The sequence below is a fragment of the Lepisosteus platostomus genome, chromosome 5 (assembly GCF_059453375.1).
Source record: "Lepisosteus platostomus isolate fLepPlt1 chromosome 5, fLepPlt1.hap1, whole genome shotgun sequence".
Classification (NCBI taxonomy): Eukaryota; Metazoa; Chordata; class Actinopteri; order Semionotiformes; family Lepisosteidae; genus Lepisosteus; species Lepisosteus platostomus.
Window position 1 is genome coordinate 34,450,471 of NC_142615.1, and position 72,089 is coordinate 34,522,559.

The following is a 72,089-nucleotide window of genomic DNA, read 5'->3' on the forward strand; positions in this document are numbered from 1 at the left end:
TAAGCCACTCCTATTTGGCATTTTAGTTATGGAGGCGAGAAGACGCCCCCCCCTCTCTGGGTGTCTGATTTGCCGCCATCTTTAACTGTTCGGTGTCCGAATCGGAGTAGCTACGCGTACGAAATAAAGTTAATCCCAACTACAAAACATATATTTTTGTGGTAAGAGGGCGCAAAACATCAGTATTTACTGCTATTAATTACTGTACGATTTATAGTTGAAATCTGAGCCTAGATATAAAGTTAGATATAAGGTTAAAATCTCGACAAAGCAATGTAGGAAATGCAGAGAAAATAAATCCTTTCTGACATCTAAAATCAGTTTCGATCAAGGTCTCTAAAACAAACAAGAAAAAGAGGATTTTCGGAGGGCAATTACGCTGTGTTTATATAGAATAACTGATTTATGAGCAATCTAATTTCTTGTTCGTTTAAAACAGTGAAATGTCAGCTGCAAAAGATCGCACCAGAAACAGCACTATAACACTGAGTATAGTTCCATCCACACAGTGCTGAATTTGCATTAATTACGAAGTACACAAATGTAATTATATCTTATTAATTTCTTGAGATATGCGATTCTTTTAATACAGTCTTTGCTGTGCTCTAGAGGATCCTTGTGATATTTCGAGCTCTGGTTGAATGATAAGTGTCGCAGTTTAAATCATTTTCGTAGTTAGAAATTATGGAACGCTCTGTTAAAAGCAAGGGAGTTTTTATGTCCGTTGCAGTTCTTTTGCAACATGAATATAATTTTATCGTTATTAATTTCTTGAGATACGCGATTCCATATTATAGTCCCTTTTAATCAAATTCTAAAAGTATGCTTGTTGACTCCGGTATCACGTTAGTTAAAGACTTCGATGCTTAAAATGTTTAGGGAGAAATGGAATACTGGTGTGTATGTTTTCTTTAAAGTACCAAGACCAGCCATATACTGTATGTTTAAGTTCTAAAATTAATATCATTTATGGACTTCACACGCGTTGCAGTATGCTCCTATTCTTTTTATGCTCAGGCACTAAGATTTCCCTTCTGCTTTGTGTAAGGATGGAATCAAAAGCAATCTTAAGTGGTGAGAAAGCTGTGCTCAATGTATTTAAAGGACTTAAAAGTAAAAGGAGATGCTTCATATTGCTTGACTAATTTTAAAAACTAAGTTATAAATGCAGACGCTCCCTCGGTGCGCTGCTCTGGTACACCGGCTCTTACACAGTGCCTGTCGGCCGTAAGCGTTACAATATACATACCCAACACTGCTTGTACCCATCTGTCATGCAAATAAAACACCTTGAATTGAATTGAGGGGAGAGGGGGGGAATACTAAAGCCAATACTGGCTCAATACCCTCAATGGGCTTTGACGTGCTAATGCGTTGGTTTAACAGTCCGGGTGTGGCAGGCTTCCAATGTCAACTCGACTCGATTGGAAGACAATGAACGTATTTTAGCCCTAAATGAATTAATAGCAAACATGGTTTACATAAAATACATTTTTCCAAGAAAGTTTATAATAATATGATCTATAGTTGAAATCTGAGCCTACTGTAAATATAAAGGAAAAGCATTTTCAGAGAGCAATCACGCTGTGTTCATGTAGAAAAAGCGATTAGGTTTATGAGCAATCTAATTACCTATTCGCTTAAAACGCTAAAATAAAGTTTATTTAGAGATGAATGATCAGTGTCGCAGTTTAAATAATTTTTGTAGGAGGGCTTGGACAGATTCCAAGTGCATTTTTGCAATTTACGTTGCATTGTCCAATGTTCTGTTGTAATACAGGCTAGAATACAGTTACAGTAGTCTAAGCTTTATCAGCCTATTTAAAATAATTTTTTTGAATCCCCGGCGGAACACACTCCATAGGAATCAGCGCTTTTATACAGTATATCGCCTTTAAACACATATATTTAAACCCGCGTTTACGATTTAAATCAAAACGCGATTCAAATCAATATAAATGTATATTTTGTAACGCATAGGTGACTATTCATTGTTATTAAAAAGACTTAAATTCGATCATGTCGTGATATTTTGAAATATAAATTTGTTTGGTGTGAGTGAGGTTTTATTTAATCTCTGACCAAGGGAAACGTTTCATTTTTTCAAAGAAATGTTTGTTAAAAAATAAAGTCATAGTTCCATGGGATACAATCACAGACCATGTGACATGGGAGTCAGGAAACTAACACACAGCGCCACCGGATTTAATAACACAACAAAAACGCTATAAAATAATGTGACTAGGCACAGAAAAAGTTTACAGCACAGTACAATAATAAATGCTGACTATGACTTTAGAAGCATAAATTACCTTACACTCAATTTAAACACAAGCTGTCTTTCTGTATGAACCTCTAAGCTGGTTCATACAGAAAATGTAGAAATGCATTAGCCTGATTATGATTAAAAAACACATAATTAAACACGCGTTTGTGATTTAAATCAGAACACGATTTAAATCAATATAAATGTTTATATTGTAACGCATACTGTCCAGCCTCCAGTTCTCTATAAAAATTTATTCTGTTGCACACACACACACAATAGAAGCAGGAACCGTTGTCAGAAGGGAAGAAGGTGACTATTCATTGTTATCAAAAATGACTTAGAATCGATCATGTTGCGATATTTTGAAATATAAAAGTCAATTGATTGTCCATAATATCGCTATTCTATTTTTTCGAAGAAATGTTTGTTAAAGGAAAGGTCCAGCACCAGCTGGATTCAAACACACAACTTGTGCTTTGTTAGTCACACACATAGACCAGTAGGCTACAAGACAACTCGCATGAACAGGGAGGCGAAACAGCCTTACACAGCCCTGTCGCAGTACACGAATATAATCATACCGTTATTAAATTCTTTAGATACGCGATTCCATATTATATTCCCTTTTAATAAAATTCTAAAAGTATGCTTGTTGACTCCGGTATCATGTTAGTTAAAGACTTAAAATGTTTAGGGAGAAATGGAATACTGGTGTGTCTTTTTTTCTTTAAAGTACCAAGACCAGCTATATACTGTATGTTTATGTTCCAAAATTAATATCGTTTATGGCCTTCACACGCGTTGCAGTATGCTCCTATTCTTTTTATGCTCAGCTACTAAGATTTCCCTTCAGTGGTAAAATTAGATATGAATATTCAATACTTAAACAGGCACAGTTTAGACATTAAATATACATATACATACTGTATACAGTACAGTTTTCATACAGTAATATGTTTATGTTCCTAAATCAATATCTTTTATGAGCATGTGAAAGGCATGGTGAATCACTGTACTTTGCATGATTGGAAACAAATGTGTGATTGCGAAATCCTGTGGTGTTACTTTTACAAAGACGGTCAATGAAAAAAAGAATGTTGACCAGGGCAATACTTTGAGTTTACACTTACAGCTTGTCCAAGGTCATTCATTATTAATACTATTAGTAATATCTTCGTTAAAGACTGATGGCCACAGCTCAAACATGAGAGGTTGAGCTTTATTAGCTCCACCTTGCGGAAATTCCGGATACTATTATTTTGCTTGTCGTATTATAGGAGAATTTACGGTAACTCGCGGTATTTACCGGTAGCTTGCGGTAGACTGCGTACAGCGTACCGGAAATTAATGCGGTATCGCCCGCGCATTTTGAATGGCTGCATCTGTATGTTTTGAGTGTCACCATGATCCTCTTCTCAATCCAAACGAAAGGTTTTATGTGATCCTGATCCCATTAGAAAAAGAGTCAATTTCCGCCTGCACTGATATCCCTTTAAATGTTTTATAAGAACTCTGGACGTTTATAGAGTAGAAGCCTGGTCCATTTCTTCTACTAAACGAGACTATGGATGTGAGTATTTTGATGTCGAACTGGGATTTAAATAAAGAGGAACACTACACTAGACTGGGCTAGACTGGGCGTGTGATTAAACGTTTATTTTCCGACCTCTCGATAGCTCAGTTGCTAGCTCTTAAGACTGTAGAAAAAGCAGCGAGTATTTCTTATGTCCCTGGTCTGAATCCAGTTTGAAGGATGGTGTTTTCTTGTTCCTTAATCAAAAAGTGAAAATTGCGAATTTGTCTTTCACTTTGACGTTCACCCGAAAGCTCAGTATACAAAGGAGAGGCTCCTTTTCTGAATAATTCCTCACGTCTGATTGTTTTGCTTAGACCTTTAAAATGTACACTGTGGACTGTTTGCTCTTCCTAACACAATTAAAAAGCCGCCGACAAACTTACCGATCGGGAGTTTAGTTCAGTGATAGCCCGCACTTAAGACGCTCCGTTTCTATTGCCGGCGTCTCTGGATTCTTTTTAAACGCGATATCTTTTATTATTCGTGTGTGAATTTCGGGGAGACTCATAAAACCTTTGTCAATTTAAAAGAGACATTATTTTAATCCAGACATAATGAAAGACTTAGTAATTAGACACACGTACAAAAACACGTGAATCTAATTGAGAAAATGTTGACCGGAGCGATGTATTACTAATAGCGGCTCTGAGCTCAATGTGGTGCTGTATGGAAATGCTATAGGAATGCCAGTGGCGCAATGGATAACGTGTCTGACTACGGATCCGAAGACCTTAGATTTCTGCTCTTTTCTGGTTTAAACCAAGCTACTCAACACTGGTACCGTAGTGTGTGCGGTCATACACAACCTTACTGTCGACTGGGTGAATCTTCTGTTCCATCTCCGATTCTTTCCGCACATTCCTGCTATTTCAACACCGTTATTGTAGGATAACAGCCAAAGACACGAGAAGATATACTATTCCGAACAAATGTATTAAAAAATCACGTTGAAAAAGGTGACAATAAGTTTTTGTTTCTTTAACGTAACCTTACATTTGCCTGTAAAGTTCACATTATTTCCTGAAGCCGCAAATCCCCAATATTTCTGCTGTCTCCTGAGAAACACAAGCGTAGAGCCAAATCATATTAAAGTACACAACACATCTATTAATTTAACACCCAGATGTGACAGAGCACATGTAAGACTTACACACAGCTTTTAATATGCGATAGTGAATTTGCAGGTATCCTGGCGAGGGAAGAGAACTGATATTAAGGAAATACATATTTAAAGGGGATGCAAGTCTTAAATGTGTTTTGTCACATCTGGTTGTTAACTGAATAGTTTTTTTGGTATTATTTATTGTGTTTTGACTCTTTACTTGTGTTTCTCGGGAGACAGCAGAAATATTGATGTTTACATTTATATTCACATTCCCGGTGATATTGACTTAGGTACTCCACTATTTACTTGCAGTTTGACTCGTGTCAAAAGTTGAAAATCTCTGCAAACATCAAGATGGCTAAGGACGTGGAAAGAAACTCAATCACATTTAGAGAAGGTAATGTTTAGATCAGATTAATTCGAAGTGTGTCTCTGGGTGCGTTTGATCTACCAACGTTGTGTTTAACTGAAGCACACCCCGACTGAGTGTGCCATAGAAACTGACACGTCATATTTTTCTACATTCACAGATTTTTGGCTAAAGTAAAAAAAAAAAATCGTTGTCATTTTCTTGCCAGCTGGCAGTAATTCTTTTGCACTGATAAGAAAGATGAGCATTTTATCTTTCGCAATGTGTGGATTTCTTGAAAAACAAGTTGTGCCAAAAACGAAATGAACACTATATTTAAACATAATGCAGAAGCATATTGTCTGTACCAATAAACGGTGGGCAAAGACAGGAAGTAAGGCACTGCTGGGATTTGAACCCAGGATCTCCTGTTTACTAGACAGGCGCTTTAACCAACTAAGCCACAGCGCCGGCAAAGCACTGCCCTTTTTCAGCCAGTTGGACACACTGCTCTGTTATATCTTCGTTCGGTGTGCGGTGAGCCTGCTCACTGAGCAAGTTGAGAAAGGATGTGAAATGGCTTTTATCCGCCAATTTCATTAACAAGGAGCTCAATATGCTTTCGATTATCTACAGGGTGTCTAGTGCAACACAGGCGATGGACTGCTGGGATTTGGAGCCAGGATTTCCCGTTAAGTAGACAGGTGCTTTAACCAACTAAGCCACGGCGCCGGCAGAATTCTCCTCTTTTACTGCCGCTTGGACACACCACTCTGAGACACCTGCGTTCAGTAAGCTGAGTCGGCTGGCTGAGCATGTTGCCTCCTTTACATTCGGGCCCCGACACTAAGAGAAACGTACAGAAATGGCTTTTATCGGGCACTTTTCATGTCCAATGCTCTTGACATCTCCCAAGGATGACAGAGTTCATTTACGACACTTTTCCTTTTTTTCTTCTTTCTGTACTCTTTGATGAAACAAAACGAGAAATCATGTAAGGGAAAATGTCTTTTTTTCATGGAGAAAACATGCACCAGGAAATGTTGTGTTTAGAAGAAGTGAGTTAACATGAAAAGTGACCTAATTTACCGGAGCAAATGCTCACCTAGCAAGATCTGCTTTACTACAAGAGAGAAGTAGAGTGAAAGACATGAATTTTTCACGCCGCTGTGGAACAAAATGCTTTTTTCTTGGAATTCTAAATCAATTAGAAATTCAGAGCGACAAATAAAGGCTTTGTCTGCTTAAAAGTGATGATTTTTTAAAACTGATAAAAATGTAGAAAACACGTTTCTCATTTAGAAATTTAAGATGGGGGTGGGGTATTACTAGTAGCGGCGCTGAACTCACCGTGGTGCAATTCATTTACGTGACGGGCTAGTGGTTTAATGGATAACGCGTCTGATTTCGGTTTATTAGATTGTCGATTCGACTTCTACCGGGGTTGTGTGATTTAAATCAGGCTCCTCAGAAATAGATGTCCGTTATGTAAATGAACCGCACCTGAAAGCAAACGGTGGGTCTGGGTTCCTTTCTTTCCTGCATGAAATAGCAAACCGTTACAAAAACAAAACACCAACTAATGTCCAATAGCGTTAGTCATTTAAGTAAACATGAATATACTGTAAGGTCTTGGTACATGGGAGTTGATTTCAACCACAATTAAAAAAGGGCAAATTATAATTACAGGCTTCAGACACTTTTTCATACAAAAGTGACCAAACACTCCCTAACTTTCAGGTTTGCTTGAACCTGTAACAGAAAGAAGGTCTGAAACTTCTATTCTCTGATGTTACTGTCTCTAAAGTCGGACGTGATGTTTCGCACATGTGCAGTGTGCCTTTTCTCTTGTCGTGTTCAAGATGATTTGCTGCATACGCTCCTGACTGGGTGTTCTGTACTGCACTGTTATTTCATTCAGATTATTTATGTGGTGGACAGATAAAACCCAACTGCGTGGTGTAATTTCCAGGTTCGGTACCAGCAGCACCTGCAAACACATCAGCTGACCTCGACATGATTTGAACACACAACCTTCTGATCAGGAGTCAGACGCGCTACCGTTGCACCACGAGGTCACTCGCCACATGTGCTTTTAATTCCCCCAAAGAGAACAATCAGCGTCCCTGAAAAATATTTTTTTCATTCTCTCCTGTGAGGAGCGCCGCTCTTCCAACGAGGGTCTCTTCTTCCCAGACCACAGATTATTCTTTCCGCCCGGCTCTCTCACAGAGAGCAGACACACCGTCTCCACTGATGTGTTTAGTACATCTATAGATCTGACCCCCTACAGCCCCGATATTCCTGGACAGGATATTTACCACCAGCCTCGTGAACTTCTCATCTTGACCTCTCCCAGGAGAGAGCACAATTAACACAGAATCCTCTCTCCATTAAGCAAATAACACAAAACACTGTTTACCTGTCAAGACAGAAAACCAGGCTTCTCCAGGTGAGGCTTAAACTCACAACCTCGGCATGACTCCACTGATGATGTCATTTTACATGGCCTGAACCAGGAAAGAGTTTGGAAGTCAAGAAGTTATAGTGTTGTTTTAATACTTGCCTACTCTTTCAATTTTTCGGTCAAATCTTGTTCTTATAGGCTTCAGTTTGGAAAAGTGCGCTCTTCAGAAGCTACCGAAACCGCTAAAGGTTACATAACACTTAATGCAAAAGCAACGTTCGGGTTTGAAAAAAGAATATTACTTGCTATGAATACAAACACTGTTACAGGAGGCGTGTTAGGGATATTTTAGCTTAGATCATCAATTCATCTTACATTTCTTCTCCATCTATATCAACAGCGTCATCGCTACTGAGCGCTAAAGGCAGGTCCTGGCAATACAATCTTCTTTAGAAAACATTTTTAAAACTATTTCCACTACCATACGTAAAGTAAAAGATATCGATTGCACGCAACTAATAAAATCTCTTTTCCAGGGACGTTATAGCTAGATGCAATCGAAAATGTATCAGCTTTAACATTTTCTTTTGGATCCACAGGACGATCAGCACGAGACTCAAAATATACCTGTGTTTGACTGTACAGCGTAGATTATACAGCATTTATGTTTATATTTATGTTAAAATGAAGGTAAATATATCAAAATATTTCTAAATATTTTAGCAGAGGACGCAACAGGAGTGTAAATGATATCTCCCGCCAGCCCTTCAAAGATACTTTTCCATGGGTGAATATGGTTGTCTGGGGAGTTGCGGTGTTGATCACTATTGGACTTCCCCGGTCTCAAGTGTTGTTGTTGGACACGGGCAAAAGACTTGCATTTTCGGCAAATATAAAGAGGTTTAAGGTTTCGGCTTTAGCGGAGGCAGTGTTTACATTGACAATAATAAGAAGATCGTCCCTGGGTGGGCTTGAACCACCAACCTTTCAGTTAAGGGCTGAAAGCGCTCACCGATTGCGCCACAGAGACTGACGAGAGAAGCTCTACTCCACTCGCACTTTTCCGGTCAAAAAATAAACATTGCTTGCATTTTCTTGCCTGTCGGCAATATTCCTTCTGCTCTGATAGGCAAGAATTAAATTTCTGTATTCTGTATTCTGTATTAATGTCTTGAAAAACAAATTGTTGCAGAAAGGAAATGCATTCATGCATTAAACTAAATCAAGCCCTACGCGGTTGTCCAAAAAGTTACGTTGAAGTTCGAAAACAGTTTTGGCACGCTATCTCAGTGCATTGTGCCACATTAAATAAAAGCACGAGAAAAGAGATTCAGAACACAAAGCTGTGTCAGTGTTCTGTGAAAAAAGTCGGTTTGAACGTCATGGGAGCTGTTTTAATAAGCTGCTGAGTAAAGAATATTTTAATCTTCCTGCTGTCAGTAGTATTGTCAATATAGTTGACCCTTACCTGAATGAAAACAGGACATAAAGAAAGGGTTTCAGAAATCAAACAAAGCTTTATTCCCGTGCTTACAGTCTGGGTAATTGGAGACAGGGCTGTTTTGCTTCCTATGGTCATATACGGGTTTTTCACACAAAGCCGTATTGAACAGTATTTCTCGCGTTGTGAACGTCTGTACACAGCGGTCCCCCGGGTTCCAGATAGTGCGTAATTAAGCATCAATGAAAAACCGGAGGTTTTAAAAAAGATAATTAACTCAGTGATAGTTTGATGTAAAGGCTGTGGAAATATCCACAAGTCGTGGTCTTTAAAATGCATTTGGTTTGAAGGCATTCTGTGCTTCCATTGCGAAGATATCGACAAAAGAATATTCGTGCTTGGTCAAACAAATGTCATAAAAACTAAAAGTAAATACTGAGAAAGCATTCACAATATATTTTATACACAAAGGAAGTATTCTCGCAACTCTAAGAGGTTTCGTGTAAACGCTACAGGCGTGCCAAAATCGTTTTCGAACTTCAAGCTAACTTTACCCCGGTGTCTTGCTTCGACCTTTAAAATGTTCAGTCGACTCCCACTCTTCCTAACACAATTAAAGAACCGCAAGCGAAAGGAGCAGTGTGGAGTTAAGTTCAGTGGTAGACCACATGCATCGCGTGTCTGAAGCCGTTTTCAATTGTCGGTGTCTCCACTCTGGATTTCTTTCTACGATACTGTATATCTTTTCTGTGATTTCTTTCGTGTGACTTCCCTCGTGTGGGAATTTCAGGACGACGCTCAAACAGACAGACTGAACGACATAGTATCTAAATACACGTATAACACACGTATTAATAAATAACACTTTTATTAATAAAAGACGTGTATTCATAAGATTGATCGTGAATAGTTGTGGTGTCTGGAAAACAATTGTAATTAAATATAATAATAATAATTTTCAAGAGAGTGGTGCATAAGCTCGTTATTTAGTGACTATATTATTTCCACTACATTCAGGACAAATGTAATGTTCTGCTTAGTCCCCTACTGAGTTGCTTTAACCTGTGAAGAGGTGGTTTGTTAGTCTCCTACTTCAGTAACATCTAATGGGCAGCAGTTGTTATTTTACGTTTGTTGCAATTGAGAATAGGTTTTGTACAGAGCTGCTGACAAATTTCAGCAGCCATGATTGTTGCAGCTGACCTCAATTGGAACTGCCCTCAATGTAGTGGAAATAATATAGACACTAAGTAATGAACTTATTTACCACTCGATTGAAGATTATTGTTATTTTAAATAAAATTCCTTTCCAGACACCACAACTATTCAGAATGAATTTCATCAATAAACGGCTTTATTAATAAAAGTAGTTCAGGTGGGTAGCTGCATCAGTATGCGTAGTCTGCAGGGGAACAAGTAATAGGTTTATTTCATGCTGAACAGAGAAGAGAGAAAACAACGTTTCGGCTGTGAAGCCTTCTTCAGGTGTGAGCTTGTGTGAGCATGTTCAACTTAAGTAATTTAAAATACAACGCAAAATTGTTTAAGAACTTGACAAGCCAAAACAACAGGTCGACCGGAGTTGTACTTTAATATTTTCGTATATTTACCTTAATTTGAATTCTAAATGTTAACCTACTGTAAGTGCTGTTCAATATTATGTTATTTTGTTGTACTTTTAAAATATTTTAGCTGAGGATTACACCTTGCCAACCATCTAAAATATCTGTAAAAGAGGCTTGTTTATTTGTATAGTATTATGATAAATATCCCTCGATATTGAAGGTCAGATGAAGAATTTGAAGAAACTATCAAAGAAGCAACGGCAATAGCAGAGGATGTTGATTTTGAACCAATGTTTGTACCTCAATAATCCAGCAGTCCTCGCTTGCAAGACTTCCTCAAGATATTCGGTGTTCTATACAGAAAATTGATGTACCAAGAGGGGTGGGTCCAAGGCAGAGACTGCGGTAGAGGAGGAATAAACTCCGCACGATGACTCTGTCTAATATTCGGCCCCAAAAAGGCATCATATTCGCTATTTGAAAAATAATCTCTTTCTGCTTTTTTATTTAAGTGTTTAGAGAAACTTCCTACAACACTACTCAAAACCTTTGCCCCTCTACTGAGCATATATTTTATTTTCCTGATATACTGTAGGAAACAGAGCAAATAAAAGAATTGCCATTTAATTACATGCAATACCAAATGCAATCTCTTACCATCTTAAGAGCAAGAGTTCACACGATAGTACAACAAAACCTGATAGTTTCCACAAAAAAGTGCCTCTTACAGGGCAAATATTCAGGAAGCCGCTATAAATTATCATCTGGTACCAAGTTTTCTATGTATATCACCATTCTCTCTTGTGTGTTAGACTTTCAGCAAGGAAAAATATATTTTTTTTACGATCCAGAACCTTGAATTACAACAAAAAATTGTTTTATATATATACTATGTACCAAGATCTCTCTGTAACAAAAACAAAACCACAATAATATTATTAGAAGAAAGAGATATGATCTCCTGGTTCTGTGGCTGAACCATATGTACTGTATATGGTTGTAGTTCTTAACCCTACTGTCACTTTCAATATTATATTATTAACCAGGAAAAAGACTTTCACCAGGTCTGTGAAAAGTAAAGCTTTATTTAAAAATTTAGCCCAAAGTGATACATTCAATTTACAGTACATAAAGCATATTACAAACATATTAAAAATGACTTATGTAAGTATAAAAAGCTAGACTATATCAAAGCCAAAAAAGCCACTGAGCAGGAACGTGACTTCCAATCTGTGTGTTCAGATGTCTGCGGCAACACTCATCCAGACATGTTTATTAGACAACATGTTTATTTTGCAAAGTTCATACCCAACCATCCTGGAGTACTTCAAAACAAAAATAATTATTCTTCTAAAAGCATTCGGGTTACATTCAGTCTTCCAAAACCTAATTTGAAAAGATGACTCATCAGTTCTGACTGAAGAGTCTAGAGTTTGAGCCTTGCTGCAGTTGCATGGGATTAATGTAGGATTATTTTAGTCATTTTTGTCTACGTGTGAGATGTTTTTATCATTTGAACAATTCTGCTGCTTGTTCTGTTTGCTTGTATCTATCTCTGTATTTCCCCTGATGTATACACATTGTTTTTGTTGTTCAGTGCTCTGTGAAGGCAGGGTTTTTGGAAATTGCTAGATGAAATCAGGCCCGATTGATTGATCATTCTTTTATCTACATGTGCTGGAAATAAGACACATCTGTCTGTCAGCAGCAGTTAACAGGTAACCACGATCACAATGTTCAGTGCTGATCTCAGAATTGCTGGACATTAGACCTTCTGTGGCAATGCAATGTCTTTCAATTTAAAGGTATACAGTAAATGTGTAGGTCAGTCTCACAGCCTGGCAGAAACAGCAGGAGACACATTAACATGGTCTCACTAGGCCAGTGACTTTGTAATTACTGTACACTGCCCTAACCTTATAATTCTGTGGATCTTCATAATCCTCATAAGCTATAGAACTGAAAACATTAAGGGAGAGAAAAAATAGTATTTTAACAGTGGCAGTGCAGGAACAAAAGGTGCATTATATTGGTTTTACTCAGTCCCAAGCTATAATCTAACACAGTCAGGCTCACACAGCTGCTTAGACTCTGACATCATCATAGTCAGTGCTGTCAACAGAGGAAGTTTCGTCTTCTGAGGGCTCTTTGGCCAGGAGACTCCGCACTCCAGGGGCAATAGGAGAGACACCGACAAGAGAAACACAGTCAGCACAAGAGGAAGACAGGCCCCAGCAAATAGATTCAGCCTGACAAGAGGAAATGGGATCTTCACTGACAGAAAAAAATGGATAAAAAACACAAGGCAATGTGATGAACAGCTAGGAGCTATGGGAGCTATTTCTAACTATTAAATCAATGTTTTCCATAGCCCAGTCTATTTGAAAACATAATAGGTTCTCCGGCAGCCATTTCTTTTTTTTGTTCACTATATTTGGCATATTTCATATATATTTTGGCAAATATTTGCTTTTGTGATGTTGTTTTTGAGAATTGCGAATTATGGATGGAGTTTGGAGCTTCTCTTAACTGAAACACTACATAAATATACCTATAAAAAGATTAATTTGCTTTATTATTTGGTACCTGGTTATGAAACACACTGTTGAAAAGCTTGGCTTGCCTTGTGTCTTGTGACATGTAGTCTGTGCTGCTGTTCTTGTTTTTCCTATTAGAAATATTAGTTTATTTTGCTATTTAGAAATAGCAGTTTCTGTCTGAAGTGCTGTTGTCAGCATTATACTATTGTTTTGTTTATTACACAATAGTTTTGCTACTGTGAAAACAAACTTAATGGTGGTGTTTAGAGAATATTGGAGATTAATATGTGATATATTTAAAGAAAAGTGTTTTTAGTAATGAAAAGTGTAGTGCTGAAAGCACATATATGTGTTTAGTCACTTAGGCCTACAATGGCTGAAAAGTTAGTCAAAGAAACAAGCTTGTGGAAAAGATATAAATTAACCGAAGCATCTGTCAAGATACATGTGGCGATCAATGCTGAGAAGTTTACAATTGGCATTCTTCCCACAATTTGAAAATGTGAAATGTGAGTGAAATAAGTTAATGTCAGAATATAATACCTATTAATTGTTTAATGAAAGGATATATAGAAAATGGTAGCTGTTTTCACCTTTGTTTATAGCATATACAACCATACAAAGGTTATTTTCAAGAAAATCAGTAGTAACTAGTGGTTCCCAGTAACTAATTGATCCAGGATATTAACCAGGTAGTTCTTGAAAAAAAGCCAGGGTATCATCTTCAACAATGGCTCTATATAAAAAGTTCCACAAATCTGACAAAGTTCCACAAAAAAGACACAGTAGAAAACTTTAAAATTACAAAATATGTATTTTGTAAACAGATATTCATATCCCCAATAAAATAGAAACAAGAAACATCAAAAACAGATTAATTAGATAATGTGTCTTCCTTAAAAATTCTAAAAATGTTATATTGTTTATATTATTTGCAACAGTGTGGGAGTGGGAGGAGCCACGGCGACCACCTTTAAGTTCGACGCCCATTCTGATGGGGCAGAGGCATCAGTGTGAGGATAGCGAAAACCAAAAAAAAGGCTGGACTATCACTCTTAGCAGGGGTCCACCCTGGGGGAAAAGAAAGATCACTTGGGACAGTGGCATCCAGACTGGACTATTCCTATTTAGTGGGATCCAGTATGGAAGAAAAGAAGAGCGAGGCCAAAACAAAAAAGAACTCAACCTGTCCCAGTAGGAGATACACGGCGGGACAGGCGAAAAGAAAAAAGAAAGTAAAACAGAGGAAAAATGTGGCCTCAAATGCTGTGGTCCTTAAGCAGTCACACAGCTGTGGTTGCTAGGGCAACGCGCCACCCTTTATCCAGGGCTCCGCCTCCACACTGAACACGCCCCCAAGTAATGCCACATACCATACATACATTACTGTAAATGTATAGCCTGTCCCAACATCCTTTTTGCTTTCAATTTAAATATAGGAGAACAGTAAATGGGATTGGGATCTAAACTTTCTTCCAATTTAAAATCTGTAGAAAACAGAATATATTAATAGAATATACTAATAGACTAATAGATGTGTTTTTTAGTCAGGACTTCATGTAACGTTTCTGAGTAGGGATTCCAGCTGGCACTCCAGGGATTGAGTAAAACCCACTCTATGTAACCTGCTTAACCTCCCACCCCCAATGTGAGCTCCCCTGACTACCACAGCCCTCACCTGAGATGGGCTCATTCTCATTGTTCTCAACATCATCGTATTCAGACTGCAGCTCATCACAGAGGAGTTTTCCTGGGAACAAGAGATCAATTAAATACAGTATGTGTTTCACCTAGTAAATTAATTTCAACAAACACACTGCTATTTTCTTCTGCTGCTTCTTATTACTTGTGAATTTGTTTAGATTTTCTATTCTAATTTCTTTAATTACTCCTAACAACTTCAAAGTAATAAGTTGTAATAGCAAATCAAGAAAATACTGTTGTAGATAGAGAACAGAGGAAAATTTTGGAGGACAGTGTATATTGGCCACAGGACTGATGTGGACACATATCCCTGTAAGACAAGATAACAGCCTGATGATTTAAGACTTAAAAAGTTAACTCAAGATTGGAGTGGGCATTAACATGTCCAACATCATCATAATACCAAATAGCATGTTAAAAATAAGTCAATGAGCTTCTTGCATTTTTCCTACAAACACGGGCTAAATTGATTTACTGAGGTTTGCAAAACAACAAAATTGAGTTTATCCAAATCTTGATAGAGTACACATGTGTAAGTGGGCAATGTTTACCTGGGACAGTGTGCTCCTTACTATCCTCCAGATTGTCATATTCAGAAGTCAGCTCATCAGAGAGGAATCTCCCTGTGAACAGGAGGACAGACCAGTAATACCTGCAGTCAGACAGCAGCCTCCCTGTCCTCTACTGGCTATTCCCACTAGGAGAGAAGCCAGGATGTGAACAGTAACACAGAGTTTGTGTTTCTAAGAAGAGACCGGGTGAATACTGCATTGAATTCTTTCTATTTAGCTAAACAATTGTCACGGATGTCAGATGGGCCAAGTGTCACGGATGCTGGAAGGGACAAACCGTGGAATGGCAGGAGATAAAGACCCTATGCATAGCGGCTGAGCGAAGGTGAATGAGAGACCCGGAAATATATAGCCCCAGAGAGAGAGAGAGACACCGGAAGGACAGCAAAGCACAGGAAACTAGGGACAGGAAAGGGTAGGAGTGCCCTCTGGCTGCAGAGGGCATGACAGTACCCCCCCTCCCTTTATGGGCGGCTCCTAACGCCCATACAAATAAATGAGCTGCACAGCACTGGGGGGAGGAAAAACCTAATTTAACTGAAAGGAAACCTCCGGGAGTCCACGGCTGAGAGCTGCCCCCTCCTCCAGGGTATAAACCTTTATTGGGTAGAGGAAGGGGGGGTCAGGTAGAGCTCCAGAAACTTAAAACAAAGTACACAAGCACAAACCACAACAAAGATAAACATGGGAGACTAGGGAAACAAACCACAAAAAACAGATAGGAACCAAAAGTTCCGAGACACATGGGGAAGGGGCACCAGAGAGAAGGGGAAAACAGGAAGTGAAAAAATCAAAACACCAAGCAAAAACTAAAAATCAAAACACAAAAACCCCGGAAAAATACCGCCGACTGCGCAATAGGCACGTTCACATTCTATCACTGATATCAGAGTTGACAACCCGAGGAAAGCCAGGCCGCAGCCCTCTTACAGGCACGGATGTCTGGAGTGATATCCAGCAATAAGAATAGAAGAACGGCAAAAAGGCTCACCAATCTATCGCTAATATCGGCGGAAGACAACCCGAGGAAAGCCAGGCACACGGCCCACTCACAGGTACGGATGACCGGAGTGATATCCAGCAATGAGGATAGGAGGGCCAGCTCAACATTCAATCACAGATGCCGGAATGACAACCCGAAGAAAGCCAGGCCGCAGCCCGCTCACAGTCGGAAAGAGCATCCCATTATTAGAATAGGAGAGCTGAGAGAAAAAAAAGCCCAGGGAGAAAAAAAAAGCCTGCTGGAAAAACAAAAATGCGCCACTCGCGGGGTCCGTAGTAGGCTCAGCATTCTGTTAAGGATGTTGGAAGGGACAAACTGTGGAATGGCAGGAGAGCAGAAAAGATCTTATTCGTAGCGGCGGAATGGGAGATTAGCCCGGCTCAGCAGTTCTGGAGTCGTATAGAAACCAATGCCCTCAGGCAGCGGACTTGGGGCGACCTGGTGCTAGGCAGGTCTCAGGCCATCTGAGTGTCAATGCTGAGTGAAGGTGAATGAGAGACCTGGAAATATATAGCCCCAGAGATAGAGACACCAGAAGGAAAGCAAAGCACAGGAAACTAGGGACAGGAAAGGGTAGGAACGCCCTCTGGCTGCAGAGGGCGTGACAACAATGATAAGTCTTTATCTTTCCCCAGGTACAGTGTCCCTAAGAGTAACTTCACTATTGCTCTGAGGTGTGAAATTGAAATGTTTTGTGTAGAAGATTGCTGTGCATCCATTGCTCGCTGAGAAAGCACATCCAGTTGGTTCACAGAGTCGGTAATGACAACCTGTGAACACATTCTGTGTCAGTGTGTTTGTTCACTTGTTGAGACTTAAGTATTGAGTGGTCAACAGTGTGATCTCCTGTCTCCTGTACAAGAGGGGGTGCTGTCATTGCCAGTGTGTGTGTCCACTCACCTCTCCTGGCGGTGCGGTGGGCCCCCTCTACAGTCTGTTTGAATGGAATTTCTTGGTAGACATTCATGGGTTCGAATTCTGCTTCAGCTAAAGCTTTGGAAAGAACAGACAAGGGGACACACAGCTTAATGGATATCTTAAAATATTTAATTTTTTGTTATATTTTCTTATGGGTGTTTTTAACAGAGGGAAGACAAAACCACTTGTCACTGCATAACTGCACAATGTTGCAACCAAACCGACAGCAGCTCAGAAACTACTGCTATCCCGGGACACCATAGCATTACCATGAATGATCACATTTCTTCTGAAGCTCCTATTCAAATACACTCTGGCCATTTGTTAATAAGTCTGTCATCCTATCAATCAGCCACTCAGTCTTCCCATTGATCAAACATGGCATTTTGTATAAAATCCACTGGAAAGGTGCTCTGTCATTGAGATAACTGAGCTGCTACTAGAGACATGCTAGCAGTGAACCCCGAAACCTGAGGTCCAAGACCTGAGGCTAAACTGCCCAGCACTGTTGCAGTGGCTGCTTTCCCTGCCTGTTTCTGTCTTCTCTAGTTCCTGTTCACCTTCCTTAGTTCCTTCAGCCTCTGGAAAATACAGAACTCCTGTGAGACACAGCTTTCAGCAACATCAGGCCTCATCATAACACAAATTCAATGTGATGAACTGAAAACAAATATTTGTGAGGTTAAGTTCCTTCTTATTGTATCTTATTGAAATTAAGATACAATAAATTCTTACTTATGTATCATGCACTTTACACATTGTATATAGGGCAGAAGAGAATATTCTCAAGGATCACGATGTGAATACAAGAAAGCAGTCTAATCCATAGCCAAGCAATTAAGTAGCCATTTCAGAAACAAAGGGAAAAGAGGACACCATTAGTTGTCCTAATTTGGTAAGGTGAAGAACTTTTCAATGTGTACATAGTGAGCACACATAGAAGGCTCTGACCAATAAATGGGACCTAACATAACACTTAAACAAATGAACACACAAGAACACCCAAGAGCAACACAGTAGAGCAGAACAGAATGAAGTGAACTGTAGAAGAACCCCACACTGAAACAAAACCCAAAGTCCCGGAACCTTGGCCTGTGATCTCCCCAAACTGAAATCCCACCAAGAATCCCTGGATCATAATTTATTGTCAGGTAAAAGCTCTGTGAAAGACAGCACACATCCCAGAGCTTGACTAAATGTCTTTTGTGAAAGTCTGAACAGATCAATGTAAACCTGTTGCTGCTGCACAGGTGTGCACACCTAGTTTGGAGTCTATGACCTGGGAAGATTCTCTCAACTTGTTAGGATATTTAGTTTGAAATGAAATGTGAATAGATTCTTTCTCATTGAGGTTGAGTATCCTTTGATTATTAAGATATACAGTTGAACATAAACTTGCATATACAGTGTAAGGAACAGTTCTTTCCGGACCCTATGCGGACGACACAATCCGAAGAAGTGGGGAAACACTAGGAAAAAGTCATGCAGGAATACTGGGCTGAAAACGGGGGGGGGGGGGGGCGTGTCCCTGGTGCACGGGGAAGGTGTGGCCGAGGCAAACAATCCAAAAGTAATCCACAGAGGGAATCCAAAAACGCAAGAAAGTCCATAGCCAGGTGATCCATCCAAACAAGGAATTAAAAACACGAACTGGGTCGGAACCGGCGGACAAGGAAAAGGAACAGAGGTTAAAACTTTAACGGGACCAGGCGCTTCCAGGTCCCGGACTCGCATGGTGCGGAAACCAGATGCAGAGCCAGGCTAAACGTCAGCGCCTGGCTTTTAAGGTGGGCTGGGAAAAGGGGTCAGGTGCACAGAATTAAGTCTGAAGTGAAAGGGCTCGAGCACCCTTAAGGAGGAGGGACAATAATCGTGACATACAGTTACTTTTACATGTGTAATAAACACAAACACCATCTCAGGTTTTCACAGTTGGACTCACTCCTTACCTTTACGCAGTTTCCTGTTCTGCAGCAGCTGCCCGACTAGCAGGACCAGCAGCACAAAGACCAGAGCTCCCAACGGGAAGAAGACCACAGCCGGGACAGTCCAGCCTCCTGCCTCCTGCTTTGGCTGTCTGGGTGATTTAGTGACCCCTGGTAAAGCCAGGAAAGGAGAAGAACTCAGAAGGGGAGATGTAGTGTTGGTTGAATACAAACCCTTGAAGCTTAAATCAGATGAACCCAACAGAAGGTCAACCAACCCCCTCCACCAGACCAGTAAAACTGTTAGTGTCATGCCAAGAAGAGAGAGAAAAGGTTTCTGCACTGCATATGTGAAGACGCATAAGTATGGAGAATAAGGATTATTTGGAACAGGAAAGCCTTGTAATTTACTTGTTGCTGCTGCTGGAGTAGCTGTTGTAACTGTTGTAGTTGTCAAACCTGGGGAAGAGAAAAGAAAAGCTTGTTTTAGAGAAATCAAGCATGTGGTCTAGCTGTCTGTCCAGATTTAAATCCCTTTACATTTGTCAGAAAAGTCAAGAGAATTCACAAATGGAGATCAGAGCAGGAGAACCTAGATAGGCCTGGGCTTGAATCACTTCCTGCAACTAAATTAATTGGCTTAACAAGAGCTGAATGTTGCCCCTGCTTAGAATGATCATGAAATAAAGGAAATGACATGGCAGAATACGAAACTCCTGCAGAGATAAGAATCCCTGTTTGTAATGTATTGAAAATCCTCCATCCCTCCAATCTTACCCGTACAAGTAACCCCTGCATCCTCCTTGTGCTGACAGTCACTCTGATTCAGTCGAGAGTGACAGCAGTCCCACAGGTGAAGCTCACTGCCCCTGCAGTTCACTTCATCCAGCCAGATGGCGCCACTACCTGGTCCGAATGAGGCCTCTATTGCTGCACTCACTGCGTCCCCACAGCCCAGCTGTCTGCAGACCACCTGGGCATCCTGCAGGTCCCAGGAGTCGTCACAGACTGTCCCCCAGGAGCCCTCGTACCGCAGCTCCACCCGGCCAGAGCAGTTAGTGCCTCCAGCCAGGCGCAGAGCCTCTGATGATGAAAAACCAGAACAATGTAAGAACCCCAGAGATCTGATTGGATGCAGACTTTAAAGGAGCGGTGCCTGTTGGTTAATCATGGGGAGTGTTTGCTTTGTAACATTTGATTGAATCATCCCATGCTGGGATGATTACGCTTCTGGAGTCACAGCGGCTGTAAACTAACCTGTGCAGTGCTGCTGAGTGGGGTCCTCAGAACAGGGCCTGTGGTTGCTGGAGGCTGGAAAAACAGGATTTTGTTGAGGCTGCGGAATGGAGACCTGGAAACTGTACCTGACAAGACCTTTTATAATACTTCAGTAATTACTGTTATACTACATTTCATTACAATACATTACAATGGCAACATGTACATAATAAATGAGGGTTAAACTGCTGCTGACACACGCATTAGACTGAAAGTTTTGCTACAGCTATAGGTGACTAGGAAGTGTTTCTTCTTTAGATACACTTTTGTGATATCTGGCAGAGTAAACACTTCTAGTTGAGATGTGGAGGATCCCCTGATCAAAAATAATTTCCAATTTTAACTTGGTATACCTAGGTAATTAAGTCATGGGTTGATGATTGTCAATAAGCAGTACAAAAACACACTGTATAAGATCACATGAAGACCACAGGGAGACAACATATTACTATTCAATATGACATATGACTTCTATGTGGTTAATTCTTCTTTGTGGTTAATTTGTTCATCATGATTTCTTGACCCTGGATAGGCTACAGCTCCTGTGTGACTATAAATTGGAAGAAGTGATTAGAAAATGGATGGATGGAGAGATGATTTATTGAAGTCTGCTTTTGATGAATTATTAAAGCAGAAGGCAAAATAGTTTATTAAATTCTTAACATGTTCTTTGAATTGCAAAGCCTTTATTCCAGTCCCTCATTACCCTCTCATTCCACACAGTTCATATACGTTCTAGCATGGTAGAATCAATATAGACTTCTTTTATGACAAAGAAAAGCATGAGATCTTTTTACCTGAGCAGGTGATCTCAGCCACTTCCCGGTCTTCACACTCATTCTGACCCCAGGGGGAGGAGGGACACTGCCACAGGGTGGAGTCGTGTTTGCGACAGGAGACAAAGTCCAGCCATTTGGGATCTGGGCTCAGCCTGGAGTTTGTCTCTCTGATGGTGCCCTTGTCTCCACAGCCCAGCTGTTTACAGATCACTGCAGCTGTGGTGTCTGTCATGCTGCTGGCACAGATGCTGCCCCAGGTGCCATTGTAGTAAACCTCTGCCTGTCCTGAACAACCTGCAGACAGCCTCAGCTGCTTGTGCTCTGGGAAGAAAGTGAGAAACCAAGAAAGAAATTACTCTTACATAAACAGCTTAACCTTATTTCAATACAACAGTTAAAATTCTCAAAAACAATATTGCTCTACAATATATTTGGGTCTGATCTATAGCATTTTTTTCAACAAAGAGCACTCAGAGTCACAAGACTTTTATAGATAAACATTTTCACACCTATGAACATAATGGCAAATATAATAATATAATATTTTAATAATATTTTAAGTTCTCATAGTGTACATGTCGGTGATTTATTTCATGAAGTGGCACAATCAATTCTTGATATCCAATCCAAAATGTTTATATATATATTTATCACTTAGCACTGACACCAAATATAAATGATCTCCAGAGTGCGTCTGTGCCAAGATTGCCTCCATCATCTGATATTCTCTCCCCACTCACTCCTGTCAGCACTGGTGGCTCCACATTGACCAAGAGTCCACTTTCACACATTACTCTCCACCTCCTCAGCCCCAGAAGCTTCAGTCTGTTTTTCTGAGGCCCAAATGAAATTAGAATTTTTGCCCCAGTTTTAAATCTTCAGCAGATGGAAACATGTTTTCCTCTAGTATTTGTTGTACTTGGCTCTGTCCATTTTTCCTAAGGTCTTAATGATTTCCTCATAGTCCCCGCTGAAGATCTATCTATCTATTAAACTCCAGTTCTTTCAACTTTGATCCCTAAAAGGGATATGTCTATTTTTTAAAGACTAAAAACATATAATAGCAATTTACACCTTTGCACAGATTTCAAACAAAAAAATATAGCCCTCTAACCTGAACACAGGATTCTCACATCCTCCTTGTGTCCACAGTCATGCTGTCCCCACCCTGCTGAGGGACACTCCCACAGAGACGACTCGTTCCCCATACAGCCCACCTCGTCCAGCCAGATGGGTCCAGTTCCCTGGGTGAAGGAGGCCGGCACTGGGGCACTGAGGGCCGTCCCACACTGGAGCTGCCTGCACACCACCTGAGAGTCTGCCAGGTCCCAAGAGTCATCGCAGACTGTCCCCCAGGAGCCACTGTGATAAACCTCCAGCCTCCCAGCACAATCATCTCCTCCCCCAACCAGCCTGAGGGAGCGCTGGACTAGGAGCAGAGAGTCAGAGGTTAGGGGTCAGAGGTGTCTACTACTAAGACGTGAATATGACCTCTAGAGGGACACAATTTGCTAAGAGATTTATGGTCTAAGAGGAACAGACAGTATTAGCAATAATACCTTTCTTTCCAGTATTAGAATTAATAATAATAAAATTTAAAATGCAATAAAACAGTAAATTACAAATATAATTTTCTAACTACTTGGGAAGGAATGATGATTTTTTATACTGCCGGGTGTGTATTTGGGTGAAATATTAACATCTGTGAAAAATACACCCTTAATAAAAAAATATTTAAAAAAGTAACGAAGGCTAGAAGTTATGAAACAGTTGCATCACTGAGAGGAAAGAAAACCGACTGAATTTATTCAATAAACACAAAAAAGGGACTGTAAACATTAAATCTCATTCATTATTAATTGGTTTAAGAATTTATCAACTTTTTATTTCCATCACCTTGTGCAAACTGATGATTAGTAAAGGAAGGATTTAACACACAAAGCCTCATGTGCATTGATATAGTATATTATAAATGCCAAACAACTGAGATCCAATCCAGTGCTACAATCCAATTTGCTTCTAGAACACAGCTTCTAGGAAAAGATTTGCCTCTTCCTTTAAATCCTGCAAGTTCATAAGTAATATTAATTAAATGGGATCTCTGATATTTGGATGATTTAAACCAACATTCACAGTCTCAAGCCATTTCAAAGTGTACTGATTAAACTGTTCACACCTACAGCTCTAGATTGCTAATGAACAAGAAGCTTAGCACACACTAGAGCAGAGCAGGACCACTTCCTGTCCAGGGCTGCAGATGACTGTCTGTGGAGAACTGCAGTTCACCAGGTCAGACTCATCCCCCGAGCACTGAATACCTGTCAGACACACAGCACTGTTACAGTCCCAAACAGAGAGGAGTTATAGACTTGTAGTACAGAGCACTGAATACCTGTCAGACACACAGCACTGTCACTGTCCAAAACAGGCAGGAGTTGTAGACTTATACTACAGAGCACTGAATACCTGTCAGACACGGAGCACTGTCGCCTGTCCCATACAGAGAAGAGTTATAGATTTGCACTACAGAGCCACAGCCCAGCTGTCTGCAGACTACAGAAGCCTCCTTGTAGCCCCAAGAGTCCATGAGAATGGTCTTCCAAGTCCTGTTGTATTGAACCTCCACCCTGCCTTCACAGTGACTCCTTCCTCCAGTTAGGCGGACGTCCTGGGCTGAAAGCACTGGTCCTGAGATAAAAGATATCAGGTAAAAAAATATTTATTCTCTTAATTCTTGTGATGCTGTAGATATTTAGTTAAAACAAAGTATTTCCTTGTTCTGGAAAAAATATTAAAGGTGATGTATTCTGACAAATTATATTATAGATTCTGCTTCTATTTTTCTAAAAATAAATTCAGTTGTATATCTGTCACGGATCGGAAGGAATGAGCCGTGGAATGGCAGGAGAGAAGAAAAAGACCCTATGCGAAGTGGTGGGCTCAGCAGTTCAGGAGTTGTATAGAAACCAATGCCCTCAGGCAGTGGACTGAATGGCGACCTTGTGCTAGGCGGGTCTCAGGAAATCCGAACGTTAATGCTGAGCGAAGGTAAATGAGTGACCCGGAAATATATAGCCCCAGACAGAGAGACACCGGAAGGACAGCGAAGCACAGAAAACTAGGGACAGAACAGAGTAGGAGCACCCTCTTGCTACAGAGGGCGTGACAATATCATTATGTGAGAACCATATTTACATACAGTAAGAATAGATCAGAATAAATCAAAGACCTCTTTAAAATAATAAAAGCATGCTTTGCCATCATGATTTATTTTGCGATTTAATTCTTCTTTTGGGAATAAAATATGTAAATATGTTAATATCTTGTGATGCCACAAGGGGCATAATCCTTGAAGAACAGTACTTCCAGCCCAAAATATCGTCCATTTTAGACAGGCATTTGCCTGTTCTAGGTTGGCCGCAAGTGAACTCAAGCATTCAAAGTGGTGTCTGCTTGCCCATATAAATTAACTTCTGAGGTGGAGAAGGGTTGCTGCTTTGGGAGAAGTGCAGGGTGACAGAAGGCTGCTAAACTGAGAAAGCTAAGGAATTACTTCGGAAACTGTGCAGACCTAATAGAAAACTGGACTGTAGGAAAACAGAAGAGTAAGGACCTGAGGAGAAAACTGAATTGTGGAATGAACATCGCCCATGGACTGAGAGTGTGGAAAAACCTTATTTTGCTCATAAAAGACAATTAAACACACAAGTTAGCAGGATAGCTGCCTGGTGTTTAGTTAGGGAGATCACTAAGTCAGTTAGGAGCTTGAACATGAGCTAGGATTATTTTAGCTTTATTTTATTTTTGATTATTTAATAAATAAATCAAACAATGTTTAAAATAACAGTCTTTCACTGGATGTATCGCTGAGTTTGATCTGCCTATTTTGCATGTCTTGTGATCACTGTGCCACTGCAGAATCACAATCAACATTTATAAACTCTAAAAAGTCTATTCAAATACACAATTGCCACCCTCCTGAACTCACCAGAGCAAACAAGTCCTGCATCGTCCCTGTGAGAGCACAGCACTCCCCCCAAGGCAGATGTTGCACACAGAGATAAGTGAGCCTCGCTGCCATCACAGAGGAAATGATCTTTCCACACTGAGCCCTCTCTCTCTCCAAACCAGGCCTGTCCTGGAGTGGCTACAGCCACCCCACAGCCCAGCTGTCGGCAAAGAACACTGGCGTCTCTCAGGTCCCAGTACTGGTCACACACTGTCCCCCACTTGCTGTCGTACTCCAACTCCACTCGGCCAGAGCAGGGGTTCGAGCCATTTGCCAGTCTAAACCCTGTGTATCCTAAAAGGAGAAACAACAGGCAGAGTGAGACTCATTGTGAAGGAAAGGAACTATGTGTGGAACTGGCTTGGGCTCAGTTACAGGTCTGTATAAAAAGCCAGGAGGAAACGGGTCTTGGTTTGTGTGTGGGAAGGAGGGAGAGTGAGAGCTGCATGAGTAATTCTGATTAGTGATTGCTGTCTCGGGAGCATGTTAATTGCATTGTTAAAGTCCATATGTGACACGGTATAATCCGGAAGTGACTGAAGTAGGCCATCACGGAAAACATAGCAGGATCGGGTCAAGTAGGAACACAGGGGTGTGATGACAACAGTCCAAAGGGAAGTCCAATGGGGGAAATCAGGGCACAGCCTGAGGTCCAGGTGCAGGGAGATCCATCCGAGACTAACACAGAAAATAGGGAATGAGGAATACGAATAGTTAAAAGCATAACGGGACAAGGTTCTCCGAGCCCTGGACTCAGTAGGTCAGGAACTCCAGGATAAAGGCCATGCACTTGGACTGCTCCTGTGCCTGGTGGATAGGCGGGCTTAAAAAGAGAAAAAGGAATAAGACACAGCTAGGAGAAATAAAACTGGAAACACAACAAAAACGGTAGGAGCGCCCTCTAGAGAAGGGATGATGACCGTGTCAGTGAACTCAGTGTGGCTTGAGAAGATACAGTTTCAACTGCATCACAGGTGCTGGACGGGTGAGCTTTGTGGTAGTTTGTTTGCCAAAATCAGTGGGATTAAATTGAGCTGCCAAGTAACTGTCCAGCTGGACCAGGGCTGTCTGGAGGTTTTGCAAAGTACAGGGTGAGTACTGATTTGAATTGATTCCCTGAACTGTACTGAATCATAGGAATCTTACTGAGAAGGATCAAACTCCTCAGCTCCACCCAGGACAGCAGCTGGTAAACTGCCTGCCCTCTCTTCCGCTGACCTCACTCTTACAGAATCCACACAGAAAACACCCCCCCCACCACCCCCAGATTCCAGCTGGGTAAAACTAGAAATATGCAAGAACTCAAATATTGATTCGATGACTCAGGGATCTATAGTGTAATTTGGCATTCGGAGAGACTGGTTATACTTTTGCAAGAACAGCTCCAAGTTGTACTCATTATGTCTTGAGCCTCACCAGTACTCCTGTGCTCCGATTCTAGTGTTTCTCCACTGATCTCCAGGGAAAAATCATCAGAGGCGTTTGGACCAAATCATTGTTTATAATAGAAAAAATTCCAGCAAGCACAAAACCTTGTAGTCCTGAAAATTCTAAATGGCCTCACAAATATTTTTTTATTTCTTCAGCAAGTGTGAACTGATGCTCTCACCTGAACAAACAAGGATCACATCATTTTTGTGGGTGCAGTTCTGGTGCTGTCTGGTGGAGATTGGACAGAAGGTCAGGTGGCTTTCATTGCCCTGGCACTGGATCTTTTCTGACCAGATTGGACCCTGCCCCTCTCCAAAGTAAGCTCCACCCAAGACAGCTTTGGGAATCCCACAATTCTCTTGTCTACAGATGACCTCTGCATCCTTCCAGTCAAAGTCATTCTCACACACTGTGCCCCAGGTCAGATCAGACATGACCTCAACACGCCCTGAGCAGGGATTACTACCATCCACCAGCCTCACTTTGTAAAGATCTGTATTTACAAGCAGAAACAGAACTGCCATTAACTCTTTACCACTGAAAGATGACAAAAGAAGAATGAGTAACATTTTGAGATAAGAAGCTGCCACAGCAATGGTGAGCAGTGAGATATATGGGTTGTGAAATAAGTTTAAATTGCTGTGTGACCGAGGTGTGTTGGTGTGTGAGGAGGTGAGGTTTGTTAATTAGTGATGAGGTGAGGTGTGTTGGTGTCAGAGGAGGTGAAGTGTGATGTTGTGTAAGGAGGTGAGGTGTGTTGGTGTGTGAGGATGAGAGGTGTGTTGGTGTCTGAGGAGGTGAAGTGTGTTGGTGTCTGAGGAGGGAAGGTGTGTTGGAGTGTAAGGAGGTGAGGTGTGTTGGAGTGTGACAATGAGGGGTGTGTTGGTGTCAGAGAGGGTGAGATGTGTTGGTGAGTGATGAGGTGAGGTGAGGTGTGTTGGTGAGTCAGGAGGTGGGGTGTGTTTATGTGTGAGGAGGAGGGGTGTGTTGGTGAGAGAGAAGGTGAAGTATGTTAGTAAGCAAATGAGTCATGAGTTGGTGATTGATGAGTTGCGTGGGGTTGGTATGTGGGGAGATTAAATGAAATGATTTATTGTTAGATGAGAATTGTAATTATGTTAGCATGTGAATTGAATCTCCGTAATTCTTTCAAAAGAACTGTGTTCAACTCACCATCATAGCAGATGAAAGGAGCACGGTAAGTGCAAACATTATCATCCCATTTTCCCCTTTTACTGTCCTGTAAGTACACAGCACCACAGCCCTGAATTCCACCCACATTGTTCGGTTCCCTGGTGTCCCAGTTCTGGAATGAAAAGCTCTCCTGGTCTGACCATTTCCAGTTCCCCCTGTAGAGGCCGATCCACACTTCATTGCCCTTTGCCGTGTTTTTGATCTTCTCATTCTCCCTCTGGCTCCTCACACTGACCAGATCTGTGTGCCTCTCTCTACAGAATCTCTGAGCCTGTGGCCAGCTTCTTTGTTCCCGGATCAGAATGTATGTCAGTGCATCGTCTGTTTCATCTGAATAGACAAAGGGTATTTGTAAATATTATATGATTTTTTATTAGATGTTTAATTACTATTTTTTTAAATCGTGTTACAAAAATAATTTCTCATTTTGTATGTTTGTTTCTTGAATTATTTTTTAAGTAGCCTTAAACTTTATTTCTTAAATCCTTACAAATGTAGAGATTTATGCAGATGCTATCATGGTTAACTCTTCATCTCTCATGTTATTGTCACGCCGTAATTAGGTCAATTGTTTCAAGTGTAACCAGGTGACAAAAAGTGTGTGGTGCATGAGTAGAGTATATTAGCATCATCAAGCAGGCTGGTAGATAGTTCCAAAGTATAAATAATAAGTTGCTGTCTTTGTGTCCTGTGCATTTGGAAACTCTGTGACAATCGCTGACACAAGCACTTCCCTAATTCCAATATGGCCAGCCTGTCACCCTGTCAGGGAAGACCACATGGTCCTCTTCCTCCTTGGCTGTTATTCACTTGATTCTGGTCACACAAGCCACCAACTCTTCAAATTATGTCTTCATTAATCATCAGGCACTGGAATATTCAAACCCATTAACTTTATGTTGTACAATCCTTGACCTACAGTTCGCTAATCACTACTCACAGCCAGGCATTCAATAGACTATCCAATTAGATTAGCCATGCCACCCAGTCCCAATCTTCACTTCAACTCAGCTCTTGAGTTCATAGTCTACATCAAGCACCAGTTTTTCACTAAGCAATTAGTAACTTTGCCCATCCTTATTTCTCTCTGCTCATCGTGTTTGGAACACAGCTCTATAACCAGGTTATTTGTTGTTTTCTATCTCACACACTCTGTAATCTCTCAGCTGGCTGCTGATGTCAAGACAGAGTATTCAGGACTCAACCGATGTCATCTAGACTCCTCTCTCTTTTCTGTTGGAGGAAAATGCACTGTCACACTTACATGCAATGCACACTTCTTGATGTCCAGTTTCAGGACCATTTTTCCTCAGGCCTCCCCTGTTTCGTCCCCAAGGTCTATAAACCAACCCAATCCATTCATAATAAAAACTCACTCTTCCTCCTTCCAGCCTGGAATCATATACACAGACTCCCTCCAACCTAGTTTTATAATCCTCTTAGTTAGCACAGAGGAGTGGGTACTTACACACAGTCTTTATCCCAACAGCTCCTGTATCTCACATGGACTAACATTGCTAATGGGAAAATGTATCATCCAGGCAACTCTCAGCTCTATGTGGCAGAGACTTCGAGACAGGTTACCTGGATTGATATGGATGTGTCATATCATATTTTGTAACAGAGGACGAGTCAACCATGACTACAACTGTGTGAAACATTAATCATTTTTAGGGTCTTAGTAATTTAAAAGAGAAAGGGGTGGTTACCTTGATAGCAGATGAAGTATTTGGTGTAACTGCAGGGCCTATCACTCCATGTACCTTGACTATCCATCGCTGCAGAATCTTCATTCTTTGACTGGTGATTGTTTGGTTCCCCACTATGCCAGTTGCGGAAACTAGCCTCACCCTCACTGTAGAAATAATTGCCTGTCAGGGACCACTGCCATTCTACATATAGTCCTATCCAGGCCTGGAATACTGTGTCTGCATTGCTGAGAAGCCTGTCTAGCTGTTCCCTGCTTTGGATGGAGGCCAGGTCAATATACTTGTCTCTGCAATAACGCTGAGCATCGGTCCAATTCAGAGGTGTGCTCACAAAGTGATACTGACGTGTGCGACACAAAGAGAGTTTAAGGAGCCCTGGAAACACACAACACACAGAGAGTTTCAGATAAGCATTGCAGCCACACAAAAGTCAGGATGACATCAGTGGATAAGGTTGGTGCAGGGCAGAAATCAGCTTTTCCACTTGTCTAATACGGATTGTTTTCTTTCTAATACTGTGTTTTCTTTCTTCTCTTGTCAGCATGGAATAAACCTATTACCTGTTACTTTGCAGCCTATGCATGCTGACGCAGCTACACACCCGAACTAATACTGAGTCATGTCAATGGGCTTTATATTTGCCTTCCACAGAAAGAAATTTGATATATCTGATCTTTTGAAATGTTTGTTTAATGTGTTCTTCACAAACACATTGTTTGGTGTATTGTCATAATCTTTTCCAGCTGGAGATGGTTGTCCATTAATGGTATTAGTGCTTTTTCATTGCCAAGTAATTCTAATCTTCCTGCTTTTAACCTTCATGTTGGTTGTTGTTTGTATCTCTTAATTATCTAACAATATTATCTATATTGTATAAAGGGAAAGATATTTTTTAAGTAATTAAGAATTAATTTTAAGTAATGTATTCTGCATTTATATAATTTAATAATATACTTATTATGTATTCAAATAAATAATCATTATTTTGAAAGTATTATTTAAAGTTAATAAACAGATAATGGAAATCAAGATATGCAGCAGAAAACACTGACCTGAGAACAGCAGGATGAGAAACACACTCTTCTCCATGCTTCTGGATTTCCAATCTGGAAATGTATAAAGCAAAAAGATATCGGGAACATAGAATGAGGGAAAAAAAACAATAACATTTTGACTTCAGAATCTAAACCAAATTCCTTACAGGATTACCCAGGTTAACTGTGTTTGTATCCCAACAATACAGGAGGTGATGCTGATACCAATAGGCACTGGTATCACTCCAGAGGTGCTAGCCTCCTGCTGTCATGAACACTTGAAGGCAACGTGAGACGTTTATAGTGTTATAAAGTAAAAGGAGGTTTAGTAAATTCATTTAGCAAAAAAAATATGCATGGTTTGTAAAGATACTGTAACAAAGGACTGGTTGGATAAAAGTTGCACAACTAAATTGGAACAATGAATATACAGATGTAGCCATTCAGAATGAGCGGTAAAACCCTGTGATGCGGGAATGGGGCTTCAGGTTGTCGCGGTATGTGATACACTGGTCAAAGGTGATCGACAGGTGGCACATGTGGTGCATTAGTTGTTATTGAAACAATTGCTTCATTAAATCTCTCTACTGTGCATGTTTAAATGTGCTTAATATGGAATATATGATACGGAATTTTACAACTAAAGGGAACTTTTGGTAGCTGAGCAAAAAAACAGCACGAGCATAATGTCTCTGAACATCAGAAATTATATTAATACTCTTTATGGCTGGTAGTGGTACCTAAAATAAAAAAAAATACACAGCTGTATTCCACCTTCTTCATTAACATTTTATGCATCAAAGTCTTTAACTCAATCACTTACTGTATTTATTTTGAAAAACATTTTATACGAATATAGATTCAGCTATTCAAAACGATTAGGGTGCGCTGCATTAAAACATGGTGGTGTAGGGAAAACCGGTTCAGGGACGCCAAATATGTAAGAAAAGTGGCTCTCTGAAGGCACCAGTTCTGTAGGGTTTGGGCATTTACCGAGACAATTATTAATTGTAGCAGTAAATCACAAAGTTGATTCTTTTGATGGCTTTAGAATCCAACCATGCGACATAACTCAAACAACGCGCACACACAGGTACTAATACACAAGGATACATTTATTAATACATAGAATATGCATATAAACCTAACAGATCTTATCGAGAGGGTTATCAGAATACAAAAGGTATATTCGGTCAGTTACAAAGAGTTACACATATCAAGAGGACATACGTTCAGTCTATCATTCATTAAGACCGTTTCGTAAAGTGAACTTGGTTACAACTTCTACATTAGATACTCAAAACAAGCACATAACTCTTAGGAATTAAATTGATATCAACTGGTTGGGATAACAATTGAATTCTCGAGCTGTAATGCATTGAAGTTGAATACTCATCCAATCTTTGGGGATTCAGATCTCCTGCGGGCACAAAGAAACAGTTGCAGGCTGTTGCTGTCCAATCCGCGCTCTCTGGCTCCGTGCCAGGCTGTGCTGTGCGGCTTGCGACGGTGCGCTGCTGATGCTCATTGTTGGCATTAACTAGCAAAGTTTGTGCACAGGAGAAAAGATGATTGTGGGTCCCAGCAAGTCAGGAAGAGGACCGGTTCGTTCCTGATGAAGAGCTAGTTCTGAATAGTAATTCAGCTGTCCACAGTTCCGACCTGTTCACGAGGCCTGCTGCTGGTTACTCTCTGGCAACCTCCACTCTAGACTCTAAGAACAAAGGAAAGTTCTGGCACTCGGACACACTGGCCGTTCCGTGGTTGTCCGGGCTGAGTCTCAGGATGGTCAGGAGGCTCGCTGCGAGAATGTCCTGCCCTTGGGAGCCTTCTGCTCCTGGGCCGTCCTGCCCTGGAATTCTCCTTTGAATTCCCTTTAGAATTGTTGAATCTGAATCTGAATCTGAATCTCAATCTGAATCTGAATCTCAATCTCACAGGCTCTCTGTGTTGCCTGTTTTTACCTGGAGGAACTTCAGCTCATTGATTGGCTGAAAGTTCCATGGGCATCAGAGTCCCACGTGGGTTACTCGGCCCTACCAGTCCCTGATTGGTTGATCAAGGTGAGATATGAGTCACTTACTCCTGACACTTAGTAATGCAGTCCAGATGTCCAACTGGCACTCCCTAGACAGATAGGCGCCAATGGATGACCATTGATCATGATAGCCAGGCTTAGCTAAGTGCATCCCCCTTTGGGAGCTGTCCTTATCAAAAGAAAACATCTTGCATGAATGGTTTCTCTGTGGCTGCACCACAGAGATGAACAGAGAAATGGGGCCTCATTTGGGAAGCTCAGAAACACTTAATTCTGCCTTATTATTAAGCCTCACCGCTACAGTGGGCATGTCGCATCACACCACATCATATCGCGTCATATCGTATAATACCACAATTATGATAATCGTATCCGGAATCACCGCCAGGTGGGGCTAATAAAGCTTAACCTCTCATGTACAGCAGTTGAGCTGTCGCCAGAAAACACGTGGTTTCAAATCCTGGTCACTGCTTAAGGACAGTCTTATCCAATTAAGAATTTAAGTTGTATGCTCTTTAGACTTTTAATCATTTTAAACTGTGTATTACGGCATGTTAATCATTAAACATTAAAAAGTCGGTATATTTTATAAAAGCAAGATTGCTCAGTTGGACAAAAGTGCACAACCTACCACCTTTATTATAAATATTTTAATTATGCAGAAATATTTTATGCTTCAAAGTCTTTAAGGAAGATATTATTAATAGTATTAATAACGAATGACCTTGAACAAGCTGTAAGCTCAAAGTATTACAGTGGTCCACTTTCTTTGTAACTGTCTTTGTAAACTAAAATACTTTATTTTTTCATTGACAAAAAGTAACACCACGATACACTACCATAAACGATATTAATTTAGGAACATAAAAATATAATGTAAACTGTAAATGGTTGGTATTGGTAGTTTAAAGAAAAAAATATTCGGAAATGTTTTTTATGTGCTCCTTCTGAGCATATTTAGTTTATATACTTTGTGAAAAGTCATGATGTTTTAACCTTTTCTGTGAATGCGCTCATTATCGGAGAAAACAAAAGCATATTTTTAGAATTTGATTAATAGGGAATATAATATGAAATTGCGAAGAAATTAATAACAATATAATTATTTTCATCTACTGTAGCTCAAATAGTAGTATAAAACACTTTCTATGGATATGTGTGCTTCTACGCAACACAGAAACACAGCCACAAGTAACATTAGCTAGCAAAGAGAGGACATTAGCTAGCCAATATGATAAATATAATGAAAAAAAGCAATTCGGAAAAAAGACCTGCTGATCTGTTCTACATACCAGGAAGAGAACAGAATATTATTTTTTGTGTTCTAAATGTGTGTTATCTTTATGAAATTCATATATTTTAATTAAGAAGAAAAAAACGTACCGCGTACACAAAGATTCTAAGCTGATCACGAGGAAGAAAGATCACCCGTTTTTCTCGCATAAAAAGTGGTTATTAAATGGGTGAACTGTTAATAACTGGAGTGAACTGGGTGAAAACCCAGCTGCAGCTGAATCCCCAAATTTAAATCCAATAGAGATGGTATTGCATTCCTTGAAAGACTGTATTCGGAAAACGGCTAAACCCGATTTACAAGTTCTGGGAGGAAGAACTGACAGAACAAAGTTGCAACAATTTTATTAACAGGCTGTTTCGTGTTCTTCCTAAGATTCTTGATTAACGGAGGGGGGACATTCAGGAATGTGAGTTCTGTCGTGCATTGTCTGATTGTGAATAAATAAAAGCATTTTAGGAAACACACGTTTGTGATTTTAATCAAGATGGGGTAAATGGGGACTCTCTATTATACTCTTTTATAAAATTAACAAGAAACAAAACAAAAAATAAAAAAGATACAATCTGCAGACATATCACAGATATGTACAACAAAGACATATAAAACATTTACATATATTGTTCATTTATTACTTTAAATATATACTTTAAATTACTGTAAATATATGACAAATATATTACTTTATTTTGTATAGCACCTTTAAAAGTAGCATTTCAAAGCAAAACAGGATTCTGGCTGTCAAATTCTGAACATATTGGAGATTACCAATTGATTACCAATTTTGTGGAGTGGTGTCATCTTAACCATCTCCAGCTTAACATCAGCAAGACCAAAGAAATGATCTTCGACTTTCGAAGGAATAAGTCTCCGCTGAACCCTGTTTCCATCCAGGGTGAGGACATAGGGTACAAGTACTTAGGGGTACACCTGGATGATAAGCTGGAGTGGTCTGGTAACACTGACGCCCTGTACAAGAAAGGTCAGAGCCAACTCTATTTTCTTAGGAGACTCAGGTTCTTTGGTGTGCGTGGAACACTGCTACACATTTTTTTTTAATCAGTGGTGGCGGCGGCCATCTTCTGCGCTGTTGTGTGCTGGGGCAGCAGCATCATGACAAAAGATGCAAATAAGCTCAAAAAACTTATCAAGAAGGCTGGCTCTGTGTTGGGGCTGAGCCTTGACCACATGGAGGTGGTGGCTGAGAGGAGAATACTGACCAAGCTCACAGCCATCATGAACAACACCTCTCATCCGCTTCATGGGACTGTTACTGGGCAGCGGAGCACTTTTAGCAAGACTGCTCCAGCTACGGTGTTCAAGGGAACGTTTCCGCAGGTCTTTCCTCCCGGCGGCTGTCAGGGTGTATAACGCTGCCCTAGGCTAGGACTGTTAGCCCTTCATTTGCTCGTCTATGGAAATGAGCGTGTTTGCTCCATTGTACTGTTTGGACAATCAGTCTGTATAAACCTATGCACATTTTGCACATATTTTGTTGTTTTTACAGTGACTATGATCAGCACATTTTGCACACACCTATGTATTTATTTATTTTTATTTATTTTGTTCTCTTTTGTTTTATAACTATTCTGATGTCTGTTTTGCTTGTCTTGCGCTGGACTGCTGTAACACATCAATTTCCCTACGGGATTAATAAAGTATTATCTATCTATCTATTACTCAGTGTGGATTTAATTACCCTAGTGAACAGGATGTGCATTTATTAATTCCTAGTTTCTCAAATTCCCTTTAAAAGAAACTATTATTCCTCAATGCAGAGTACTACATGGCCAGTATTTGCATGCTGTATGATATTTGTGATTTAAACAAATTAACACAAGCAGCTTTTGGGGATTTAAGTGTTGGCTGAGTTATTGCACGAAGTAAGACTAGAGATGTTGGTAGGAAAAAGATAATTTGGGGAAAGTTGAGGAATACACTATTAACAAGACCACTTCCTAATGATTTTAGGCATAGTTTTGACAAAATGATGGGAGATATTATAGACTGCAGAGGAAGATGATGAAGTTAACAGACTGTATGTTTACATAGATACTGAAATGAGGATTGTATTTTAGATTTTGTGTTGTTGCTAGTATTGAACTGTGTGTTGGATGCACATGAATTGAAGGAATGGCCAAACATAGCTGATGCTGATCCACAGAGCCAGGATCTTAAGATGTTTATATTTAGAGGCAATTTGTTAAAATAACTAACTAGGTATGGATACTGATGTGCAAGAGAGGTGGAAAGGCTGTTTCCTTAAGCCAGCACTATAAAATTATTTATCCTCAGTGAGATTCTGCCATCTCATAGTTGGTTTCTAACACTGTGTATAGTTCCATCCACATAGTGCCTTTACTTTCATCCATTTTCTAATCTATTTGGATCCTATCCCAGCAAGCAACGGATGCAAGGCAGAATACACCCTGGACATAGCACCTGTCCATTACAGGACAGACAAACAGACACAAACACACACACACACCAGGGCCAGTTTTTCCATGAGCCAATTAACCTACCAGTATGTTTTGGACTGCAAGAGGAAATCATATCACACATATGGAGAAACCCACGGAAATCAGAGAGGGCATGCAAACCCCACACACACAGGACGGCAGGAATTGAACCTAGGGCCCCAGTGCTGCAAGATAGCAACACTAACCACATTACCACCATTAGAAATGGCTGCATAGCTAAGTTATCTTTTTAATTCACAGGTTTGCATGCAAAATTTAATTTTGAAATCCACTGAGACATCTGGTACTATTGTTGTAATTATTGAAAAAACATACAAAAAGCATGCTAACAACTGTGCCATCCTATTCCTTAGTTAATACATTTTATTTTTTAAGAACATTTTACATTGTTAGCAAAATATTTTGAATTACATTTTACCCTATTTTTTATTTAATTTTGTATTTTACTTATTTTCTGATAGTCTGATTTAATGTATATTTGAACAATGAAAATATATTTTTACCAGATGCAGGGAAAAGTGCAACAATTTATTACAGTGCTAAATTTAATATTACTAACAGCAAAACAACCTTCAGTGTACACAAAGATCCCCAATTCAATTGCAGCCTAAATGTTAAGCATAGTTTTTGCCTTATCTGTCTGCTGCTAAAAAATCATGCCCGGCTTTCAATAGCAGCAGACAGCTCAGCTAAACAGGGAAGAAAACAATTATCTGCTGTCTGCTGCTGAGGCTGGGAGAGAAAATCACTCCTGGCTTTTCAATAGAATTGCATTAACTTGCTACTGCGTCTATCACATTTCCTGGCGTATTGTGTTAATTTTCAGTATTTTATATTGTGTTCGATTCAAGTAAAGAAACATTTCCTAGATATTAGCTCATCAGTATAGTAGACATTTATCTGTACGATTGTTGGGACAGACAACTTACTACACTATAGCTTTGGTAAAGAGATGGACTATGGCCAAAATCAAGAAGACTCTCTCACACCAAATAATGAAGATGAAAAGAAATGGGAAGTCAACAAGAGACATTGTACAGCATTTTTCTTCCATGGACATCTTTGTTTGTGAAAGCACAGTGAGACGACATTAAAAGGGGAAAGCAGACAAAGGGAGCACTTTGGATCAAGGCATCGTTTCTTTCGGGACAACGATCCGAAACACACAGCAGCAAAGGTGAGGCTTAACGCAGAGGGAGTAAACTGGGTGAAAACTCCAGCTGAATCCAATAGAGATGGTATGGCATTCCCTGAAAGACTATATTTGGAAAAAGGCAAAACCTAGCAAAAAGTGAGAACTGATCAATGAGATTTACAAGTTCTGGGAGGAAGAACTGACAGAACAAAGTTGCAAAAATTTTATTGACAGACTGTTTCATGTTCTTCCTAAGATTGTTGAGCACAGTGGAGGACATTCATGAATGTGATTTCACAGATGCTTTTGTAGTGTCTTGCATTGGCAGATTGTGAATCACGTATTTAATTAAACATGTTCTTGCGGTTTTAATCAAAATGGGGGTAATGGGGACTCTCTGTTATAAACGTAAATGTAAAGCCCAAAAATAAATACACAGTAATAAATAACATGTTCTACATTGACCTTGTTATTAAGTGATAGACAAAAAGCAGGGCAATGACTTTCTCTGCAAGCTAGTCAAAGAAGTAAGTAGGCAACTCAACACTCGAAGCCCAGCAGCAACAATAATTATTACAGTGTGTATTCTCCTTTCACGGCATAAAATAGTACAATGCAGGGTACATAACATGGTTATGTATGAGGAATGTTTGCAAATGTTAAGATAATTGTGCAGCATATGTTTTTGGAAACACATTAGTTTCCGAGCAGTTAATTGCTCACTTCTGCTGCCGTACAGTGGTTTGGAATCTACATGCTCTCCCCGCATCGTTATCGACAATGAAAATGTCTGTGGAATAAGCATAATGTATAAATGATAAATAGGAGTATATGAATATAATTATATCATTATCAATTTCTTTAGATATGTGATTCCATATTATATTCCCTATTAATCAAACTCTAAAAAGTATGCGTTTTTTTTACTGTGATAACGAGCGTAAGCATTCGCAGAAAAGGTTAAAACGTTATAACTTTTTACAAAGTATATAAACTTAGTACAGATGCAGCCATTCAAAACAAGTGGGGTATGCTGCGGTATAACTCGGTGGGCGTGTAGCAGTATACCGCATCATACTGTATGCAAATTAGATCATGTTAATAGTATCTGGAATCACCTTGTAAAACTGGGAGGTGGAGCTAATAAAGCTTAACCTCTCCTGTACAGCATTTGAGGTGTCACCAGAAATCATCTGTTCACAAACACCACCGCATTTAGTTTATCCGATCACGTATTCGTTTCCAATCGTACAAAGTAAGTCTTGAGATTCTCTGATTCACTGTGCCTTTCACATGCTCAGAAACGATAATTTAGGAAATTTAATTTAATTTAGGAACATAAACATATTATGTAAACTGTATTGTATATTGCTGGTCTTGGTAGTTTAAAGAAAAAATACACACCAGTATTCCATTTCTCCCTAAACATTTTAAGCATCAAAGTCTTACATGTGGTTATTTCGGAAATGTTTTTATGTGCTCCTTCTGTGCCTGTGGGCACTTTTCCTGTCCGTGGGGGAGGGTGGACTGTCTTTCATTAGAAGGTTAGCCTATTTTACACTGAGAATATAGAGGGGGTGGAGGCGGTCTTTTAATTAGTATTACAATTTGCACTGATTCCCTTGCGAAGATATGGACATAAGAATATTTGTGCATGGTAAAAAAAATGGCATTAAGCACTTAAACTTAATATGGTCAGTAACTGTAAACAGTAACATGCTCAGAAGGAGCACGTAAAAACATTTCCGAAATAACAACATTTATTTTTGATTGGTTTATTATTTTGGCTTTGATTTGAATGTGTGATCAGATCAACTAAATGCTGTGGTGTTACTTTTTGTCAATGAAAAAATAAAGTCTTTTTGTTTACAAAGATGGTTACAAAGAATGTGGACCAGGGTAATACTTTGAGTTTACAGCTTGTCCAAGGTCATTCATTATTAATACTACTAGTGATATCTTCGGTAAAGACAAACAGCAGGAACATTTCTATTCTTTACTCAGCAGCTTATTAAAAACAGGGTGTTCAAACCGTGTTTTTACACAGAAGAGTGACACAGCTTCGCGTTGTGAATCTATTTTTCTGTGTTCACAAAAAAAGTGGAATACAGTAAAACTACCTTCTATATAGATACATATTTTTAGATATTTAGATACTTAAATTAATATCATTAGTAATTTCTTTAGATACGTGATTCCATACTATATTCCCTATTATAAAACTGATAATTCTGGTCCTGAAATCTGATTGGCTGACACACATTCGAAGAAGTGCTATATTCTCTAATATACCCAGGAATTTTGACTTCATTGTGTGATACAGAAAGTTTAAAGACTACTTCGTAGCGTAGATAAAAAAGCTTGGGTTCTCATGTATCTGATATCTTTTTCTGCTGTCTTTGTTGCGCACTTGAGGATCCTTGTGATATTTTGAGCTCTTGTTGAATGATACGTGTCGCATAGTTTAAATCATTTTTGTTGTTAGAAATTATGAAACGCTCTGTTAAAAGCAAGGGAGCTTTTATGTCTGTTATAGTAAAAGAATATGCCTGATGGACTAGGGATTGGACGGTTTTTCAGTGTTTGTACAATCGATGGAAATCTTCAAATAAATGTACTAAAGAAATAAACAAAAAAAGTCATTTATTCCTTTATCATATTGGCTAGCTAATGTCCTCTCTTTGCTAGTTACTTCTGACGGGGTTTCTGCGTTGCATAGCAACGAGGGACTATATTCTCAGGCGGAGGAACGTAAACAGCTTAATTTTCATGTTAAATAAATTTTAAAAATAAAAATTAATTCTATACAGCAATCACATATTTGGGGACAGTTTTATAAAACTTTGATGCTTAAAATGTTTAGGGAGAAATGGAATACTGGTGTGTATTTTTTCTTTAAATTACCAAGACCAGCCATATACAGTACAGTTTACATACAGTAATATGTTTATGTTCCTAAATTACTATTAGTGATATCTTCTGTAAAGACTTTGATGCATAAAATATTTCTGCATAATTAAAATATTTATGATAAAGGTAGTAGGTTGTATACTTTGTCCAACTGAGCAATCTTGCTTTCATAAAATATACCAACTTTTTAATGTATAATGATGTATAATGATGAACATGCTGTAATACACAGTTTAAATTTAAAAGTCTAAAGAGTATACAACTTAAATTCTTAGTTGAATAAAGATTGTCCCTCAGCAGTGATCAGGATTTGAAACCAGATGTTTTCTGGTGACAGCTCAAATGCTGTACAGGAGGGGTTAAGCTTTATGAGCTCCACCTGACGGTTTTACAAGGTGATTCCAGATACTATTAACATAATCCAATTTGCATACGGTATAATTTGGTATACTGCTACACGCCCACCGTGTTATACCGCAGCATACCCCACTTGTTTTGAATGGCTACATTTGTAGAAGGGAAAGAAAATGATTAACGTTGTTTTATTTTAAACACTAAGTTATGAATGCAATTGGTGCTTTAAAGCCATTGTGCATTACTGAGCTCGGCGCTTTTTCCTTTCCAATGCGGGCAGCACGCTGTTTTCAAAGGCTCTGATTGGGGAAAAAAGACCTGCTGATCTGTTCTAAATAGCAGTAAGACAACAGAATATGATTTTTTTTCTATTCGAAACGTGTGTTGTTTCTATGAAATTCGTGTATTTTAAACGTTTAATTAAGAAGTAAAAACCTTCCAGCATAGACAGAGATTCTAAGCTGATCACGAGGAAGAAAAATCACCCATTTATCGCGCATAAAAAGTGGTTATTAACTATCGAAACCTGTTTTTATAGCTTTTAAAGTCGTGCAATGCCTAAGTAGGAACACGTCATTATATCTTGTTTTTTATTTATTTTTTAAGAACTAAAATAATCGTTTGCCCAGACTAATTTTAAAAACCTCTACTTGTAAAATTTTTCACAGCCTGTACATAAAATTATTATTAAAAAGCTTATTAAAAACAGCCCCCATGGTGTTCAAACCAATTTGTTTTTACACAGAAGACTGACACAGCTTAGCGCTGTGAATCTGTTTTTCTAAGAAAATATGTGTCCGTGGGGGAAGGTGGAGTGTCTTTCGCTGGAAGACTTGTCCTATTCTACTTTGAAAATACCTGTGAAACCGGTTTAATTCGGCACACAGCCAGCACTCCCAGAGAGAGAGAGAGAGAGAGAGAGAGAGAGAGAGAGAGAGAGAGATGAAAACCACACAGCGCCAGGCGAATGCACAACATTAATGTAGGGTTTTCGGGGTCTCGTGGATTTACGCCCTACAACCTGCGGTACAAACATGTTGTGATATGTAGAAATATAAAAAAATGTCAATATACTGTAGTGTCCATAATATTTGCTATTTTAGTTTTTCAAATAAATGTTTATTTGTTAAATGAAACCTCATAGCAACTTCTGGATTTGAACACCTGACCTCACACTTATAAATCAGTCACTTTCTGTCACGCCACCTGACACATACCAAAACAGCAATACACATATCAATATAGAAATATAGTTATACCGTTATTAATTTATTTACATACGCAAATCCATATTATATTCTCTATAAATCCAGTTCTAAAAGTATGCTTTTGTTTATTCCGATAACGAGCGTATTTGCAGAAAAGGTTAAAACGATCAATTTTTCATGAAGTATATAAACATACAGTAATATGGTCAGAAGGAGCAGGTAAAAACGTTTCAAAATAACCACATGTACTGTAAGACTTTAATGCTTAAAATGTTTAGGGAGAAATGGAATACTGGTATGTATTTTTTCTTAAAAATACCAAGACCAATCATATACAGTACAGTTTACATACAGTAATATGTTTATGTTTATAAATTAATATCGTTTATGACCTTCAGATGCATTATGCTCCTATTCTTTTTATGCTCAGCTACTACAATTTCCCTTTTGTGGTAAAATTCCATATAAATATTCAATACTAAGCGGATTAAAATGTGAACAGTAAAGAAATTAAATGATTAAATCTTTTCAGTACCGCCCAATGCACCACGAGTGCCCCTGTGTGTCATTTTTTCCAGCCAATCACATACTGTGGTATGGGGCGGTGGCGCACGCGTAGATGCCCGTGGTATGGGTTTGTATCGTGCATTTTGAATGGCTGCATCTGTATAGTCAGAAGGAACACTTAAAAACGTTTCTAAAATAACCACAGTATATAACTGAATAAAAGACTTTGATGCTTAAAATGTTTAGGAAGAAAGTGGAATACTGGTGTGAATTTTTTATTTAAACTACCAAAACCAGCCATATCCAGTTTTTATAATATGTTCTTGTTCATAAATTAAAATTGTTTATGACCTTCAGATGCATTATGCTCCTCCTATTTTTATGCTCAGCTATGAAAATGTCCCTTTAGTTGTAAAATTCCATATAAATATTCAATACTAAGCGGATTCAAACATGCACAGTAAAGAGATTGAATTATTAAATAATTTCACAAACAACCAATGCACCACGAGTGCCCCTGTCGGTCGTTTTGGCCACCCAAGGCACGTGCTGTGGGTAACTGTGGGTAATTTAGCACAGTACGGGGTTGTACCGTGCATTTTGAATGCTTGCATCTGTACTGTGCCTGTCCTCTTTGGACAGCCATGTCTGTTTGATTCCAATTTCAATGGCCAGGCTGTGGTCACTGAGCCTGTCCTCTCCGGGCAGTCACATCTCTCTGTGTCCAGTTTCTATGTCCATGCTGTGGTCACTGAGTTTGTCCTGTCTGGACATTCTGGTTTGTCTGTGTCCAGTTTCTATGGCCAGGCTGTTGTCACTGAGCCTGTCTTCTCTGCACAGCCAGGTCTGTCTCTGTCCAGTCTCTATGGCCAGGCTGTTGTCACTGAGCCTGTCCTCTCTGCACAGCCATGTCTGTTTGTGTCCAGTGTCTATGGAAAGACTGTGGTCACTGAGCCTGTTCTATCTGAACAGCTAGGACTGTATGTGTCCAATTTCTACATCCAGTTTGTGGTCTTTGAGTTTGTCCTGTCTGGACAGTGAAGTCTGCCTGTGTCCAGTTTCTGTGGTCACTGAGCCTGTCCTCTCCGGATAGCTGGATCTATCAGGTCTTGTCAGTGTTTGTTTCTCCTTGTTTTCTCTTTCACTGGTAATATATCTTGACTGTGACTTTTTCCTACACTGACAGGATAAGGGAACTGAGTCTCTTTAATCTGAAGGGAGTGTCTCACACTGACATGCTGAAGGAACTGAATCTCTGTCTTAAGGAATATTGTTCACTGACAACCTAAATACGCTGAATCTCTTTAGTCTTGAACAGAAAATACTATAAGTACATCTTATACAAGTATATAAGAACTTCAAAAGCATTGAGACAGTCAACTTAGACAATTTCTTCACAACTAACAATAACACACAAACCTGAGGCTGCCTGCAACACATTTCAAACTAAGAGGAGGTAGGTTTTTTTTAATGGCAATAGTTGACACCATGACATGAATACAGTAAGAACGAAATGTCAAAATTTGACATGATCTGTCATCCTTTTACTGCTTTGCCTCCTATGTTAATTTATCATTAATGCTGATAAATTTACTGTGGGGTTTACCATATTTTACATGTAGTGCATTTCTACAGACATCACATACAAATCTATCAGTGGATTTTGACCTTTAAATCTTTACTACAAGGTCTGGTTTTCTGAAACTGTGACCTTAACATTGAGATTTAAATTTTTTACTTTGCAAACGGTATCTGTCTGCCTTTTCACACCATAGCTAATTTTATAATCAAAAGAGTAGCTAAACTGAAACAATAATTAAATGTAAAAGCACCATAAATTGAATGGAATAAAACTTAATGCATTTCTTGAATTTTAAAATAAAGAGTGATTCTTTGAATTGAGTTTGCACTTGTGCTGTAATAAAAAATGTTGAGATATTTTATGAGTGAAAATTCTTACATAAATAAATTGTACGTTATTTCCCATTCCAGGCATTACAGTAAATGCTCTGTAGCCTGTTCTCCTCTGTTTTAAAGAAGAAATACTATGTCTAGAAAGCTGCTAATAGTAATAAAAACAATGTTATAATTACTGATATACATTTGGTTCATACACAGTATATTTTTGCTAATTATATATAATTAGTATTATCAGCAATAGCTACAAAATACTGTAAAAAGAGCAAAGGGCAAGAACACAATAAAGCAATGATGAATTATTATTTTATATATAACACATAAAGTCAAATGAAATACATTTGTCAATATAAAATGTATAGTTGCATGTTGTGTAATATTTTGATATCTTGCTATTAAGTTAAATCTGTATTATCTTTAAGTAGTGCAGTTGAAATTTAACACCTGAGTTCTTGTAGAGCTGCAACACACAAATCATTTCACAATTTACTGAAACTGTACACATTTGAATATATTAAGTCATTGTCTGCCTTAATTTAAACCCAGAACTCAACACAAAGATCAAATTCTGCATTAACTGTAGTAGTATCTTTAATTGAAAGAATAGCAAGTAGAACATCAGAATTTCCTAAAACTAGCAATATTCTTCTATTATTTTGAGCTCTTCTGATTCTTTTTGTATTTGTTTTGTGTCTCTAAAATGACTTTTAGAGTCACACTCAGAAAATTAAAATGGAAATAAACAAAGTATCTGTCTTATCTACTGTCACTGTTTCAAATAATGTGGACGTTCACCCTGATTCTCTATTTAATTTTACTTCAATAATTTAAGAGGCTTTACCCAAAAGCACACAGACAGTAATACATCAAATGTATCCTTAAAAATGGAACACCAACCACCTATGACACAACCTCTGGAGCTTATCATCCTGACTGCCTGTCTGAAACAGAATCAGTGCCTCCTTCTGACCAAGCTCAGAGGTCAAATAATAGTGGAACACTTACTAGCAAGAGAGAAGATGGACAGGCAGCTCTCCGTTGTCATCAGGACAGAGTGCAGCTGAGACCCCTGTCTTCACCCCTGAGCCCACAGGGCAACTGAGCTGCTGCTCCGCACCCCAGACCCCCAGTAACAACACAGCCCCCCCCACCCCGCCAATCACACACAGCACTGCCTTTTCAGACTGACAGCAGGAACCTCTCACACAGGCGGGACGGCCAATCACACAAGGCCCTTTCAGTCTTCTCCATATATATCAGAGACACATCACTGTTTCCTCTCCCTGAAGACACTCCCAGCAGCGCTGAGGAGAGGAGAGACAGGAGCAGCTCTGTATCTCACTGGAGGAAACACAGATACAGATACAGACAGCAGGGCTGCAGGTGCTGCAGGGGCAGGAAGAGATCAGATATTAAACTAAGAAAAATTGTAGACAAGTATTATATTTTTAAATCAGTATCAAGATAATTAATTATACATATATGGTCCTGTAATTCCTGCTGTCTGTATCAGGAAGTGTCTAGTGACTGGTGTCCAGAATGTGGTCCTTTGTGCTTTGCTGTCTGTGTCAGGCAGTGTCCAGTGACTGATGTCCTGAATATAGTCCTGTGTGCCTTGCTGTCTGTGTCAGGCAGTGTCCAATGACTGGTGTCCTGCAGTGACTCACAGAGTTGTTGTGTCTCCAGACAGTAATGTCTTCTGGTCCTCTTCAAGGGCAGTGTGAGGAGAGCCTGTGCTCAAGGTGGCAGTTAGGTCATTCAGGTCAGCACAGGAATCCGGAGTCAAGGTGGACTGAATAAGAACTGGCTGTCCTGTGACTGTGATCAATAATTTAAATGAAAAAGAAAGAAAAGCTCAGCAGTGATTGTCCCCTATGTACTGAGCCTGTTGGACAGCAGCTCTTCCAGTTGAGTCCCTCAGACCCTGAGTCTGTCCCTGCGCAGCTCCAGTCCACACAGATGTTCCAGCCCCTCCAGCTGTGACCCCAGTGTCTCTCTGTGTGGAGCCGACTGCATGACTGAGACTCTCTAACAGCACAGTGGAGCTGAACTGATACTGATACCCTGATACACCCCAATCTGAACAGTGTGAGGGCACAGCTCACATCCTCTTCCTTATTATTATAGGTAGTAGTAGCAGTAGGAGCAGCAGTAAAATATTAGTAGTAGCAGTAGTATCAGTGGCAGCAGCAGTTGTGGTAGCAGTAGTACCAGAATGGAGGCTGACTCTCAGAGCCCCAGTGTCAGTATGAGGAGAAGCTCTCAGACCTGACTCCTGCCAGAGCCTCTGAGCCTGAGTGGCCATGAGCCATGAGCCCTGAGCTCCTCAGCAGCTGAGAAAAGCCTCCTGTCTCCTGAGGTCACAGTGTGGTTGAACACCTGCGCTGTCTTCCTGCTCCTTCTCTTCTCTCTCCCCTTTCCTGTCTCTCTCGCTGTGTGTGCTCTTATCTGTCCATCTCTCTCTCCTCTTCTCTCACTCTGACAGTCTGTGCAGAGTATCTGAAGGGGTTGTAACATTGATCGGCAAAGGAAAAGACTTCTCAGAGGCAGAATAATAAAAAAAATCTTTATCTCCTCTCAGTCAGATTCACAGCTCAGACTCACACACAGAGCTCTGGGTCCTTCAGTACTTTACCCAAACTCCTCCCTCCTGAACACACAGAAGCTCATCTCCATCCTTCTCTTTATCCTGACAATCCAGAACCAGAGGACATTGAGACAATCAGTGCTGCTACATGAACAATATCAGACAGAACAGCCTGGACTCAAGTCACATCTCCCCCTTTTCTCCTTCCTCACAGCCTCTTAGAGACAGAGAAGAGTGCCTGGTTCTCCTCTCCATGAACAGGGCTCAGGGGTCACTGATCTGGCAGTTGTGGGCTCTGTTCCAGGTCAGAAGCAAGAAGCTTCTATTAACCCTTTCCAGGCCCTCCAGCCCTTCAGTATTACTGCCCTGATTCATTGTTTTTACTGTAAGTCAGCCTCCATCCCTCTGTCAGAAGTGTTTTACTGAAAATTGAGCAATATGTGATTATCTCTTATTATTATTTTTACTGATTTAATGAACAGCAGTATTGCTAATCTTATAAGTGTAATATGATTATTAGCAGCAGCAGACTGATGGTCTTGTCTACAATAGTGACCAGTTGACCAGTCTGTAGCTCTGAGCAGTGGGACTCAGATCACACAGAAGACCTGTCTGTGTGTTAGTCCACACCAGCCCTGGGATTCAGCGTCTCCCACACGTCTCTCACGGAGTCTTATAAATATACAGTTAAACAGAGTCTGATAACAATTATACAGTTAATTAAATCACCAAACTGAGTGGAAATAAAACCAGGAGATGATGCTCTTCAACCTTAAAAGCGTTTATTACAGGGACTTGTGCCCTTTCTCTTCTGCTCTACCGGAGTATGCTTTACAACGCATTAGTCTGTGAAGTAAACTATTTTTTTTTTTGTTTAATAAATTGTATTCCTTGGTTTGTCGGTCTCCTTCTCCAGCTGTTATGAATCGCCTCTCTTCACAGCCTGGTGTTTTTTCTTTTGGAGATGTTACAGTATATCTGTAAGAAAAGCACCCTGGGCTCCGGACAGGAGTCTCCTCCAGCGGAGACGCGCTCTGCTCTGTCAGAAAGAGCGCTGTGACGTCACAGACACCAGCCAGAGCGCCGGGATCAGAGAGCGAGACCGCGGGAGGAGCGCTGAGAGCACGGAGGAGAGATATTGATAACTTATGTATCGACAACCACTTAATTCAACTAAAAAACCTTAGAATCATCAATTAACTTCACCGATTGGTGAGTACTGATTATTTTCTTTCTTTAAATTCTTTAAATATCTAGAAAAGAGTCAATACAGCCTGTATCGATCAAATACAAATACCAAATGCGTTTAGTGTTCATAATGTTCAATCCCAAATTAAAGAATGATTATTCAAATGATTGTTTAGAAATTGTATTCTAGAGCTTGAAAATTATATTCCAAGTTGATAAATTTGTGTAGGTAACAGTTTAAATGCATTTTTCCATTGTTTACAAATTATAAGTATGGTAACCACGGCGACACGTGCCACTTCACTGTGCCCAGCTAGGTGTCTCGCCTTCGTCACAAAGAGTGGTTTGACGTCACGGACTAATACTAATGCGAGTGTATTCATATTTAATATTAGTGAAAGTACAATCGGTAGCTTTAATATTAATGCTAGTGTTCATGTCAGTATTAATGGTGATTGCGCTTCTGATAGTTTTGATGCCAGTATTCATGTTAATATTAGTTATAATTATAGAGTTACTGTTAGAGTATTTACACTAGTAGTCATGTTCGTTTTAGTGATAGCATTACTGTTATTATTAGTATTAGTAGTGTAGTAGTAGTTTGTGTCAGTGATAATGATAGTGTAATTCTTAGTGATAGTGTTACTGTTTTAATGTTAGTGGCATTTGTGTTAGTGTTAGTTATACTGTATTTGTAGTTATGAGTGTGTGTGTTTTTGTCTGTGTGTGTGTGTTGGTGTGTGTCTATAAGTATTTGTAGTCTATGTGTGTGTCTGTGAATGTGTGCGAGTATGTGTGTGAGTGTCTGATTGTGTGTATAAATGTATGTCATGTCTGTGAGTGTGTGTTGTGTCTGTGTGTGTGTCTGTGAATGTGTGTCTGTGAGTGTGTGTAGTGTATGTGTGTGTCTGTCAGTGTAAGAATGTGTGTCTGTGAGTGTGTGAGTGTCTGTGTGTGTGTGTAATGTCTGTGTGTGAATATGTGTGGGTGGGTGTCTGTCAGTGTGTGATAATGTGTGTGATTGTGTGGGTGTATATCTGTCAGTGTGTGTGAGTTTGTGTGTAGGTGGGCTTGGGCTCCACTCGTGTGTCTGACAGAAGTGACCCATCAACAGGTGTTGAGGTCCAGAGTCGCCTGAGAATGGAACCACTTTCAAGATTCCAGACCAACGTCCAGAGAGCTGTGAGTGCTCTGTTTTTATCACTATTACTAGTAATGACAGCAGTAGTAGTATTAATATCAGGCCCCAGACCCAGAGAGCTGTGAGTCCACTGCTGGTCTTCTTCATATTGTGATTCTTCCTCTTCTTCCTCCTCCTGAAATTAAAGCTCATCGCAGTAGCAGGGCTCTGTTGTCTTCTCTTGAGGAGGAGAAAGACTCTACCTGACAGTGTGTGCATCTGCGTGTATGTTAGTGTGTGGGAGTGTGTGTCTGTGGGTGTGTGTGCTTGTGAGTCTAGTCCAGCCCGTGTCTGTAACAGAACTGTGTCTGACATCCCCAGATCAGGAAGGAGGTAACAGGAGACTCAGCCAACACAGAAGCCAGACCAAAGACCCCAAGAAAAGCAAGTCTGCATTATTATTATTATTATTATTAGTAGTAGTAGTAGTAGTAGTAGTAGTAGTGAGAGGGTGAGTGTGTGTGAGGTTGTGTGTGAGGTCTTGGTTACAAAGTTGATCTAATTTTTTAATTAAACAAAAAATATTCTAATACTCTACCTTTATCCAGACCTTAAATATCCAACTGTGCCTTGAATATTTTGAGTCTTCAACAGTGAGAGACATCAAAATATATTATTAAACACATTATTTCCACATCTTCTTATGAAAATAATTAGATTAATTGTTTAATTGGCTAGCCCCGTTTAGAAAGAAAACCTGGAGATGCACCTGGCTCTCCAGGGATTGTGATTGGGCTTGAGACCCCTGGTCTAGCAGAACTGGCCCCTCAACAGGTCTCGACAGGGATGTTGGGGATCATGAAGCTGGATAGCTGAGGGCTGGACACTGCTTCTGGATCGAGGACGACAGGCCACTGTCATGTAGGGTCATCTTGGCCCTTGATGATGATGTGTGTTTGTGTGACTGGCTGGTAACTCTGTTTTCTCCTCCCCAGCACCTCCTGGAGAAACTCGCTCAAGTCGAGAGAGGAATGGCCGAGCAGAGACAAGGGTGTCACACCGAGACCTGGGGCAGATCCCACAGGAACGTGAGTATTGGCTTCAACAACATGGTTGGATAGCTTGTTCCACACACCCACCACCCTCTACATACAGTAGTGCCTCCTGTCCTGACTGTAGGGTATCATCCAGCTCTCTCTTAAGATAAGCCACCCTATCGGCTTCAACAACATGGCTAGACAGCTTGTTCCACACCCCCACCCTTCTCTTTGTAAAGAATACTGTATTAATACTGTTAGACTAAGAATAAACCTGTACTGAGACACAAACTTGGTTAGCTTCTGCTGGTGAGACTAAAGCAGTCAACTTGCTGACAGGTCTTGACAGAAGTGGACGTGACCCTGAAAGGCCGGAGAGGGGCAACCGATACTGAGGCTCTGAGCAAAGATTCGTCCAGTGTAAGACAACCAATGTGTTCTGCTCAGGATGATGATGGTGATGCAGATGGTAGTGTAGATAATGAAGGTGGTTATTATCATGATGTTGATGGAAAGGTGTTGATGATGATGATGGTGGACATGATGATTGTCATGATGAAGAAGGATATGGTGATGAAGATGGTGGAGATCATTTATTAGAAATGTGATGAAGATGATGGTGACGAAGATAGTGGAGATTATAATGGTGGAGGTGTTGATGAAGGTGACACAGTCATGCCTGTGTGTGGCTGTGTGTGAAAGGGAAGGTGGGGTTGGATCAGGTCTGCCGCTGTCATCTGATAAGACTGTCAGAGGAAGAGGGAGCAGACTCCTCCTGCGTCTCACCCCGGGCAGCCGAGAGCTGCAAGTCTGTCAGCCTGATATGTCTGTGATGTCTGTCGAAAGTTTGGTTTCAGCTGCAATGATGGTGACTGTGATTGCTGGGAGACCAGGGGCAGGGCTTGGTCCTCCTAGAGAAGACCCTCTCAGTTTTCTCTCTGTCCTCCTCATGCCCTCTCTGTGCCCCTGTCCCCTCAGGCCAGCCAGCCAATCACCAGGCAGGAGACCGAGACCCAGCTGTGGAACTACCCTAAGGGCCCGGAGAGGGACCTGCAGAAGGACAGGGCATGGACCTCCTCCTTGGCAGCCCACATACCCCATTGCTCGCCCCCTCACACACCCCCTCACCCACCCCCTGGTACACCCGCTCACCCGGGCCTGACCCCAGCGGCCCTGTGGCGGCTCAGGGAGGGCCTGCAGGTCGAGCTGGAGGGGCTGCTCCAGGAGGAGGAGATACGGGTGTGGAGCTGGGCTCAGAACATGATATCATCTATCCAGCTGGACTGCCTGGCGCTGTACAATGAAGTCCTGCCTGACTTTGAATCAGAGGGTGCATACGTGGGATTGGTAAGTCCCTTAAACCCCTCCCCCTTGCTTGAATCACACTGAGGTATGCAGGGGCTGGGCCAACTCACCTCTCCAAGACACCTGCGTCATCCCACTCCCATTTCACCTCAACATGGTTCTGAGAAAATCTCCCGTCCCCAAGGGGAGAGAGACAGGAGCTGGGCTGGGCCTCCAGCCCTCTGTTTATTCAAGATTATTGCCTCAGGAGGTGGGTGAGGTGGAAGACACACTGTCTACAGATCACCACTAAGGACAGCGTAAAGCAGGGGGTGAGACTCTTGATCATGGATAAGGATAACAGTGGGATGACTCCCCCTCTCTTGACTCACTGCCTACTGATGATGTTATGTCACTCCAGCTCCTCCTCATGGTGGTGTCTGCAGTCAGGCAATTTGGAGAATTGTTGAGGGATGATGATGAATATTCACCTTTCTTGTTCTCCCAGGGCACAGGAATCATGAAGCAGGACAACTATGAGGAGGTGAAAGAGGCGCTGAAATCCTACTTCGAAAATACAATGGCCAGGTGTGACTTATCTGAGGTGGACAAGTGCTTCCGCCAGGCTGCAGCTGAGCTTGACCTTATCCTGCAGAAGTACCTGGGAGATGTTGTGGCCGAGGTCTGTGAATAGCAGGTTTATTTTGATAAAAGACATTTCTCATCCCCTTCTATTGTTGGTGTCTATTTCATGTAAAGGATTTGACTTGAAAATGAAATGTTTAATCGACTTACAGGGAGTCTTCTTTAAGATGTGTATCGGATAGCTCTCCACTGTCACTTTACTGGAAGTAACCAATCTACAATGAAAATATATACTGCACATCTTAAGGAACATGAAGAGAAATCCGTGTGCTGATTGTCACCAAAAATGTCACAAATTAACCGCCAAACTGTTTAACATGTCCAGCCACCTCTTCCTATTTTGCAGTGATTATAATTCTTTCAGTTTCTTCTCTTGTATTTTCCTTACTGTTTCACTGTCCCCTTCCCCATGTGGAGATGGATCCACAGACGAAACCCTGTTTCACCATTTGTTTGTTCAAAGTCTTTGGACTGACTTGCGACTTGCGAAGCCCCAGTGGCACAATCAGTCAGTGTGCACAGCAGAGTCATGGCGATGTTGTGTGTTCACGCCTCACCTGGAGCAATGGCACCTACAGATCCAGCCATTCAAAATGTGTGGAGTACATGGCGGTAAAACGCGGTGGGCATGGCGAATCATACCACATTTGAATTGAAATATGATAATAGTATCTGGAAGCACCTTGTAAAATCACCAGGTGGAGCTAATAAAGCTTAACATCTCATATACAGCATTTGAGCTGTCACCAGAAAATACCTGGTTTCGAATCCCAGTCACTGCTGACAGTCTTTTAACAATTAAGAATTTAAATTGCATACTCTTTAGATTTTTAATAATTTGAAACTGTGTATTACAGAATGTCAATAATTAAACATTAAAAAGTAGGTATATTTTATAAAATAAAGATTGCTCTTGTGGACAAAAGTACACAACCTTCCACCTTCATCATAAATATTTTAATTATGCATAAATATTTTATGCATCAAAGTCTTTAACTTGGTAACTAACATGGGTTCTGGTTTTAACATGCTTGTTCTAACATTATTAAGCTTATATTCTGTAATTCATAAAAAGTTATAACGTTTTATCCTTTTCTAAGAATACGAAGTAAAAACACCACTTGCTGTTATTGTAAAAAAATACATGTTGTAGTGATTTAACATCACTTGATAGTTATATTAATATGGGATCGTGTAACTAAGCAGCTAAAGTATCACAAGTGGACGTTTTGGAAACATTTTGACATTCGTTTCTTTAAAAAAAAACTTCTATTGTCATTGTAGTGGTAATGAGCACTGTAATTGTCACGAAAGCTTTCTTTCCGGACCCTATGCGGACGACACAAAACACAGGGAAAAAGTCATGCAGGATACGGGAATAAAAACAGGGGGGCGTGTCCATGGAGTGCTGGTGGTCGGGGAAGGTGTAGCGAGGCAAACAATCTGGGGACGAGTCCAAAGAGAAGTCCAAAAACAAGGCAAAAGTCCATGGCCAGGAGATCCATCCAAGACAGGAGATTAAAAACCAGAACCGGGTCGGGACCGACAAGGGGAACAGGAACAGAAACAGAAACTTAAAACCATGACGGAGCCAGATACATCCAGGACCCGGGCTCGCATGATACAGGAACCAATGCAGAGCCCAGATTGGCGTCTGCGCCTGGCTTATAAGGGGGAACAGAAAAGGGGCTGGAACAAGGGACAGGTGTGGGGAATAAGGCAAACAAGGAAGGGCTGGAGCGCCCTTAAGAGGAGGGGTTTGCGATCATGACAGTAATGTACCTAGACGCACCTAGGTGCGATCAGAGCCGAATGCATAAAGATAGTCCACTATTATTATAGTCTACTACTACTACTATAGTCCACTATAGCTTATTGTGAACATGATGTGTCTTTTTCAGGTTTACACCCGAATTGAGAAAATCTATATTTTGTCTTCATCCAAATGTCATCAGCCAGTAATCAGCCAACAATTTAACTTGGAATTAAAACCAAAGATTAACTGTACTATATAGTACACCACCTGGGATTGAACCCAATCTGTCACGTCATTCAACAGGAAACCAGCTGGCTGGGCTAAAGGAGATCTCACCCCAAGTGCCTGAGTTGCTCTGGGATGTTATGTCTGGCAAAATTGGCTCCTGCGTGTGAATTTGGATTAATTATTATACGTAATGGTTTTGTTTTTAAGCATTTCTTAATGGAAATCTTTAAGTTAATCAAGGGAGGGTGGAATGGTTATTTTGTTTTACAATTGCCAGTAATTGGAGAACAGCCTATCAACCAGATGGCCAAACGATTTATTTTTTTTAATTAAATAAAAAATAAGATACAATAACGTGTCCCTGCCTAACATCGCATGACTTTAAAATCTGTAAAAAACTGGTTCAGTTAAAAACCACTTTTTATGCGCAAAAAATTGGTGATTTTTCATCTTCGTGATCAGCTTTGAACCTTTGTGTTAGCTGTAAGATTTTTACTTTTTAATTAAATGTTTAAAATACTCGAATTTCATAAACGTAACACACGTTTCATACAGAAAAAAAATCACATTCTCTTCTCTTCCTGTTATGTAGGACACATCAGCTGGTCTTTTTTTCCCAGTCAGAGGCTGTGAAAATACTGCGCCCCATCAAAGACGGGGGGAGAAGCAGCACAGCCTGAGCTTTCGCAGTGCAAATGGCACCAATCGCGTCTGCATTTATTATTTAGTTTTTAAAATTAAACAATGTAAATCATTATCTTTGTCTTCTAAGTTCCTTAATTAACTTTAAGCATAGCTTTCTCACCATTTAGATTTATTTTTCATACCATCGTTAAACAAAGCAAGAGACTATTGTACTTCCTAATGGCATCACACATGGAAAGATTAGATTGTAATCTGTTGTCATAACAATCAGAAATAAAATAATATGTGATATTTGTGTAGATTAAATGTTTCTAAAATATTTTTAAATTAAAAATGATTAAAATGTATAATCTTTCCATGTGTAATGTCATTAGAAAGTACAATAAGTCCCTGTTTTGTTTAAAAGATCATTTAAAAAATAAAACGAACTGGTGAGAAAGCTATGTTTAATAGTAAAATATTTCAAGTTAAAATAAATTATTTACACTCTATTATTAAGTTTTAAAGGCAGGCGCACTCAGAGCCAAAAACACTGCGCTGCAGAATGGTGTCCTTATGGCGCCCTCCTTTTCTCTGACTGAGCTCAGTGGGTGCACCGTTTTCTCAATCTCCTGCTAATTCATTTCACACCACGGGAAAACAGGAGATTGTGATTGTTCTGTATCTGTAAGAAATTTGTGTTGCGTTTACAATATTAAAGTCTTTAAAATGTTTAATTTAAAAGTTTTAAAAATGTACAGCTTGCACAAAGATTCTAAGCTGATCACACAAAAGAAAAATGTTTTTTTTAACTAAACCAGTTTTTATGGGTTTTAAAACCATGCAATGTCTATTTGAGACACACACTTTATTGTTTCCTATTTTTGATTTTCTTTAAAATTAAAAGAATCGGTTGCCCATCGTGCCACACAATATTATGTTACATTTTTATGTTTTTGAGAGACTTCAGCATGCTTCAAGTGATGCATAAAAAATATAACATAATGTCTTCTCACGTTATCACTTGCACCTGGGATCCGCTTTATTCAAACTAGGATTTCTAAAACTGCAAGCAGGTACTAGATATTGTTTAAAATAAAGCTGTGAAATTTTTCACAAATCACAATCTTTAAAACTGTAGGTTGCAGGCCCTGTCATTTGTTCACAAAATTATCGACATCTGAAACATTGTGTCTCCTAAACAGGTATTTTAATAAGCGAAGCTTATGAAAACCGAAGAAAAAAATGACTCTGAAAAAGATACTTGAAATTATTATTATTAAATTAATACTGTTAATAATGACCAGACACATTATGATAGTTTCAATGGTATTTTTAATTTGTTATTCTCGATTCTAATTACAATATATACAACTTCATTTTAAGGCTTGAGGCGTCTGTTTAACTGCCCAACTGAATAAAAGTGTTTTGAATCAAATCGGTTGAACAGTTGACAGTATTCCCGTTTGATAATTCACGTTTTTATTTCATTATTAATATAAATTAACATTGAATATGTTATGATAAATATATATAAATATATATATATAAAAACATGTTAATATAGTGTACATAATACTTACTATTTTATTTTTTTACAGTATTTGTTAGAAGAAAAACTTGTGCCGTAAGCAGGTATTGAACTTGGATTGTCAAGGGCTCCTCGAAAACACAGCTGAGATGAACAGTTTTAAAATGTTTTGAAAGTAATCATGCGCGATTGAGTCAAATTAAAAATAAACCATGTTTACAAAGAATGTGGAGTACAGTAAATTAATATCATTATTAATTTCTTTAGATAAGCAATTCCATCTTATATTTCCTATTTAGCGGATTCTAAAAAGTATGAGGTTTTTTACTGCGATAACGAGCACAAGTATTCATAGAAAAGGTTAATCACTTAACTCAGTTAACTTTAAATGTGTTGTGATATTTAGAAATACCATCAAATTCAATATATTTTCAATAATATTTACTATTTTAGTTTTTCAAAGAAATGTTTATCTGTTAAAAGAAAACTCATGGCAAGAGCTGGGTTCAATCCCCCAACTTACAGCATACAAGTCAGATGCCTAAGCCATTATACCAACACACTGCTTGACAGTTCAAGTTATAACTGAACAGGGCAGGCCAAAAGTTTCCAAGTAATCGCGGGTGAATGAGTCAAATTGATGCAGATGTTTACAAAGAAAGTCTACTACTGTAATATTTTGAGCTATATGAATAAAATAATATTGTTATCAATTTATTTAGATACACGGTTCCATATTATATTCCCTATTAATCAAATTATAAAAAGTATGTGTTTTTTTACTGTGATATCGAGCCCAATTAAATATGAATAAATATTAATGAAGTTAATACTTATACTTTTACTTAGTATATACTTTTATATACTTTTTATGAAGTTCTGTCTATAAACTTAATACAGTCAGAAGTACGGAAAACCTTTTCCAAAATAACCTCAGTATGTAACCGAATGAAAGACTGATGCTTAAAATGTTTATGAAGAAAGTGGAATACTGGTGTGTATTTTTTATTTAAATTACCAAAACCAGACATATACATTTTACATAATATGTTTATGTTCCTAAATTAATATTATTTATGACCTTCAGACGCGTTATACTCCTCTTCTTTTAATGCTCAGCTTTTAATACTAAAATTTTCCTTTAGTTGTAAAATGTCCATATTAATATTCAATATTAAGCGGATTTAAACATGCACAGTAAAGAGATCAAATGAAGCAATCGTTTCACTAACAACCAATTCATCATGAGTGCTGCCTGTCAGTCATTTTGGCCAGCCAATCACTTACTGCGGTACAACTCGGTGAACTGTAGAAAATTTCCACAGTACGGGGTCGTACTGTGCATTTTCAATGGCTGTATCTGTATACAGTATAGAAAAAAGGTGAGTGTGAATCTGGTATATTATCGTCCAACTGTAAAAGGAGACAGGAAACCCTGTTATACTGTAGTTCAGAGTCAATTGTTTTCTCCAGTTTTCATAACCTTCGCTTATTAAAATCACTGTTTTTGAGACCACTATTTTTCAGATGTCAATAACTAAATCACACGCGTTTAAGAGATCGCGATTTGTGAAAAGTGTCGCAGCTTTTATTTAAACAATATCCAGTACCTGGCTGCATATTTAGAAAACTTAGTTTGAATAAAGCAGATCCCAGGTGTGAGTTCATAACGTGAGAACACATGATGTTACATTTTTATGCATTAGTTGAAGCCTTCTGAAGTCTCTCAAAAAACATAAAAATATAACCTGATTGTAAATGTAACCTCTATGACTAAAGTGCGAAGAGGAATGGCTTAAGCTATAAACTGAACAGAGCCGAAAAGGTCTGGTGCCGTTTTCTCTGCTTTAAAGGTACCGTCCTCGCAGAAGAATTTTCACGCCGAACGTTTGCCCACCAGCACGCAGACAAACCGAATAACAATACAGGATGTATTTTGCAAGAATAGCAATTACAGACGTTTAAAAACCGTACGTGCAAGATCACAGTAATCCACTGATATAATAAAACTAACACTCTATGGGCACCACACCGCGACTTCACAGGGGCAGCGTCACGTAGCTAAATCATGGCTGGATACAATTTTATCTTCCCTCCTGAAACCGAAAATCCAGACATATGAACAAAATCCAGACATATCAACATTACTAAATTTACTAAAATTATTCATCTCAGTAATCCTACTGTGCGCCCCGGTGTTCAGGCAATTTTCACACCCAATTATAATAAAAAACAAGAGCAAGGTGACTTTCTGCTCACGTAAATAAAAAATAAAGCTACATAACAGACAGATGTTTAATTCTTCAAACAAAATTATCTGTTTGTCAAAATCAGCTACTTTGCAATCAGTACACGACTTCTCTAAAGGTACCTTTTGTCTCTCGTGCACAAAGGTTTATTTTTTGATCATTCCGAAAGTTGGACGACACGCCCCCCGCGGGTCTCGCCTCCAGCTGTTCCACACACGCCAATCACAGGAAGTCAGATACACAGATATACTGAAACAGTAGCGCACATGGCAGTGAACGGCAGTGTACAAATATACTGCACTGTACCACGTGTGTCCTCTGGCTCATGTTGATTCTGAAGTCCGCTGGACTGACTTTGTCAGTGTTTTTGAGGATTTAGGATATTTCGAACCGTGATCCCTCATAGTTTTCTATCTCCGCAGTTTTCACAGTTCAAGACTAAAGAGAATCTGGACCATTAGATTCGTGGGGCGATGTGCATACTAAATAATTCATGACACGCAAAGCAACAGCTGGAAATCAAGTGTTGTCGGTAGTTTTCACTGCAGTCCGGCTCTGGGCTGAATTTAAGATTTTTACCAAGTGTTAATGCGATTCCTTTCAAATAAATGTGCTTGTTTCACATATCTAAATGCAAAGAAAACAAGATTACCGCATCTTAAAACTCTTAAAGAGCTGCAGGGTTATTGTTTACACTATAATCAAGATTGTCCTGTAAAGACTGTAAAAAGACAGAGTTTGGGCACAGCGACACCTAGTGGTCCAGAGCTGCAGCACCACAAGAGCCCAGTCTCACGTTCCATGTGACGCTTTTACTGCAATAAAAACTATGAATCACAAATTAAAAATATACAAGCAACTTTAATTTCAATATTTTTTTTTACCTACAGTACAATATTAAACTACATTAAAAAAGAAAAAAAAATCATGTTACTTATTTCATCCATCCATTTGCAGTCTGCTTTATCCAGTCCAGGGCTGTGGGTGCAGCCAAGCCTGTTTCAGCAAGAAAGGGCCCCAGGCAGGGCACCCCATGGCAGGACGCCAGTCCAGCTCAAGACAGATGGACACACAGGCCCAGCAACAGCTCTGGCAGCAGCAACACTGAACACTATGCCACTGCGCTCCCCTGATCTGGGTTTAATAGTATGGAAATTAAGATAAAGCTCTATCATTTTACAGATTTTGTTTGACTACCTAAAAAACTGTAGCTTCTTACTACACTTTAACAAAAAGCCCCCAGCAGTGATCAGCGCATCAATACTGTACATGGCCACAATATTTGACGTGATCGGTCAGGGACAAATTTAATCTCTAATTCTGCATTTTGAAGAGTTTAAGTCGTGTCCACATCATATTCTCCAGTGACTCACAAAACAGATGTAGAGTCGTGGGCCAAATCTGTATTATAATCTAAAATTCAGTATAATCTTGATGATATAAAAGTTTATTTACAAAAGTCATTAGAAACTTCTTCAGAGTCTCTTCTGCATTTCTGAACCTCATGATAGCCAGTTAAAAGACTGAAATAAACTACAGATCAGTAATTACTGCAGACCAGGAGTTTGAATGCTTGGAGCTTTATTGAGTTTTTAAGGAGTCACTGTAAAAACAACAAAATATGTGCAAAATGTGCATAGGTTTATACAGACTGATTGTCCAAACAGTACAATGGAGCAAACACGCTCATTTCCATAGACGAGCAAATGAAGGGCTAACAGTCCTAGCCTAGGGCAGCGTTATACACCCTGACAGCCGCCGGGAGGAAAGACCTGCGGAAACGTTCCCTTGAACACCGTAGCTGGAGCAGTCTTGCTAAAAGTGCTCCGCTGCCCAGTAACAGTCCCATGAAGTGGCTGAGAGGTGCTGTTCATGATGGCTGTGAGCTTGGTCAGCATTCTCCTCTCAGCCACCATCTCCAGGGGGTCAAGACTCAGCCCCAACACAGAGCCAGCCTTCTTGGTGAGTTTATTGAGCCTATTTGCATCTCTAGTCATGATGCTGCTGCCCCAGCACACAACAGCGTAGAAGAAGGTTGCTTAAGAGGAAGGTTACGAGTAGATAACCAAACAAACTGACCACGTCGAAGTCTGGGTGGGATACAACGGCGCCGATCAGTCACCTTCTTCTGCTGAGCTGAGGTGCGAAGAAGGGTGGCTTTGGCCTTCCTCCAGAAGGTCTTCAGGTTAGAGATGTAGTCCTGAACCGAAGGTACCTCTGTGTTGGGATGGGAGTCAGGGATAAGAGGAGGCTGATAACCTAAAGCACACTTAAAGGGAGACATGCCAGTAGATGTGGTATACAAAGAATTGTGTGCATACTCTGCCCATGGGAGCAAGGACACCCAATTATCATGGGTAGAGAAGATATAAGTCCGTAAATAGGTCAGCAGTTCCTGATTCATGCGTTGGCCTGAGGGTGATAAGCTGAGGTAAGTGAGACTGAGGCGCCCAGTGACTTACAGAAGGCCTTCCAAAATCGGGAGACAAACTGAGGGCCCCTATCAGAAACAATATCCTTAGGGATGCCATGCAGTCGGAAGATATGTTGTACAAACAATTCTGCTAGTTCTCGAGCAGTAGGTAAGGATGGTAGGGGAATAAAATGGGCAGATTTGGAAAAACGGTCTACCACCACCATAATAGTCGTGTGTCCATGGCTGGGTGGAAGGTCAGTAATAAAATCTACTGAGAGGTGGGTCCAAGGACAGTCCGGGATGGGTAAGGGTTGAAGAAGGCCCTCATCCGGGAAGACTTCATTTGGGAGCAGATAGAGCAGGCCTGGACATATTCCTTGACATCCTTGGCCATAGTTGGCCACCAGAAGTCTCTGGAGATTAAATCCAAGGTACGGTGGAATCCAGGGTGTCCGGCGAAGCGGGAGTCGTGTCCCCATTGTAAAACTGCCGATCTGATGGAATTAGAGACAAATAACTTGTCCTGAGGGCACTGAGGAGGTACCGTCTGCCCTACCAAGGCTCGTCGGACAATTACCTCAATGTCCCATCTTACCGCTGCCAGGAACTTTCCAGACGGGATGATGGGTTCTGGAATCAATTCGGCCTCAGGGGGGTCGTGGATCCGTGAAAGGGCGTCTGCCTTGATGTTCTTGGAACCTGGAGTGTAGGTGATCAAGAAATTAAATCTGGAAAAAAAAAGGGACCACCTAGCCTGGCGAGGACAAAGACGTTTGGCCGATTGCAGATACTCCAGGTTTTTATGATCGGTGTAAATTAAAAAAGGGTGATGAGCACCCTCTAACCAGTGCCTCCATTCCTCCAATGCCAGCTTAATGGCCAAGAGCTCACGGTTACCGACGTCATAGTTCATTTGGGCAGGGGATAGCTTCTTAGAGAAGAAGGCACAGGGATGAAGAACCTGTTTTTCTCCATGACATTGGGAGAGAACAGCACCCACACCATGGCCAGAAGCATCCACTTCGACCACAAAGGGCAAAGTTGGATCAGGGTGTTTTAGGATGGGGGCTGTAGTGAACAGGTGTTTCAGACGCTGAAATGCATCTTCGGCTTGAGGGGTCCATTTGCCTTGTTTAGGTCCTTTACGGGTCAAAGAGGTTATGGGAGTGACCACTGAGCTGAAGTTTCGAATAAACTTCCTGTAAAAGTTAGCAAAGCCGAGAAATCGTTGAATGTGTTTTAGATTCTTGGGAGTGGGCAAATCAGTAATCGCCGAGACTTTACTCGAATCCATTTCCACCCCCTCCGGCGAGATGACGTACCCTAAAAAGTGAATCCTCGAAGCATGGAAGGTACACTTCTCTAGTTTGACATATAGCTTATTCTTAATGAGCCGGGAGAGTACTTCTCTGACATGGAGAATATGATCCTGGAAGGAATCAGAAAAAATTAATATGTCATCTAGATAAACCAAGACAAATCTTTGTAGGAGATCACGAAAGATGTCATTAATAAAAGATTGAAACACTGCTGGAGCATTAACCAAACCAAAGGGCATGACCAAATATTCGTAATGTCCATGGGTTGTCATAAATGCCGTCTTCCATTCATCCACCTCCCGAATGCGGATTAGGTTATAGGCCCCTCGTAAATCCAGTTTTGTAAAGATCTTGGCTCCATGCACAGACTCAAGTGCTGCTGGAATTAGAGGCAAAGGGTACCGATTCTTGATGGTGATCTCATTGAGGCCACGATAGTCGATGCAGGGACGGAGCCCACCATCCTTCTTTTCCACAAAAAATAAACTGCCACATGCTGGTGAAGTGGATGGACGTATAAGCCCAGCCTTCAGAGAATCTTGTATATAGACTTTCAGGGCCTCAGACTCAGAATTGGAGAGTGGAAAAATACGACCTTTGGGAGGGATAGTACCAGGCAAAAGGTCAATGGCACAATCGTATGGTCGATGAGGGGGGAGGGCCAAGGCCTCCTGCTCATTAAAGGCTTCCTGTAGATCAGAGTATTGAGGGGGTATGGTAGGAACCCCTGAAGGGGACGTCGCCATGAGTGCAAACTTCACTGGTAGGCGACAGCATTTTCTAACACATCTGGGTCCCCAAGCTACTATCTCTTTACGGGACCAAGAAATGTGAGGGTCATGCTGCTGTAGCCAAGGAAAGCCTAGCACCAGAGGATGTCTTGGGGTCTCAAGGAGATAAAACCAGATGTCTTCCACATGGGTGGCGCCTATCTGCAGGCTTATAATTTCCGTTTGCCACCTAATAAGTCCTGGAGATACGGGGGAGCCATCAATGGACTGGACACGAAGAGGGGTGGACACCAGGGTCAAGGGTAATTTCCAAGCTCGAGCGACGGCGGTGTCTATAAAGTTACCTGCCGCCCCTGAGTCTATAAAGGCAAGCAGAGGTCTCCTTTCATTACCTCAGAATAGTGTAGAACAAATAAAAAATCCTGAGGAAAGGTGAGGGAATTGAGTATTCTCACTCACCTTAGGATTCTGAGAAGGTGGGCGGCGCTTCAAGGATGAGTATGTAGCAGGGCAGGCCACTTTAAAGTGTCCAAATTTCCCACAGTACAGGCAGCGACCCTCTCGTTGGCGCCTCTCTCGTTCTTCAGGGGTTACTCGGGTGCGGGCTATTTCCATAGGTTGTTCTGAGTCGGCAGATCTGAAAGGTGATAGCCGAGGAGCCTCTAGTATAGGGGACCGAGATCTCTCAGCACTCCTATGACGAATTCTGATTATTCCAATTGCAATACCTGTGAAATAACTTCCTCCAAGGTATTGCCCAATTGCGGCATATTTACCAGATGGTCCTTAATTTCTTCACTGAGTCCTTGACGGAAAAGAAAAATAAGGACCTCATCGTCCCAGTGAGTCTCTGCTGCTGCTACTTGAAAATCTATAGCATAATCATGTACAGACCGGCGGCCTTGGTGGATGGAGGAGAGGCGGAAGGCAGAGTCTTGGCCAACTATGGGACGACAAAAAACCCCCTTAAATTTTCCTAAAAAAAAATCATAATCCTGAATTTCAGGAGCCCCGCGATCAAGCAGAGCAGTAGCCCATTCCAAAGCGCGGCCGGTTAGCCGTGAAACTATGAAGGCGATCTTGTCCTGAGGAGAAAAAAAAGTCTCCGGGTGAAGCCTGAGAACCAGCGCACACTGTGCTAAGAAGCCCCGACATTTCGTAGGGTTGCCGTCAAACCTGTGAGGTGGAGTTAGTGGAAGAGGTCGAGGGGCAGGTGTAGGAGCTGGCGGAGGCGGAGCCGAAGCGGCAGCTCCAGCGTTGCTTCCTCGATTGCCTATGGGCGGCATTGCAGACAGGTGCGCAGAGATCTGTTGGACAGAAGCCTGGAGCTGGAGTAAGGCTTGTCCGTGCTGATCCAAAGCTGAGCGAATCTCCTGTTGCTCCGCTGGGTCCATGTTAAATGGCTCAGTATTCTGTTATGGTTTTGGTAATAGGGACCGAACCAGTGAGTGAACCCACTTGCAGGAGCGAACAAAACCAAGTCGTAATCCGAAAGCAAACCGTAATCGTAGGAACGAGCCGAGAGTCCAGGGGAAGCCAGATATCCGAAAGGGAACAAGTACCGAAGCCGAAGCGAGATCCGAAGTCGTAGTCCGTAGAGCAATCCGAGAATCCAGGGGTAGCCAGTGATCCAAAACAGAGCGAAAGTAACCAATCCAAGCCGAGATCCGAAAAGCCGAAGTCCAAAGGGAAAAACCGCAAACCGAAAGCCAAGACAAACACAGAGTAGAAGTAACGCAACCAGGAAGCTCGAAAGGGAAAACCAATACTGAGCAACGAGGTAGGGAAGGACAGGTGTTTAAGTAGGATGAGACGAGGGTGTGGTGGTGAATGGGAAAACTGATAGGTGAACTGATGGATAGGGGCTACGCCTACTTCTGCCTCCTCCGTTGCCGGGAGCCAGGGTTCGTAACAGCCACATAAAAAACTAGAAAAGAAGTATGTGTTTCTTTTAAAAAAATACCCCAAATTGTTTTTGTTTTTTTTAAAAAGTCAACATATCTGGGTTGTGTTTGCAAGATTTTTAAAAATTGCAAAGTTTGTGTGGGTATGATTGTAAAAAATCAAATCTTAACTGAAGAAGGCTCCATGGTCAAAACATTGTGTTTTCTTCTTCTCTTTTCAGCATGGAATAAACGTATTACTTGTTCCTTGGAGATTACCATGTGCCAATAAGATATGATCACTGTATTGACCATATACAATATCTTGCATTAGAAATTCCTATTTTGCATATCCCAGCTTGCTCTCCTTGAGACACACATACAGGGAGAGAAGCTGGGGGTCAGAGCGCAGGGTCAGCCATTTATACGGCACCCCTGGAGCAGTTGGGGTTAAGGGCCTTGTTCAGGAGCCCAATGGAGTAGGATTCCTCTGCCGACCGTGGGATGTAAACCAGCAACCTTCCAGCCACAGGTGCAGATCCTTAGCCACAGAGCCGCCGCTCTGCCAAATGTGCCAATTCTTTAAAAGAAGTCCCAAAAAATGCAAATTTATTTTTAAAAATAGCTGTTGTACATAACATCAGTGGCTATTGAAGAGTACATACAAGCACAGAGACAAGTTAATAAACTTGGAATGACTACTTACAGCTCTGGAAAGACCGAAGATATTGTTTCCGGTTGTTAAGGAACAAGTAATAGGTTTATTCCATGCTGAAAAAAAAGAAGAGAAAACAATGTTTCGGCCATGGAGCCTTCTTCAGGTGTGAGAGAGAGAAGGCAGTAGGCAAAGGTAATGTAGTGGGAGAACAAAGGCTGGGAGGGAGGAGGAGTGAGAGGTGGGAGCAGGGGACAGAAAGAGAGGCCAATCAAGAGGTGTGAAGTCAGAATAGGTGTTGAGAGGTGTGAAATGAAACTTCCAATGAATGGAGAAAATTTAGTAGAATAGTAGTCTGTCGTTTAGAGAAGGGGGAAGGTGTGATCCTAGCTGCAGGACACGTTTGGTTTTGGTATTCCTTCTAATGTATGTGTTCAGAAAACCATCTTTGAGAACAAAGACGGAGAGATTAGAGTGGTCATGGCCATCAGAGGTGAAATGAGAAACAATGGTTTTTGGAGAGATCTTTAATCTTCACAGCCCTGACATGTTCTCTGAAGCGGTCTCCAAGTCTCCTTCCTGTTTCTCCAATATAGAGAGAAACTGGGCATTTACTGCAAGAGATACAGTAAATAAGGTTGCTGGAGGTACAAGATGCCATCTGGGTGATCTAGAATTGTCCTGAGGGGCCTCGAATGAGTGTGGTGTTGGATGTGTACTTGCAGGCGATACAGTGAGCTCTGTTGCAAGGGAAAGTACCTGGTGTGGATGGTTGCTGAGGGCGGTCAAGGGAACAAGAACTGTGAACAAGAAGGTTGTGCAGATTAGGTGATTGGCGATATGAGATGATGGGGCGGTCAGAAAAGAGGGCCCCAACAGAGGGATCTTCCTGTAGGATGGAAAAGTTGTCGTTAACAGTCCTGGGGATAGGAAGTGTGTTAGGGAAGCACCAAAGGAATGCGGTTGTTATGGTGGGAGTTCCTGATTGGGTTGATGGTCCGAGGGGTGTTTTTGGCTCGGCAAGGGTCCTGTCAATAACACTGCTGGGGTATCCTCTGTTGATGAAAAAGGATTACATTTTGAGGGTTTGGTTCTGGAATTCGATGTCGTCGCTGCATATTTGTTGTAGCCGAAGGAACTGTGAAAAAGGGAGAGATTTTTAGTATGTTTGGGGTGAAATTAGCTATACAAGAGATAGCTGTGTGAATCCGTATGTTTGTAATAAACAGAAGTGGAGAGTCTGTGGTAGTTGATGTCCAGAAACTCAAGAGTAGTGGAAGATATGTTAACTATATATTTGAGGGACAGGTGGAAGTTGGTGAAATGGTGCAAGAAGCACTTAAGCTGATCGTTGGAGTATGTGGCGGCACTGACGCAGTCATCAATATATCGCTTGTAGAGGTCAGGGACATAGCCAGTGTAGGAAGTGAAGAAGCGTTCTTCTACCCAGCCAACAAAGATATTGGCATAGCTGGGTCCCATTCTGGTGCCCATGGCAACTCCACTCACCTGTTGGTAAAAAAGTTTTTGAAGGAGAATGCGTTCAGTGAGAGAAACAGTGTTTTTTGGTTGTAGTCCTTTAATTGATCTGCCACCAAAACATTAATCCTAAACAGTCAAACAAGTCCATGTGATAAAAACCCTTATGCTCTTTAATGTTTTTTTATGGATTGTGCATCTGCACTAATTTCCCCCCCTCCCTCTCATCAGCTTTTGGATGAGAGATTCTGACCACTGTATAAGATCAGAAGCAGTAGAAGAAACGGGCTTCTTTAATGCTTATTTAACACACTCCTAATGCAAACAACACATTAAGAGTACAACGGAAAGGTTGCACCAAATGGGATCAAGCAATTTAAAACATATGTTCAGGGTACAGGAAAATTGTTATGGAGATGAATGGTATTCATGAAACAAATAATGTTGCAAAAAACTTTGCCAAAAGTCACAACCCATTTAACATTCATCAGACAGGTTGAATCAGTTGGATATCTCTTAGGTTCAAAATGCACTCAACGGCTGTATAATGCAAGCTCAAGAGTCAAAAGAACAGTAGTGAACTACAGTTCTTACAATAATAAACAGCCATTTGATCTTGTGAACGATCTATCATACACCCTTGAAATGATGTTACAGATTTGGAAATTTGCACAGCTTGTAGTCTTTCTAACTCCATGAGACACACAGACAGGGAGAGAAGCTGGGGGTCAGAGCGGGTCAGCCACTGTGCTCTTGTGCCAAACAGGTCATACAAAGACTGCCATTCCTTATATCTTTCCCTGAACCTGTGCGTCACTTCCTCACCTTCCAGAAGCAAAATATCGAGCTTCCACACACCCTTCCCCACAGTAACAGCTGTTGGAATAGAAATTGTACATGACAGCAGACAATGGTCAGAGAAAAAAAAACAGGGGTTAGGCCTGCGGTCGTGCAAGTAAAATCACGTATCAAACAAAATGCGTGAGGCTTGGGTCCCATTAGACTAGTCCCATGTGAAACCTGCCCTCCCCTGACTATGAAGTTTGAAGCCATCTTTCAGTTTAAAATCTTTACATAATGTTTGCAATAATATTGATGATTTATCAAATGGGACCCGTCTCTCGCCCCTCATTCTGCCTTCTCTTTCTAAAAGAGAATTAAAATCCCCAGCTAAAACCACTGGTTCCCATCCCAATAAATATACTCAGTTCCTGAATTAGGACATATCTGTCATGTGAGCAACTCAGACAATATATATTTAAGAGTTTAAATTAGACATTCATGAAACCCAGATACACCACCAGTGCTCTCCCTGGTTTCACTACAAGGTGCTGACGTACCTCTACCATCTTATTTTTAATTAGAACAGCTATACCATCAGATTTATTTTCTTTGGACCCACTCCAGATTGATGGGCCCAATGTCCCCAGTTCTTCCATATCCTTATGGCAGTTTTAAAGGGTAACCCACACTCCTGTAACAACACAATATCAGCATTTACCTTCCTCACAAATGATAGTATATTCCTTGCCCTTAACTTAGAGCGAATGCTTCTCACATTTATTGACACAATATTAAGAGCCATACTTAAAGTAGGACCAGGGGAGACTAAAAGCTCTGGCTACAATCATTCAGTAGGTGACACCTACCCAACAGGCCTCCCCCCCCACTTTTGCTTTAATTGTGTCCTCCTCCACCACCCCCACAATCCATAGGATATTTCACCACCTGCCCTCCTTGAGTCTTTGGTTCTAAAGCTTGGTAAGTAAGATCACATATATTAGAGACATCTAAACCCATGGGAGAACCTACCTGAGGACTCGGAAAATGATCTTCCCTCACTCTACTGCTTGGAGTTAAATCATTTTCTAAATCCAATGTCTCTTTTAGACTGCACCCTCTGTTCTGTACATTTCATTTGAGCACTTTCAGTCTCCACAGGTGGCAGGCTATTGGAAGAGATGCTACCAATCAATTCAGATTCCACCTCAATTTTTGCAACATCATCATTCTCTTTTACCTCCCCCTCATCCCCTTCACTCCATTCTGAACTCTCGCTCTCTTTTTCACCACTTTCTTCAACATCAACCACATCCAGTTCCTGATCCATAACCACTGCTCCAGCCCTAAATGCCTCTTCAAACTCTTCCCGTTTTTGCATTGGTCTTCCCAGTTTTGTTTTATTTGCAAAGGAATTTGGACAGTCTTTAAACACATGACCTTCACACTCACAGAGATTACATTTCATCACGCTTGTACATTCAGTATATGCATGTCCAATTTCCTTGCACATACCACACACCACTTTTGTACAGGCATCCACAAAGTAACCCAGCTCCCCACATCTCCTGCACGGTTTTGGCTGCCCTTGGTAGAACACAAGGCCTCTATTTTCACCTAATCCAATCAAAGAAGGAATGTGTTTAAATCCACCATAACCATTTTTTGTCTTCATGCAATGAAACAGGTACTCTCCATGCACAGTTCCAGATGCCATTATCATCCAAGACTTTCTGAAGCTCACCTTTCACTAACAATACTTAGACAACCATGTCACAACATCTTCCTTCATCACCATCTCATTAAACATGCGAACAATCACAGTCCTATTAATTAATAATAATTGCTTACACTTATATAGCGCTTTTCTGGACACTCCACTCAAAGCACTTTACAGGTAATGGGGACTCCCCTCCACCACCACCAGTGTGCAGCATCCACCTGGATGATGTGATGGCAGCCATACTGCGCCAGAACGCTCACCACACATCACCTTTCAGTGGGGAGGAGAGCAGAGTAATGTAGCCAATTCATAGAGGGGGATTATTAGGAGGCCGTGATTGGTAAGGGCTAATGGGAAATTTGGCCAGGACGCCGGGGTTACACCCCTACTCTTTTCGAGAAACGCCCTGGGATTTTTAATGATCACAGCGAGTCAGGACCTCGGTTTTAAGTCTCATCCGAAGGACGGCGCCTGTTTACAGTATAGTTTCCCCGTCACTATACTGGGGCATTAGGACCCACACAGACCACAGGGTGAGCACCCCCTGCTGGCCCCACTAACACCTCTTCCAGCAGCAACCTTGGTTTTTCCCAGGAGGTCTCCCATCCAGGTACTGACCAGGCTCACACCACATTAGAAAGATCCATCAGCTTCTGCCATTCAAACATTCTAATCAGGCCCACATCTTTTTTTCCTCCTCTATTTTCATCCAAAATTCTTCCAGTAACTTCACCGATTGAAACTAATGTCAAAACCAATTCCCTTCAGCAAAGTGATTAAGCATTTGATATCATTTGACTTTCTGTAACACCTTCCTTGAAAAGTCCAACCATGAAATATCACCCGAATGAGCCGAAACCTCACCACCCTTATACACCAAACGTGCGCAAAAGTAACAGCACATGCCGACTCTACAGGCCCCCATGGCCGTTACAAATGTGTCAAAAGCAAACTAAACCTAAACCGAAACCTCATCTGTGCACCAAACCCACCAAAACCCTATTCCCTTAATCTTACACTTATACAAAAACTCCACTCTCGACTTCTGGGTTCAACCCTTTACATCTCGAACACTGGTTAGAGAATCAGTGTGTCCCAGGCTCAGGGGTTATATAGGACAGGACTCGGCGAGCTGCAGGTGAAACTCGTTGTTCTGCGCTCCCCGTGCGGAATGCGTGTCTCCTCCCTCCAGACTCATCAAACCGCCTTCATACTCTACAGCGGGAAAAAAAAAACTCCCTTTACTGTCTTCATACAGTACATCCCTCTTAAATCCCAGAAACACAGAAACTCCGGGGCGTTTCTATGAGTCAGTACTGGGTTTCTCTGTTCGAGGTTACAAGCAAAAACAATAAAAGTGCTGAAAGCAGGAAGTTATTTCTGCTCGTAGGCATAAACATGTAAAAATTAATTTTCTGATTCCTCAAACCTAATAAAATCCATGTAAGTCTCCTTTTCGTCCCCAATGCATATAACTGAATATAAACCAGTCAAGTTCAGCTACTTTTCTGATGTATATGAATACACTAGTTCTGGCGCAGCTGTTACAACAAAGATACTTAAGAACTTTTTTTTCATACGAGCTCTTGCCGTTTTTAAATTGAATATTTTTTTAATCTCGGTAAATCACACGAAACACCAGCAACACTCATTGTAAGCATCTGACCAATCACATTCCTGAATTTTAAACCCATTTAGTATTTATTTTTAACTTGTTTTATTTATTTTTTTAAATTTTACACACCTGTTTTAAGCATTCTTGCCATTTTTAGCATATTGTAAGTGGATTTTTTCAAACATTTTATTTTTTAAATCATATCAACCCATTGTAACTTCCCATTGATAATTCCCGAGCTTTATAACTGTGTATTATTTCTTTTTACCTTGTTTTATTTATTTTTTTATTATTTTACAGAGCTTTTTAATATATTGTGAGCATTTTAGTGTCATTTTAAAATAGGACGATCAATGCTCCTGACTTTTAAACCTGTATTTATTCTGACATTATTCTCTCCACCTGCAGATGAGGGAGGTATTTGATTTTAAATTTTTTGATTTGGGGGGAAAATGTACATTCATTTCCTTGTATGTATCACCAGTGGGAAACTTTTTTTGGATGAATTGCATTTTTGGATGAATTGCAATCTTTACTTCAAGGCCTTCAGGCTGATATAGAAATGACGGGAGATTTAAATGACACATT

The 72,089-nt window shown here is 40.5% G+C and overlaps 2 protein-coding genes, 1 long non-coding RNA gene and 3 other non-coding genes across 9 annotated transcripts; 1 reads left to right on the top strand and 5 right to left on the bottom strand.

Moving 5' to 3' along the window:
• Window positions 1–5,696: 5,696 nt before the first annotated feature.
• Window positions 5,697–5,770, bottom strand: trnat-agu (transfer RNA threonine (anticodon AGU)). The gene has a single exon. It is a non-coding gene; the product is annotated as a tRNA-Thr (tRNA).
• A 1,535-nt stretch (window positions 5,771–7,305) lies between these two features.
• Window positions 7,306–7,377, bottom strand: trnar-ccu (transfer RNA arginine (anticodon CCU)). Its single transcript has one exon. It is a non-coding gene; the product is annotated as a tRNA-Arg (tRNA).
• Window positions 7,378–8,662: 1,285 nt separating this feature from the next.
• On the bottom strand, window positions 8,663–8,736 carry trnak-cuu (transfer RNA lysine (anticodon CUU)). The gene has a single exon. It is a non-coding gene; the product is annotated as a tRNA-Lys (tRNA).
• Window positions 8,737–15,518: 6,782 nt separating this feature from the next.
• On the bottom strand, window positions 15,519–19,787 carry LOC148665782 (uncharacterized). Its single transcript, XR_015936599.1, has 3 exons — window positions 19,399–19,787; window positions 17,432–17,524; window positions 15,519–15,579 (listed from the first exon to the last, which is right to left on the bottom strand). It is a non-coding gene; the product is annotated as an uncharacterized LOC148665782 (long non-coding RNA).
• A 40-nt stretch (window positions 19,788–19,827) lies between these two features.
• On the bottom strand, window positions 19,828–30,863 carry LOC148665783 (scavenger receptor cysteine-rich type 1 protein M130-like). The gene is made up of 9 exons (XM_088630961.1): window positions 30,827–30,863; window positions 25,420–25,764; window positions 23,898–24,119; window positions 23,651–23,749; window positions 22,546–22,860; window positions 21,450–21,752; window positions 20,632–20,685; window positions 20,255–20,457; window positions 19,828–19,833 (listed from the first exon to the last, which is right to left on the bottom strand). Exons 1-9 carry the CDS (start codon window positions 30,861–30,863, stop codon window positions 19,828–19,830), a joined length of 1,584 nt encoding a protein of 527 aa, XP_088487087.1.
• Window positions 30,864–48,307: 17,444 nt separating this feature from the next.
• Window positions 48,308–52,596, top strand: LOC148665784 (uncharacterized). 4 transcript variants are annotated; one of them, XM_088631679.1, is made up of 7 exons: window positions 48,308–48,450; window positions 49,541–49,608; window positions 49,928–49,990; window positions 50,542–50,634; window positions 50,923–51,003; window positions 51,562–51,930; window positions 52,376–52,596. In XM_088631679.1, exons 2-7 carry the CDS (start codon window positions 49,567–49,569, stop codon window positions 52,559–52,561), a joined length of 834 nt encoding a protein of 277 aa, XP_088487805.1. In that variant the 5' UTR covers window positions 48,308–48,450; window positions 49,541–49,566; the 3' UTR covers window positions 52,562–52,596. The 4 variants fall into 4 exon arrangements, with proteins under 4 accessions (XP_088487805.1, XP_088487808.1, XP_088487807.1 ...); XM_088631681.1 differs by lacking the exon at window positions 48,308–48,450 and adding an exon at window positions 48,834–48,864; XM_088631680.1 differs by lacking the exon at window positions 48,308–48,450 and adding an exon at window positions 48,836–48,877.
• The last annotated feature ends 19,493 nt before the right edge of the window (window positions 52,597–72,089 follow it).

What these genes read in the sequence shown, in the direction of transcription:
- LOC148665784 (XM_088631679.1), top strand. Translation starts at nt 49,567, where the DNA reads ATGGAACCACTTTCAAGATTCCAGACCAACGTCCAGAGAGCT. An exon ending in AGACCAACGTCCAGAGAGCT is followed by an intron (nt 49,609 to 49,927) that starts GTGAGTGCTCTG and finishes TGACATCCCCAG; the next exon opens with ATCAGGAAGGAGGTAACAGG. An exon ending in TGAGCAAAGATTCGTCCAGT is followed by an intron (nt 51,004 to 51,561) that starts GTAAGACAACCA and finishes CTGTCCCCTCAG; the next exon opens with GCCAGCCAGCCAATCACCAG.
- LOC148665783 (XM_088630961.1), bottom strand. Translation starts at nt 30,863, where the DNA reads ATGGAGAAGAGTGTGTTTCTCATCCTGCTGTTCTCAG. An exon ending in AGTGGTCCTGCTCTGCTCTA is followed by an intron (nt 22,861 to 23,650) that starts GTGTGTGCTAAG and finishes CTCTGCTCCTAG; the next exon opens with TCCAGCGCTCCCTCAGGCTG. An exon ending in TGTGAGAATCCTGTGTTCAG is followed by an intron (nt 21,753 to 22,545) that starts GTTAGAGGGCTA and finishes CTTTCTTCCCAG; the next exon opens with AGCACAAGCAGCTGAGGCTG.